Source organism: Castanea sativa, chromosome 5 (genome assembly GCF_040712315.1).
Source record: "Castanea sativa cultivar Marrone di Chiusa Pesio chromosome 5, ASM4071231v1".
NCBI lineage: Eukaryota > Viridiplantae > Streptophyta > Magnoliopsida > Fagales > Fagaceae > Castanea > Castanea sativa.
This window is the reverse complement of record NC_134017.1, coordinates 25,505,899-25,577,987: the sequence shown is the minus strand read 5'-3', so window position 1 is coordinate 25,577,987 and position 72,089 is coordinate 25,505,899. Positions and strand designations below refer to the sequence as shown.

Below are 72,089 nucleotides of genomic sequence, written 5' to 3'. Positions count from 1 at the left end.
CGAATTGAAGCATTGAGCTTGCGTCAGGGTCATCGGCATTCAGTTTCTCATATTCCAAAGTCCAGTGGACCAAGCTCCCCTCGCCCTTTGGAGTGGCTTGAATAATGAATTTGAAACTCTTATACATCTCCTTGAGTATTCCTCCAATCACCTTGAAAGTGACTAAATGGTTTTTGTCATCAATGGTTTCGATTACCTCCTTAGACATTACAGCTTTCCCATCTAAAGAGTCACACATAAACACAAACACAATCAATTCTACAAACATTTGGACTTCTGTGGTTTTTTTTTCTTGGTGATATTACACCTTTCTTATCTACCTCCTTTTTTATTATTGTTACAACCTGATCCATACTTGGCTTCTATAATTTGGACTTTTGCTGTTTGTTTTCTTTGTGATATTTTATAAAAAAATTTATTCTATTTTTTTTATTATATTCCCTACTACATAAACAATAATAATTGGATTAAAAATCCTCCTTTTTTGATGATTTATTCTTTTTCATGAAACTTTATTTATAAGTAGTAAAATATAAAATAAATAAATAAAATTTATGTTCATGGTAGTCTTTTTTCTTTTTTGCTAAAGATAGATTTACTTATATATTTTTACATACCTATATTTTAAATGCTCCTAAAATTAATCATTAACACACGAAAAAAATTCAATATTAAAAGGAAAATAGACAACAATAAATTAAAGAGTACTTATACTACTTTTAAAAATAAAAACAAAAACTAAAGGGGGGCCTTTACCTAAAATTTGTTCAAAATTTTGAATTGTTTACATTAAAATAGAGGGGGAGGAGCATTTTTGGAAAAGTTAGGGGGACCTTGTGCCCCCTCCGTCCGCCCCTGCCCCCCTTTCAAGTCCAATATTGGATTCATTACAGTTGTAACTATCAAATCTATAATAATAATAATAGGTGAAGCTAAGAGAAACTCAAATTAGAGTTTCAATTTTGTGCCATATGTCCTAAATTATTTATTCTTAAAGAATTTTATTTCTTAATTTTGAATCAAATGTGAGATCACACCATAAATATTCATTCAAGTAAGTTATTAAATACAAAAACCAAATATTCTAGAATAAATGAATCGTAAAAAAAAAAAAAAAGTGTTTCACAATAATTAAAAAAAATATGGACAATTTACATTATATACCTAATAATATCTTTACAAATTTTTTTAAAGAGTTAACAAAATATAAAAAAGACCTTCAATAGTATTTAAATTATATATATAGTGAAATTATATTATGCATCTTATTATATATCTTTAAATGTATCTATGTATATGCAAGAAGTTACAAGTTAGTTATTAATAAAAGTAGAAAATTAAAAATCTTTGGCCGAGTCTTATTTCAGACAATAAGAAAATATTAAAACGTAAACCCTTCCTTTTATGGATTTTTGTCTAACTTAGTTTTAAGAAAAACTAATTGCAAACTCTTGTAGTGCACGGTGAAGCTTTGTATAGATATAATATACTAAGAAACCGTAAATGTCATTAAGTACTTAATAATTCTACGTATATGCTAAGCGCATTACAATTGAACATTGACAAAATTGAGGGATAAAATTCAATGATCCATTAAAACAAAATCAACATTAAAATGTTTGAAATAACAGAGAATTACTTAATTTTCAACACATTTTAATCCAAAACTTTTAGTGAGCAAAATCATTAATAAGGTGAAAATCACTAATAATGATGATATACCTTAAAGAATCATTAAAAGTAGAGTAAATTGAAAATTACACTCCTAAAGTTTGGGAGTGTTTAGATTTTACACCCTGAAATTTCATAATTTAGATTTTACTTCCTTAAGTTTAGGGGTATTTGAATTTTACACCATGACATTTCAGAATTTGTATTTTACTTCCTAAAGTTTAAGGGTGTTTAGATTTTACATCCTAAAGTTTCAGAATTTGGGGGTGTAAAATCTAAACACCTCCAAACTTAGGAAGTAAAATCCAAATTCTAAAACGTTATAGTGTAAAATCTAAACACTCCCAAACTTAATGGAGTAAAATTTAAATTTTGAAATTTCAAGGTGTAAAATCTATACTCTCCCAAATTTTAGGAGTGTAATTTGCAATTTACCCTTAAAAGTATGAAAGGAAAATGATAAATTTGACCTAATATAAATCTCTAAGAACAACAAAGTTTTTTTTTTTTAACACCCTTAAAAACTACCAAAATTTTAATATATGGGAAAAGAACAATGTTTCAATAAAGCTAAAAGTTTTAATACCATACATAATAAAAATTAATTATTATTAGTTCATTTATATTAAATATTATCATTGATTTATTATATATTACTAACATTTATTTTTATGATTAGTATGTCACGTAACGTGCCTGAAATTTGTCAAAATCACAATTTTGGGTTACCAATCAAAAATTTCAAACAAATTGTGGTGTCGGCACTGATTTGGGTGGAGGGGTGGTGACAATCATTTGAGAAAATTGCAATTGGATGTATTCAAAATTGAGGCTTTGGTTGATTATGGTGAGAGTTAGAGATTTAGGGGTGGGGTTTACAATGAAACCACAAATTACAAATGGGTTTGTAGCCATGAGATCTGTGTTTTAGTTTGCCATGAGAGAGAGAAAAAAAAAAACCCAATAGAGAAAGATATCTGTGCATGAGGGAGAGAGAGATATGGGTTTCTTTTTTTTTTAAAAAATGAATAAATAAATAAATACATTAGTGATGTGCAAATTTGTGGAGGCTGCAAAGCTTATGTGTTGCAACCTATGAAAGTTTTTTTTTTTTGGAGAAAAAAAAAACTACTAGTCAAACTTCTACTGTTTATATTAATAATAACGATGATGATAATAATAATAATAATAATAACTAAATATAGATTATGAAAAAACATCACCCAACATCACAATACAATTCCATTTTTTTTCCCACCAAGTTATCGGCACAATCATCAACAAATCTAATACATACACAGTTGACCGGGCTATAAGCATTTGTAAGGGCAAGTATTGTATAAAATGTGAAAATATTTCAGGAATCCATAAGACATGATCAACAACAAATCTTGATTGACTTACCGAAGACAAAATACCAGCACATGACAGAGCCCTCTTTTCCCCATTCACCTTCAAGTAAATCAACACTCTGTATAAAGTTAGGGCTAAGTTTCGGTACCTCAGCTACTCTCTTGCTATTAACCTCGTGAAACCTTTTTGCTGAAGCCTTGATCTCTACTTCAGCCTCTACCTTCTCAAATAGAGACATCTCTTCTATGTTAATCGTTGTACGTATTTTGAAACTCACTTCTGATCCGGTCTTATATAGCCAAAAAATAATATAAATAAATAAAAATGAAGAAAAGGAAATACTGATGAAAAATAAAGGTTATATTACACTATCGATATCTACAATACTTTCACAACAAATCTTAAGTAATAGGTTGCTATTAATGGGACAAAAAAATAATTTCAGCGGTATGTTTAAACTTTAAATTAGAACTAGTAATAACTAACCATTATGATTTGTTATGAAAATGTTGTAAGCGTAACACTTTTCTAAATTATGTGATAGTTTTGATTTTAGTTCTTGAAATTTAACATGTTTGGATGGATAACCCATTTTATAATAGAATCAAGCCAAAAGCTTTATAGCTAGTGGCAGAGCCTAGAATTTTCGCTTGGGAGAGCCAAACTATGTTGAGGTAACAAATTCTTATTGGTTTGTATATGAGCCTACCACGTACATCACTTTTTTACATAATAATAACTACGTACTAACCGCATCAACAATTTATAAAAAGTTTGTAACTTTAACATTTTTCTCCTTTTAAAGGTTATAAAAAAAATTTATAAATCTAAAATTTAAAACAAAATATACAAGCCAAGAAAAATTAGTCCATCAAAAAAATTACCAATAACAAAAAAAAAAAAAACTCAATCAACCAATTTTTTCCAATACAAACAACCTAGCCATTTAAAATAACCAAAATAATTTTATCATTACCCAGGGTTATGCTTCAAAGACATTTCAAAAAAAAAAAAAAAAAACCCAAAGCTAGAAGTTAAAGCCGCTGCATGCAACCAACAGCAAAGCCGCTCTCCCCTAATTCTAAAGGTCCGTTTGGATAAAGTTAAAAACTGAAAATTAAAAATACAGTAGTAAAATAATTTTTAAATATGTAAATAGTATCGTGAGACGTATTTTTAATGAAAAAGTGGTTGAACAGTGTGAAAGTGGTTGAACAGTATGAATAGTAACTTTGTTGTCTTGACTTAAATGTGGACGCAATAATTTTTATCCACACATTATCTAAGTCTTGACGTCGTCTGTAGAACCAAATTTAATGCCCCAAAATTATTATTTTATTATTATTTTTGAGAAACCAAAATTAAAATTTTAAAACATCATGATTCATGAACCAAAAATTTTAGGACGAAAATGTAATAATGATCCAAAGATAAATCATGCTGCATGGGCGGCTGTGACTATTTGTTTTTTTTTTTTTTTTTTCCATCTTTCTTTTTTACTTTTCTTTCAAGAACTTCGCCTGAAGTCTAGTAAAGGAGGGATCCAGTAGCGTGGCTATGTCCTATGACTCTGACAGTACGAGGTAGGACGAAAATGTAATTATATCCAAAGATAAATCATGCTGCATGGGCGGCTGTGACTTTTTGTTTTTTGTTTTTTTTTTTTTTCCATCTTTCTTTTTGACTATTCTTCCAAGATCTTCGCCTGAAGTCTATTAAAGGAGGGATCCAGGAGCGTGGCTATGTCCTATGACTCTGACAGTATGAGGTTAGGTTAGCAAAAAAAAAAAAAAGACTCTGACAGTATATGACTTCCGTTCTTCACAGATTTCGTCTTATTTCATATGAAGTATAATTTCTGTATTAAACTTTATTTTTGGTGGATAATATTTTCCAAAAATCCATTTTCAAAATATTGAATGATGATGGTAAAAAATTCACCAGTTGTCACGTGGTCCTCACTTTACTTTACTCGAAACACCTGCACAACAACAAACAAGACCAAACAAAGGGCACCGGTGTGGTACCGGCCAAAAACCCTCTGAATGTCAAGTTAGAACTTCTTTTCTTCTTCACAACCCTAAAGTGTTAGAGCTCAAGTGAATTATACGTACCGTAGTTTATGAGGATTTTGGGGTATATATAGTAGTGTGGAGCCAAAATAAACGCCTTGGTGAGGAAGTATTTTCCTTCTAGAAGAGTAATTTGTGAATTTTACATATCTCCTAGAGCCCTTTTCCTTATAGGAATCTTCTCAACTAGGGTCAAACGTATAGCACAAGAATTTTCCTTATACACGCATTCGTAGAGGACAAGATAGGTTATGGATGAAGGCTTACTTATCCTCTTCAGTTTTTCCTTCCGTCAACCTTTCCTTCCTAAAGTTGTCAGCTTACACATCTGTCTCTGGAAAGGTCGTTAGCTTAGAACCTTCAGCTTTGACTCCGTCAACTTTCTTCCTTCAGCCAAACGCCGTCAGACATGAGGCAGGGCCACGGATGTCGAAAAGGGATAGTTCGGTTACCAGAGCTGACGGGCTTGTTACTCTCGTCAGCCTTCTTAAGGTGTTAGTAACAACTTGTAAAATCACCCTCATCATTGAAAAACAAAAAAAAAATTGGGGGTGAAGTTTAGATATATTTTTGTACTAAATTATGTTATAGACATAATATTTTCACAATAATTGAGATGACAAGCTATATTATTAATTCCAATGAAATCAATTTCATACAAGGGGTCATTTTAGTTTAGATAAGGGAATGAAATATTTTGGTATTGATTGATACTGGTTTACTGCTTTGGGGTTACGTACATATGTGTGTCTGTCAATGTATAAATTAAAATGCACATATTTTTGAAGCCTAAATATTAGTCCAAGTACACTAACTCAATTTATTAGCTTAAATAACATGTTTTTCAACATTTTTTATTGTTCTGGCCAAAACATCAATATTGGGTAAAACACCTGAAAAATTCTAGATCTAGCCCAACATTTTATTTTTGTACACTTTAAAAGAGCACCAATATTGGTAAGATATAAACTGACTTCCTTGATTGATTCACATCCAAATCCACTACTAATATTGTATTATTATCTACCATTACCAGTATGCCACCTCACTAATTGTGAAAATTATTGTGATTCTAGAATTATTGTTCCTTATTGTTAGTGTTTTAGATTTTTCAATTAAATCCAACCATGTGGATATATTAATCAATATTGCACAAAAGGGGTTAATTTTAACTACAATTAAATTCAATTGTGTGATTCATTGACCAATACATTTATGCAATTGAATCAACTAAAAAATCTAAAACACAACTAAGGAAATTACAAACTTTTTTAAAGTTTAATTTTCCAGTATGGATTTTTCAAACGATTGAAAAAAATAAGCAACAAGAAAAGTAAATGCAGTATGTGTTTTTTCTAACTTTAATTTTCCAATATGGATTTTTTGAGCAGTTTAAAAAAATAAATGCTAAAGCATGCGCTTATACTTTAATTTTCTAACATGGATTTTTCAAACATTTGAAAAAAATAAGCAACAAGAGAAATTTAAATGCTAAAGTATATTGATGAGAGAGAGAGAGAGAGAGAGAGAGAGAGAGAGGATGACAAAGTAGGTAGGGATTTTTAAATGGGTAAATTACCATTTTGGTCATTAATGTTAACTATGTCAATTTAGTCCTAAATTTTTTAAATATGTCAATTTAGTCTCCAATCTAATCTTTTAGTCCATTCCTATAAAAAATAATAATAATAATCTCTTAATCCATAAAGTTTTCCTAGGATGAGAAAGACGATTTAGAATATTAATGAGCTTTTCCTTAAAGAAAAAAAAGAAAAAAAAAATATATTAATGAGCCTATACCCGAATATGATATCTGAATGTATGATGCAAATCTGATGTGATATTGATAAATTTAGGCGACTTGTAGTTTGTCTCTCTCCCTCAAGTAGTCAAGTCTAAATAAGTAGGTGCTAAAACAAGGAAGTTTGTCTCTCTCCCTCAAGTAGTCAAGTCTAAATAAGTAGGTGCTAAAACAAGGAATAATGCGCAAAACGTGGTGCAAAACGTAATGCAAAACGTGCTACTTTGTCACCCAGATTCTCAAACCCTATAGCAAGCCGCACACAGGGGCAGCCCTACAGCCAGCCAGAGCCAAAAAATAAAAATTATATATAATTTTTTTTCTCTAAAATAAAAATTTGAACACTCTAATCCTAAATTTTGTTTAATCCTAGCTAAAATAAATCTAAATATAATCATCTTAGTACTACTTTCACAATATTATTATCACAAAAATTTTACAATAAATGTTCTTTTTTTTTAGAGAGAGAATTTCAACTTATGACATCCGTCCGCTCCTAATAATAGCTCTTTATTATTATACTAAAATACAAATTTGTTTTTGGTGTAGACAAGAATTAAATCTCAAATCTCTTATTCAACCATCAGCGACTTTCATAACTGAGCTAACTGGAACCCACTTTTACAATAAAGGTTAAGTGGCAAGTTTTAATTGGTTTTTATTTAGACCCACAATTGACATCACTTTTTTATATATCTTAAACATGTCACCTAGATTTTATTATAAAAGTGTTGTGTCAATAGCTCTACTCTTAAAATTTCTCATTCGTTAATAAAAATAAATAAATAAACCTTCTCTCTAAACTCTGACTTACTTTGTTGTTGGCCGCAAATGAAACTGTTTTTCCTACACTTTTCTTCTTCACTAGCAAAAAATGACACCACTTTTAGCATACAAAAAAGAAAAAAAATTACACCACCTGTACAACCAACTAATCTATATCTACTTCTATGATTCTTTCCTCATTTTCTTTATTTCTCTTTCTCCCTTCTATGTTTTCTTTCATTCTAGTCAAGCAGTTTGATGAGTGCTCTATAGATTTGCAAGTCTAAAAAGTGTTTTAATGCTTGCTTCAATTCCAAGAGAATGACCACTTGTATGGTTAAAAAATAAAAAGTCACAATTAAAAAGCAAAAAATTATATTAATTACTTTTTTTTCCTTACTTTCGCGGTTACTCCTAGTTCTACTCTTAGGTGTATTACTATTCTTCTTATCATATATTTTTATTTAATTGATATTACATATAAATATAATAAATTATTATTCATATGACAAAAATGTATGATTACTTATTTAATTGTATTTATTTATGCATTCAATGGTTGTTGTCTTACCGATCTTTAAATTATTAAAAAAAATTTAGACAATTGTAAAATATAGTTGTATTGTATACTAAATTGTATTTAGAATACTACTTTAGATTATTGTATATAATATGAAAGTTTTATATACAAGGAAAAAAAATAATCATTTAATTTTTTTTACCCCCACAACAAATTCCTAGCTCCAACACTATTGACCCCCTTAGAAAAAATCTTGGAGCTGCCAAAAACTTTGCCAAGACCATGGTTTTAAAAATTGGAACGGTCAAAAAACCATTTTTGCCCTTGATTCTCAGTTTGTACATTACACCAACCAAGACATGTAAGAATGCTGGTGTGGCTGGATCTGGACCTTACACATGGAGCAGCTGTGCGCCAAGGAAAGGAAAACGTTGACTGGAGGAAAGGATCTTTGGCCCATGCCAACGGCGTGACCATCTTGGGGAAGAGTGAGATTTACACTTGACATGGACAACTAGCACTTGCACAAAAGGAAGATAGTGACCCCCTATGGTCGAATGCTATAGGACACCCCTTATTGGCAGAGCTTGTATTAGTCCACTGTTGGAGACACGTGTATCACTCTTAGTATCCTTGATGTCTAGGAATGGCAACGGGTCGGGTTCGGGCCAGGTTTTTGCATACCCGGACCCGACCCGCAGGCCAAGACCCGAACCCGGACCCAGCCCAAATAATAATCGGGTTTTTTTCCCGGGGCCCAGACCCGCCCCGCCGGGCCCCGCGGGCCCCGTTTAACTTATTGGGCCCAAATTTAGCCCAACCAAAAAAAAAAATTGAAGCCTATTAAATTTTTTTTTCCTAAATTCAAGCCCATTCAAGTCATTTAACATGGCCCAAATGCCAAAATTTGCCTTGTTATATGGTAGCCAAATCATTTACCTCCATTTATATCATTATATGGCACCCAAAATCATCTTATATGGCAATAAATTACTTAAAAAGCTACAAAATAAATTTCACAAATCTAAGAAATTACAAAATGTCTTATCCTCCACAAATCAACAAATTAAAAAGACTAAGAAATTGCAAATGGTTTAGAATAATTACAAACCAACAAATTAATCTAACAAGTCTAAGAAATTAAAACGGCTACTAAATTATTACAAAATGTTTAATCGTCCACAATTGTGACACAACTCCCTTCCTCTTCATTAGGCTCCTTATCATCAAGAATTGTTTGAAAATCACAATCACCAGACATAGTTGAAGAACCTACAACAACAAGGAATTAAAAAATGGAATAAACTTCATCAATTTGTAACAAGCAAATATAAAAATACAATTTTGATTTTATAAATAAAAATTAGACAATTACTAACCGTTGATTTCACTCCATAACCAATTCTGAGCACACATCATTGCCTCTATAGTCTTGGGATGTAGCCTACTACGGTGTGGACTTAAAAGCCTCCCACTAGTGTTAAAGGCAGATTCTGAAGCAATAGTTGTGACAGGAATGGCTAAAATATCTCTTGCAATCCTTTGTAAAGTAGGATACTTGAGACCATTACTTTTCCACCATCCCAAAATATCAAAATCTTCACTTCTCTTCAACACTCCCTCCTCAATGAAATAATCAAATTCCATTCTAGCACTCCCATGTTTCTTTGAACTATTGTTCACAAACAAATCAAAACATGACATTGACCCACTCAACCTAAACTTCATTTGAGCCGCAGGGCTTGAAGCACTACTTGCAGGAATATGAGAACTTCCTTCATTATTTGCAGGGGACTCATCTAGATCTCCATACTCATCAAGCAAATCATAACAAAGATTCTTTATTTTTTCAATCTCCAAATTTGAATTATCACCATAAATGTTAGGATAATAAAACTCCAATAACTTCATCTTATATCTTGGATCTAAGATAGCGAAGCCATAACAACACTAACATTAGCCCAATAAGAATTAAATTTAGCAAGCATGCTTTCTGCCATTGTAGCTATCATCTCATTTGAAGACAAACTCCATTCATTCAATGCAATTTTCAACTCACACACCAAAGTAAAATACATATTAGTTGTAGGGTACTTACGACCTGAAAAAAACTCAGTCACACTATGAAACAACTCCAACTTCCCACAAATATCTTTAGCTAACTCCCAATCATGATCATATGGCAAAGAAGAATAAGATGTTTCACGTTTAGCCAAACGAGGAAAAACATCTTTATAAATCAATGCAGTAGAAAGCATTAAGTAAGTTGAATTCCAACGAGTTTTACAATCTAAGACTAACTCTTTGGTGCATTGAACACGCAATTGTCGTGCATTTTCTTCAAATTTTTGCCTCCTTTTTGGTGATCCAGTCCAATAAATCACACTATCACGAATCCTTTCAATACCATCACCAATAAGAGACAATCCATCTTGAACAATTAAATTCAAAATATGTGCAGCACATCTCATATGCAACATAGACCCACCCAACATGAGAGAATTAGTATCAAGCTTATTCAAGAGAAGTCTTATCATAGCATCATTAGTACTACAATTATCAACGGTTATTATAGACAACTTCCTATCAATATTCCACTCTAAAAAGCAATCAACAAGGACATCAACAAGGACATCTTTTGTGTGTGGAGAAGGAACATAAACAAACCTAAAAAAATAATAGGAATAATTATAACATAACTCAATAAACATTCTAAATGTAAAGTCTTTAACATTCAATTTATAGATAAAAAAATTACCTTAAAACCCGGCTTTGCAACGTCCAAGTATGATCAATAAAATGAGCAGTAATGACCATAAACCCTCTCTTTTTGTTACTTGAAGTCCACATATCAGTTGTAATTGCCATCCTACTTCCATTCTTGTCCGTCATCTTCAAAGCTTTCTCCCTCTCATTATCATAGATTTTAAGAATGTCACTCTTCAAAGTATTTCTTGTGACAAGTTTAAACAACGGTTGAAGAGAAACCACAAATTCTCTAAATCCAATGTGGTCAACTATTGAAAGGGGGTATTCATGTAGGATGACCATACGAGCAAGATTATTCCTCACTTTGCCTTGATCAAATTGATAAGCATTTAAACTTATAGTTCCATCCACCTTATTTTGTTGTTTAATTAACACTTGTTGTCGCATATCCCTTATATCTTTAAACTTCAACCGTGGACATCTTGCTAAATGATTACGTAAATGGGTTGTACCTTGGCTAAGATCACCCAAGTAAAGTTTGCTACAATGATGACATTGGGCTTTAATTTTTCCATCAACTTTCTTCCTTGTAAAATGATCCCAAACATCTGAGGTGGTCTTTCTTTTTCTAGTTGTATCCAACTCCAAGCCCTCATTTGTAGGCTCTCGCTCTCGCTCTCCCTCTCCCTCTCCCTCTCCCTCTCCTTCTCCTCCTCCCCCTTCTTGTTCCTCTAACTCTAAGTCTTCTCCTAAGTCCACCGTTGGGGATTTTGGACTCCTAATTGGTTCAAAAGTTTAGGAATTAGAATCACAACAAATATACTTAAATTTATTATGTGACATACTCATTGATTAATACGCACAAATTCATAAATACACAGATTCACAAATTCTATCAACCCAAATATAATTAAACATAATTAACTACAAATTCCAAACGCTTACTCGTTGTTTAATGGGCATAAAGGTGATGGTGATCCTGAGGGTGGCGCCGGGCGACAATGGTGAGGGTGAACGTGAAAATGGTGAAGAAGGCCGCATAGCTGGCAAAGGAAAACGTTCGGTTCTCAAGGGAGAGCCGCTTGGCGAGGAAGAACTAGATTTGTTCCTCAAGGGAGAGCCGCTCGACGAGGAAGAACTAGATTTGTTTGTGTTTTCCATCTCCGTTTTAGGCTCTGCATTCACAACAAACACAAAATCATGTGACATGAATTACTTGATAGACTAATAATTTTGAAGTGATTTTTTATAGGGTCATATGTGTAGCAGTGTAATTATATGATATAATTATCAATTGGGATCAGTAAGCAAAAAATTATCGGTTAGGATATTTTAAGAAATTGGCTGTTTTTCGAATATGTTTAGGATATTTTAAGGGACATGGAGTTGCTAATTGATTGGTATATTCTCGGTTTCATTTTCTTTGCTGATAGAAGAAAATAAATATTTTGATGCCATGTCCAGCAGCCAAACATTAAAAATACAATGCCAATAATCACATCAAACAAACATATATCAAATCTATAAGCAAACAAACATATAAATATTTTGATGCCATGTCCAGCAGCCAAACAAACATATATTTTGATGCCTGAAGTTAATTCGTCAACATAGCAAAATACAATGCCAATAATCACATCAAACAAACATATATCAAATCTATCAGCAAACAAACATATAAATATTTTGATGCCATGTCCAGTAGCCAAACAAACATATATTTTGATGCCTGAAGTTAATTCGTCAACATAGCAAAATACAATGCCAATAATCACATCAAACAAACATATATTGACGCCATGTCCAGCAGCCAAACATTAAAAATTATTGTGATGAATTGAAACTTAATATCAAATCTTTTAATTAATAAATCGCATTTATATCTATGATTTTCTCAACAAAAACACGTCAAAATTAAAATTCAATCACTCCCAAATCAAAACAAGTCCAAATGAAACCCAAAAAGCTAATCGGATCAAAACTATAAAATAAATATTCAAAACCCAATTCCAAAATCCAATCTTTTTTCCCTGTTCTGAAAAAATTTCCCCAACAACCACAACCCAGATCATAAACAATAATCACAAACCAAAACATGACAAAATTGAACAAAACCAAATCAAACCCAGCTGAGCTTTTCAAAAGGCAAAAACAATCATTACCTCAAATCTGTGCTGAGGCAAGGCGAGGCGAGGCGAGGCGAGGCGAGGCCGCGAGGCCGCGAGGCCGCGAGGCGAGGCGAGGCGAGGCGAGAGGGCTGTGTGCTGAGGCAAGAGGGCGGCTGGCTGTGAGTGTGAGAGAGGCGAGAGGGCAGGGGCGCAGGGCTGAGTGTGAGAGGCGGCTGGTGTGAGTGTGAGAGAGTAGAGAGTAGAGACTTAGGGTTTCCCATACAAAATCAGAAAAAATATATATATAAAGGGTAGTTTAGTAATTTCATATACCGGGTATTTAACCAGGTTTTTTTCCGGGTCGGGTCTGGATTTTTTTGATAAAACCCGGACCCGACCCGGACCCGCTTCGGGTTTTTTTTTTTAAAATCCATACCCGACCCTATTCTTTATCGGACCGGGTAAAACCCGGCCCATTAGGGTCGGGTTAGACCGGGTATCCGCGGGTCGGATTTAAATTGCCATCCCTATTGATGTCCCTTTCCTTGTCCAAGGTTTGCTCCCCACGTAGTAGCAGAGTCGCCCTCCATTCCATTACCTAACATTGGAGTGCTTTCTCTTTCCTCTAGTCATTACATAGTACAATATTTGTATTAAGATTCAAATGAAGGAATCATGGTTTGACACCTGTCCTTATGTACCTAGTAACATTCCTTAGAATATGAAAGGAACATGTTGTTGAACTATTAGGGAAAGAACCTGGAGAAACTAAGAGAAATGCCAAAAAGTTTGGGTAGGAAAGTGAGGTAAAGAGAAGAGGCATCCTTTTTGGGAAGAACATCACCATTGTACAAAGACCTTTTTTACATAATAAAAAGCTCAAGAGAGTGAGGGACATTCCCCTTGTTCACCTGTGGTTTTTCATCCCTTCCAAAGGGTTTTCCACGTATTCCACATGTCTTCTATACTCTTCATGTTATGCTTTCTATTTCTCATGACCTTAAAGTGCTAAAGCTTTTGTTTTTAGTGTTCTCAAGCTTCTTTTTTTTTACTTAAATGTACCATTAGATCCATCATCCATTCTCTTACATAGCTTTGATAATCTAATTTGCACGTACATTTTTGCCAACTTCCTTAGGGAGAATCTCTGGTTGTCTTCCCTTTTAGTTATACCTTGTTTGTTCTTTTTTCAATCCTGTATTCTGTTTTCTTTCTCTTTGGCAATTCAATGCCTCTAAGAAAGAAAAATGCAAGTGCTTAGGCTAGTTCAGGAGAAAACTAGCAAGGAGAGGTGAGTGTAGACCATATCTCCATGCACACTAAAGGCATAGAATCATCCGAAGAGGTCAGAGAACCCGATAACAAGGACATCATGGTAGAAATTAAGGACCTTCAGTGTTCTCAAGCCACCATATGGGCAGAGTTCCGGTCCTTATGCCAAAGGACAACTACCTCTCAAAACCCATAGGGAGGCCAAGGACCTTAAGGAGAGACCGAAGGGTCGAATCTTGTTCCACCCTAGAACCTAGATCCATTTCTCAACTAGAGGGCACCTCTACAACCCAAGGGACCCTAAGCATCTCCCTACCTAACTAGGGAGGACATTGCAACTATCCTGCTCGAGGCTAGGAAAGCAGAGAGTTTTGCTTACATCGACACAAGGTCTCCTTACCCTGAAGAGATGGCTAGGAAGCCTTATCTTGTCAACTACACACCTCCAAGCCTAGAATATCCAATATACTTAAGCCCTCTAAGCTCCTGCTACTAACTGGCTTCTTGGAAACCTTGTCTTCTCTAGCTTTCTAAGTCCTGCAGTTCATCCCAATTGCATCCGCCAATGAATGGCTCCTTCCAATACTTCCCAATAGCACTCAATTCTCACTTTACACTCAGGATGGGTATGGTAAGTGTTTGAGCTATCAACCTTTTAAGAATATGGAGATGGAGAGGTAGGAGTTGAGGAAAATCACAAGGAAATGTGTAGATGATTGTGTGTATAATAATCTCTAACTCTCAAGTGTGTTTTCTAGTATTTTCTCTTTAAAAAGCATTCCTTACAATTATTAGGTAATGAGAGTATATATAATGTGGATAAAGACTTGGTGAAGCAAATCATAACTTTTTGCCAAATAGAAAGTTTTGCGAATACTTCGCGAGATGACCTTTCTCGTGAGACACTCGTGAAAACCTTCAGTTGGCATGACTCTTCATATTCCAATCATGTGCTCTACACGTGGGTTTTTCGTGGGTAGGCTTCTCGCGAGACACTCTCGAAATCCACTTGTTCATCCTTTTAGGCTTGAGTCTTCACACCCTCTTACACTTATCCCTTACAATTAATTCCAAATACATACAGGAAAAAAATTATTGAAGAAATTACAATCAAATTAGGCACACAACTAAAGCTGATATGCATGAAATATATATAATAAAGTACTCACATATCTACATTTTTAGCCTTACTTTTATGTTATTTTGTGACTGATTATATAATATTTTTGTGTTGTAGGTAACAAGGGTTTTACATGCTAAGTGGGGTTAAGCCAGTTGCTAACCCAACCTGAAGGACCTAGAGGGCATGAAGTAAAGAAAAGAAAAGCAATACGAGCTAAGCAAGCAGAAAGAAAATTTAAGAAAGGAGGTTCAGGTCTATTGATTCAAAGCCAACATGAAAAGAAGGCCCTGGAGACAGGGGCAAAACTAGAAATTTTTGTTTGGGGGGACCAAATTGTGACACTAATATATTTATCATGAAAACTTCCACACATACACACACATATATATACACACGCGCGCACTTTTTTATTATATATACACACACTTTTTTATTTGATAAGTTATATATAAACACATACCCAACAAAAAAAAGGAGCTTAGTATTTTCAATCAAAATTATTTTTGACAGCGATCTTTCATAAAATAAAATTCATTTTTTCAATTTTCATAGTCAAATTCTTAAAAAGTTTCATTTTAAATACAAATTATCAAATTTTATGCTAAAGTAAGTAAAAAATATTTCAATTGAACTAATGAAATTTTCAAAAACATGAATGATCCAAAATTTGAAGGAATAAGTTAGGCTCCAAACATATTTAAAGCTACCTTACTTTAACCCATTATATGGCAACTAAAGACACATTTCATGTGTAGTTTTAGTGGCAAAAGTTTGTTAATGAGTCAATGACTTGTTAATCGTCACATAACGGGTTGAAAAAGATAGATTCAAACATGTTTGATACCAAATTTTATCAAATATTTAATAAATATAAAAACACATTTTACAATAAAAAATAGAATTGTGAAAAATAAAGTTATATCTCTATAACTATTAGACTAATTATTTTTTTATAAGAATTATTGGACTAATTCAAATATTTGAGGAGGCTAACTCTTATTTTTGTAGGCTAAATTTTGAAAACATATAAATAATTATATATATATATATATATATATATATATATATATTCTAAAAAATTTTAAAATTTGGGGGGCCATGGCCCCCACCCTTATACATGCCTCCGGCCCTGCCTGGAGATATGTGAAGGAGCAAAGAAAAGAAATAATTGATAGGGAGCTTATTCACGTGGAAGAGATACATGGGCTTGAGGTTTAAATGAACATTTGTTAATTGTTGGTGGGCCTCTCTATTTCGTATTGAAACACAAACACTCTTGGGCTGCTCTTTGGTTTTGGCTGGGCACAACTTGAAGCGTAGTATGTGACTTACAATCCTAGTCCCACTTGTATTAGGAATTTTTATAGAGTCAGGCGGCTTCTCTTTGAAGTGCGTGTGTCTTTGTGTGATAAAAATAGGAGCAAACAGAAAAGTAAGAGAGAGCTAGTGGCTAGGACCAGAGCGCAGGCAGCTGCGCGCAGTTTCATTTGTGACTTTTCTCTAGCACTGTGACTATTTTTTCCTCTATTTTATTTGTTTAGTTTAATGTTTAATATTTTATTCTTGTATTTTATTTTAATTATTATGAGTAGCTAAATTTATAATTAGGGTTAAGGATGAAACATTGTTAAGGATTATCAATAGTATTTGTGCGATTTGATTTTTTCCACAATAGTTGTTTTTTAATGATTTAAATTGTTCTTACTTCATATCAATTGACTAAGATGAAATTCTAGATATGAGTTCGATTATGTTTTTCTCACGATTTAGGATTTATTTTAATTAATTGAATGCTTGGTATATTATTTCTTGAATTTAAAATTGGATATCTCTTGTGATTTGTTTGGCTACAGATATAATTGATGATTTGATTTTATAGTTGAGAAGCGAAGAAGAACATGCTTTAGATTTTTAAACATAAGTTTTAATGATGATATTTTCCATGATAGCAAGATTGATTTCTAGATTATCATGCAATGGTTGAGAAATATTAATGATCATAAATATATGCTAATATGAATTAATAAGGTGGATTCCAAAACCTTAATTCTTTTCCATTGATTGTTTACATCTTTTTATTGCTTTATATCTTTTGCTTAATTTAACTGTTTGCTTAGTTTATTTAATTTTAAAACAACCAATTTTTATTAAACTAGATTAGGATTAATTTGGTTGAGATTTAATTAATTTTCCACGTTCATTCAAGTCCCTATGGATTCGACCTCGTTCTTGTCAAACTATACTTCGATACGGTTCATACACTTGCAAGTATTTTAAAATTTCACAATAAAAGCCAACACAAAATAGTTGTAAATTATAACTTTACAAGTTGAAACCTACCCTATTAGAGATATATCAAAACTAATAGTACAGGCTTATGTTCAATTATATTTGGTGTGCAAGTTAAGTCTTTTACTTGTACTGGAAATCTATTAACCATATAAAGTTAATGTGTGGTTGGTACATGGTTTAGAAATACTTGTATTGGGTTCAATATAACACAATAATTGTTCTTCACTCATATATCAAATATGTAGCTGTAGACGACTAAATTTCTTAGTATGATGTGTCAGCTTATGATAGGTCGGGAATTTTTCCTCTCTACAGTAGCCTTTAAGGATTTTTTTGTGGACGTAGATCATTGGACCAAACCATGTAATCTTTCGTGTGTGTTCATGTGTTACTTTTTTATGCCTCTACTTCTATTTTCCTCCAATTTATTTAATATGGTATCATAGTATCTTTAATTAACAAACTCCAATAATTTCTTTTTTTTTTTCTTGCTAAGGGTTAATTACACTCTCCTTTCTTGAGGGTTGGGAGTAATAAAACTTTATCTTAAAATTTAAGGGAAAAAACACTACCTTATTAATATCCGTTTGACAAAATTATGAATATATAGATATGGAGCGTAAGAAATAAAAAGTTATCCAGCCATGAAAGGTGTCATTTTGGTGATTGACATGCTGACACCGTTATTGCAATAACTTTCAAACCTACTTTTAATTAAAACATCTCCAGGCCACTACCACTAATTAATGTTACTGCTACTAATGCTAGTAAACAAGACTCTCAAATATGGTCTTGTCCTAGAAGAACTCCCATAGAGGAAGAAGAATAATTTTTTTCCTTAATTTTAAAATCAATTATTTTATTAAAGAGTATTTTAAATTATACAATATGACTCTTGCTTTTTATTTTTTGAGGAATTATAGAAAGATTTGTCATTGTAAGTCTTTTTGATGCTTGATAAACTTTGTAAATTGTTTTTCATATTTTATCAGTTATATTTTTAGTTTTACTAAACACGGTTAAATTTTGATAAAGAAAATATTTTAAAATAATATGTTACTATTATAAAGGAAAGAAGGAAAGTGTTATTTTCTTCAAATATTAATAAAAGGGAGTGTTTTTCCCCTTCAGATTTGGGGTGTCATTCCTCCAAATCCCAAAGGAAGGAATATAATGACTCTATGATTATAAAATTGTGAACCAACTTTGAAGTTCATACAATATCACTCTCAATTTAACTTCGTGTTTCTTCTAAAAAAAATTATTAAAATTTTGAAAAATAACAACTCAAATTCAAATTTGATATTAATTATGAAAGTTTATTTCTGGTTTTAAACATGTGCTAACTTTTCTAACCTTTATAAAAGAAAAAAGATGTGCCCAACTAAATTAAAGCATGAAAATTCAGTAGGGTGAATAATAGATAAACATTTCAAGGCAGCAAGCTCATGATCAAAATTCAAAAGGCAATTTTTTCTGCTATAATATCTTGTCGGCCGTGATTCATACGTTGGCTTGCATATTTTATATTTTATATTTCATATTTCATATTTCATATCTTGAAGGTAGCCTTATCCTGATCTAGGTATGGGAAACAACAGTTGAGTAAAATAAAACTATAAAAGCAGGAAAGTAAAATCATATTTATTTTGGCGTAATGTTTTTCTATGAAAAATATTGAAGACTGCATTCCAACTTGACGAGTACTTCTTGGGAAGGGAAATACTGCAACTCTCATTTTGGGCCTGTTTTTTGAAAAATATTAATTTTAGCAACTACTAAATAAAAAGAAAACATTTTATTATTTTCTTCTTTTTTTTGGGTAGTAAACATTGTATTCTATTTAACATTTTTATTATAGGATAAAAATAGGTACACAGTACCTTAGGTGTTATTCTTTAAATTTTCCTCTTAAAATTTAGTCATGTGACTTTTTTCTCATAGGACAGAAGTGTATTTTCAGTTAAGTAGTAACACGGTTGAATTTTAAGAAATGAACTTATGAAACAACGTATAAGTATTATACTTAGGTTTTATCCTTTATTATATGTTACTTTTACCGTGTTTGCTCCATGTCCATATACAAGCAACTCATTATAGCCAAATAAATAGTTTTTTTTTTTTTTGGGTTCAAAACAATCATCTTTAAATAGTCTTTTTATGTTCAAAACAATAATATTTTTAGTTTATTCAATAAACTTGGAGGAGCTAATTACCACAATTGTTAAAAGTAAAAATTCCCCCCCCCCCCCCCCCAAAATTTGCTTGGAAGAAATATTCTCTAACCTACCATGGGGGGTTTGAGATACCCTAGTAGTTCCATTATTTCTCGTGGTGCTTGAGCACTAGGGTTCGAATTTTACCAAATACTAACCTAACTTGTGACACTTCATAAGACTATTTAGGTATATTTTTAGTAGCATAATGTAATTAAATGATCTAATAACTTGTATGATTTAATGCAAGTAGATAATATTATATAAACCTATTGAAGATAACAATATTACAAACGACAGAAGTAAAAGCAACTGAAGAAAAACAAGACTAAAGAAAGAAACGGCAGAGGAAAGAAATAACTTGAAATAGGGTGTTTTGATTAATGAACTCACACAAGCCACACGTGCAAAGGAAACACAAATTAAGTTAAAGAAGAAGCCAGTTGTCAAGTTGCGATTGGTCAATTAGTTGAAAAACAGTTATTTGTTTACGCGCTTGGAGCAATGCTTTGTTTTGGGATTGTATATAAGTAGTGTTAGTTGGAAATTATATTTGATGGATTCATTTTGTAGTATCAATTCAGTTAATGAGAATTCAAGCATTTTCCAATTCTCTGTTATTTTACATGGTATCAGAGCCTATTTTCTCTCATTTTCTCTCTTGCCAAACATTATTTTTCTTTGGATTTCTTCGTTTTCTTGATTGCTCATGGCTTTAGCTTCGTCAAGTGCACCTTCTTCTTCATCTGCACCAACTGCAAGTGCAGCTATGGCAGATGAATCTGCTAATAACCCCTTTTTCTTATCAGCGAATAAAATTCCTAGTTTAGTTCTCACATCACAACCTCTCACTAGTCTAGAGAATTACATGACTTGGGTGAGATCTGTATTTCTAGCTTTGAGTTCCAGAAACAAATTTAGATTTGTCAATGGTTCAATTTCAGAACCAGATCCAACCTCACCTTTGTTCAATTCTTGGAATAGATGTAACACTACAATCCTTTCATGGCTGACTAATTCACTCAGTCTTGATCTCAAGGCTAGTGTAATTTACATCAATTCTACAAAAGATTTGTGGATTAACCTCAAGAACAGGTTGTCTCAGGACAACGCTCCAAGATTGTTTAAGCTTCAAAAGGAAATTTCACATTTGGTTTAAGGTTCACTCTCGGTGAATTCCTATTTCACCAAATTAAAAAATTCAAGACTTTATGGGATGAATTTGTGAATAATCAGCCTTTCACAGTTTGCAATTGTCCTTGTGTTTGTGGTTCTAAGTCATCTCAGCTAGATGCACAGCATAAAGAGCAAGTGTTTCATTTTTTGGTGGGCTTGAATGATAGCTATGGCACTTTGATTGGGAAAATCTTGCTAATTGAGCCTTTTCCTTCTCTTAGCAAGGTGTGTTAATTGATTTTGCAAGAAGAGAAGAGCAGAAGCAGAGGCAACACTGTCAATGTGGTTCAACAAGTTCAACAGTTGGATTCTGTTGCTATGCATGTGAATGGTCCTAGACCTTTTCAAGGAAATCAAGGTCATGCTCGAAACAATGGAGGAAAATGAGGTAATTTTAAGAAGGAGAGACCAGTCTATACTTACTGTGGTTTCACTGGTCACATTGCTGACAAATGCTACAAACTTCATGGATATCCCCCAGGGTATAAGCCAAAAGGTGGGGCTAAAGTTATGGCTAATCAGATTACAGGAGTTTTTGGTTTTGATGGTCATTCTAATGCCTAGTCTGGTGATGTTGCTCAGCCTAACATTGGCTTTCAGACTCCTTTTGGTGTTTCACAGCCAGGCTTTGGTAGTTTTCTTGATGGTTTTGGTTTTCAGACTGAAGGAAAAATTCTGGTTTTGCATCTCATACAAAACCCACAGCGGAAGCAACTAACAAGGATCTATTTCATTCATGATTGATAACGTGCACTATGTAAATTTCAGAATTTAAGAACAAGATAGCGTACCTTGGTGTGGAGAAATTCAAAACAAAGATTAGAGGCACTTGGGAATACTTTTAATCTTCACTCCAATTCCACTTTACGCCCAAGATGTGTGGTCTCTCAATCAGTTTTTCAAAGGGAGAATGAAAGTGTGTCTCACACTCTCTCACACACCGTTTCTTATTTTTTTTCTTTCTCTCATAATAAAAATTCTGTATGTTTCTCCCTTTATAACTTACTGATTATCTAATTGGGCTGGCCTATTGGGCCTTTCCAATTGGGCTTTAGTGTGTGGCTTGGAGTGGGACCAAAAGAGACCAATAAGACACTAGCTCCAATGGGCCTTGGGCTTTTCCGTCAACTCTTGACAAGTCCAAAGTTACCATTAATTATATTTAATACCACTATATAAATATAATTGCACTCTAGGCCTTATTAATAAATTATATCCCAAAACTTTATTAAACACGTAACCCCTTCATAAAATATTCGTAGTAACACAAAGTCATAAACGTAGGCGCCACTTTGTAAATTACTACATCTTATACTTGATTACCCGATTTAATTCTTTAAAGTTTTTCTTTATATATTTATGAAATCCAATTTCATAAATATATACTTTAGTAATTTTTTACTAAAGTGGTTAGGACTATCTCTATGAATAACTGAAACCATTCAACTTATCTCGAGGGAATATTTTATATCTCCATCAAGAGACTATGAATTCCATCTTGAGAATATATGTTCCATCAACACTAAATGTGGTTGCCAACATGCGGGGTTTTGACCGTCACTTGAGATCGCACTCGATATATCAAAGCAACCTACACTTCATGATCGGGTCCATTATTCTCTCAGGATTAAGAGTTCATGCAAATAGAAGTCGTGAGATTTATTATTCATTTGACAGTCATTAGGAGAATAATAAATCTCACAGCGGTCCTGTTCAATATGTTTTAACCCTTAAAACATATCAACATATCAACTAGAAGCTTCCACTTCCATGATCAAGACAAATCATCTTAGTTGACACGTTATAGTCTTCGCAGATGAAATGCCCAATTTCATCATCGACTACGAACTATTAATTCTGAGTTTACAAAGAACTTGTGATTTACATCTTCTGTGACTTTTCACATAAATCACATACAATGCATCTCATGGACTATATGATAATGTCCCATATTCATGTTACCATTATTTTAAATAATAATAAAATAACTTTATCAATCACAATATTAAATCATACATCATGTCATACATCATGTCATACATAATGTCATACATAATATCACACATAGCATCATACAATAGGATTTAAGGGCATTAATCCTAACAATCTCCCACTTGCCCTAAAGACTATTGTGCACTAATCTAACTCCCATTCCTTCCAAATGTGACTCGAAAGTCCTTTGAGGTAAGGTTTTGGTAAAAGGATCTGCTAGATTATTTGCACTTTCAATCTTTGCTACCACAACATCTCCACGAGCAACAATGTCTCGAATGATATGGTACTTCCTCTCAATGTGCTTTCCTTTCTTGTGATTCCTTGGATCTTTGGATTGTGCAACCGCTCCACTATTGTCGCAAAACAATGTGATGGGAAGTTGCTCCATTCTTACAACACCAAGATCAGAAAGGAATTTCTTGAGCCAAACAGCCTCCTTTCTTCCTTCACAGCGGCAACGTACTCGGCTTCCATGGTGGAGTCCGCAATACAAGATTGCTTAACACTCCTCCAACTTATGGCTCCACCTCCCAAGGTGAAAACACATCTGAAGTGGATTTTACGAAATCTAGATGCGGCGAAAGTGAATACGTATAGCCAATGGGAATCAAATCCTCACTATGGTAAACAAGAATAAAATCTCTCGTTCTCCTAAGATACTTGAGAATATGCTTTACGGCTTGCCAATGTTTTGGTCCTGGATTTGATTGATATCGGTGACCATGCCAACTGAATAACAAATATCTGGTCTAGTACAAAGCATGGCATACATGAGACTTCCCACTGTAGAAGCATAAGGAACTTGTCTCATCATATTTTCTTCCTCTTAAGTCTTAGGCCTTTGGTCATCAGACAGAGGAACTCCATGTCTAAAAGGAAGCAATCCTTTCTTGGAGTTTTGCATGCTAAACCGTTCTAGAACCTTATCTATATATCCAGCTTGTGATAAGCCTAACATCTTATTCTTGCGATCTCGCCAAAGCTTGATCCCTAGAATAAAGTTGGCCTCACCCAAGTCCTTCATATCAAATTGGCTTGACAACCAAACTTTAACCGATGACATTACCCCTACATCATTCCCAATGAGTAGAATATCATCAACATAAAGCACTAGGAACATTACTACTTTGTCTCGATGTCTTTTGTACACACATGGTTCATCAAGATTTTGTTCAAAACCAAATGACTTGATTGCTTGATCAAATCTGATGTTCCATGACCTAGATGCTTGCTTAAGTCCATAAATGGACCTATTCAACTTGCATACCATATGCTCTTGGTTCTTTGCTATGAAACCTTTTGGTTGCAACATGTATATTTCTTCTTCAAGATTGCCATTAAGAAATGCAGTCTTGACATCCATTTGCCAAATCTCATAATCATAATGAGCAGAAATGGATAAGAGAATTCTGATAGATTTAAGCATGGCTACTGGCGAAAAAGTTTCATCATAATCAATACCTTCTTTTTGTGTATACCCTTTCGCCACTAGTCTTGCTTTAAAGGTTTCAACCTTTCCATCTATCCCTCTCTTTCTCTTGTAAACCCATTTGCAACCAACAGGTTTAATGCCGTTAGGCGCCTTTACAAGATCCCATACATGATTGGAATCCATAGAATCCAATTCAGATTTCATAGCTTAGACCCAATGATGTGCATCTATATCATTCATTGCTTCATCATAAGTGTAAGGATCCGATTCAGTCTCTTCTGAGATAGTCTCATAAGTTTCTCCCAAACCTATGAATCTTATAGGAGGCCGAACAATTCTCCCACTACGACGAGGCACCTGTGTACTAGACATTTCATAAGTAGTATCTTGTGGTGTATCTAATACAGCCACATCATCCCTAGTTTCATCCATTGGTTGTTCAACTACAGGTTCATTCATTTCAGCCAAGACAACTCTACTTCTAGGAGTAAAATTATTCATATAGTCATTTTCTAAGAATTTGGCATTTGTGCTAACAAACACTTTATTATCCTTATGACTATAGAATAAACCTCCAACTGTTCCTTTTGGATACCCTACAAAAAATACCACTTCTGTTTTAGACTGTAACTTGTCAGACTTTCCTTTCAACACATGTCTTTGGACAACCCCAAATGTGGAGATGTCTCATACTAGGCTTACGCCCATTCCACAACTCTACGGTGTTTTAGGAATAGACTTCGAAGGTACTAAATTCGAAGATACATTGCAGTATTTAAGGCATATCCCCAAAAGGAAATTGGTAGAGTCGAATAACTCAACATGGACCTAACCATATCTAAAAGAGTCCTATTCCTTCTTTACGCATACACCATTTTGTTGTGGAGTTCAGTGCGATCAATTGGGATATAATCCCATTTTCAGTCAAGTAATCCTTAAAATCACTAAGAAGGTATTCGCCACCTCGATCAGATCGAATGGCCTTTATGTGTTTACCTAATTGATTCTCAACTTCAGCCCTAAACTCTTTGAACTTTTCAAAGGCTTCAGACTTCCGTTTCATTAGGTACACATAACCAAATCTAGAGTAATCATCAGTGAAAGTAATGAAATACTCATAGCCACCTCTTGCTTGGATGGACATAGGACCACATACATCTGAATGTACTAGTTCTAGCAAATCTTGGGCTCTTCTACCCTTTGCATTAAAAGGTCGTTTTGTCATCTTTCCTTCCAAACAAGATTCACAAACTGGAAAACCATCAAAGTCCATGGGTTGTAAAAGTCCATCTTTGATTAGTCTTTGAATCCTACTTGAATTGATATGACCTAAACGCAAGTGCCATAGATATGCATCACTAGTAGAAGGAAACTTTCTCTTTAATGATTTCACATGAGAGTTACTATCTAATTCAGAATTGTATAATTCATGCTTATCAGGAGTTAAAATATAAAGACCATCTACAATATTGCTAGAACAGATAAACACTTTATCCTTCTTTATTACAACATTGTCTTTCAGGATAACACAATATCCATGTTTACCTAAGTAAGTTGCAGAAATTAAATTCCTACGAACATTAGGTACATACAAAACGATCTTCTAATATTAAAACTCTAGATTTAAAACACAAATTAAACACTCCAACGGCTTCAACCGGAATCTTGCTCCCATCGGCCAAAGTAAGAAATAGTTCTCCCTCATTCAACTTTACGGGTCTCCTGGAACCGCATAAAGAATTGCAGATATGATTAGTACAACCTGAATCCACACACCAGGAATCTGTTGGATTCTGTACCAAACATATTTCAAGAAGAAATGAACTTTTCATACCCTTATTCTTGGCAGCCTTGAATGTTGGACAATTCCTCTTCCAATGTCCTTTCTCACCACAATGGAAACACTTTCCTTTGGTTTTCTTTCCTTTGTTGGCAACCCCTAAGGCAATTTGTTTACCATCTTTCTTAGTGAAGTTCTTCTTCTTCTTCTTCTTCTTACCCTTGCCTTTCGACTTAGGTTGAGAAGTAGAAGCTTCACCCATATTGGCTTCAACACTAGAAGTACCAAGGATGCCTTCCGCCGCCACTAACTCATTCATTAATTCAGACAAAGAATAAATCTTTTTGTTCATATTATAATTGAGTCTGAATTCCTTGAATGATTCTGATAGTGACTGGAGTATCATATCCACTTGGGATTCTCCATCAATGTCGGCACCTAAAACTTCCAATGTGTTCAGATTAGCAATCATCCTAAGACAATGCTCCCTCACAGAACTTCTGGCAGCGCAATTTTGGTATTATAAATTTGCCTCATGGTTTCTTGCCTTGCGAGAACGGCCTTGCTCACCAAACATCTCCTTCGAGACTATGCATTATGTCCGAAGCAAGTTCTACATCTTGCATTTGATCTTTGTAGAACATTTGAGATAGATGCTAGGATGTAGCACTTGGCCATCTCATTAGATTTACGCAACGATCATATCGTTGTTTTTCCTCAAGAGGAGCATCTAATGAAGGAAAGTTAGGACATGGTTGAGTAAGCACATACTTGTGCTCTTCAGCAGTAAGAACAATGTCCAAATTTCTTTTCCAGTCAACATAGTTGGATCCAGTCAGTTTGTTTTGGTTAAGAATAGAAACAAGTGGGCTAAATGATGCCATGACAAAATCTGAAAATAATAAACATGAATATAATAAGTAAATTGGACATTATCAATTTAGCATAAAAGCATATAATATGGAACCTTAATAAAACCATAAAATAATATATGCAACGACAACCCAATCTCATATTCAATATCCCTCAGCATAGAGTGAACATAAAATACTATGATTGATTGAGAACTATTCTCATTATTAGTACTATCATGATAACTCTTATCAAATACTAATAATATGTCGTTTTATATTTAGCCTCTAAGTAATAATAGTAAGAACTCAGCATAGAGGATACTATAATACTTAGTCTAGTGTATACCATTGTCTAGAATTATGTGTAACCACATTTCATCCCTTTAACAGGCTTATTTTGTAGTACCATGATAAAACACCCTCCGCATGGAATGCAAAGCTCGAAGCTAAGACAAGGTGTTTATCAAACCACTATAAACCAAGAAATTCAATCTTATAGGACCATGAAATAAATACTCTCCGCATGGAATGCTAAGCTCGAGGCAAAGACAAAGTATATATTTCACACTACTATGAATCAACAATGGAGGCCGTGAGATCCAACCCTTGAATCTCTCTCCCACTAGATATTTTAAATTAAGGTTTTTAAAATCAAGAATGATAATAATGCTAGACACGTAAAAAAAAAAAAAAAATCATAATCTCATTAGGAATAAATTTCATTAAACTAGCATTAACGTATATAAATATATATAACGTAATAAAAACCTTTATTATATATAAAAATTTATATTATATTATAAATAATATAATATACAAATTAATATATATAATATATAATTATTACTTTTTATATATATATATATATATATATATATATATATATATATACACACATATAACCTACGGATTGTAAAAATCCTTTATTCATGGATTCAACTTTTCCATGGCTATTATTGATGCAAGACAAAAGAGTACTTGAAAAGCCAAGCCATGCAACATAAGAATAGACCAAATGGTAGTTATATCATGAAACAAAGTCTAGCCATGCATGAAATCACCATTTACGTATAACACCTAAAGTTATATTATGTAACTTCCGTTGACCAAGTCAAACGGTGCAAGGAATAAGGATAATCAAATGGTAGTTATCCTTCATTTGATAATAACTGTTACTTTTCCAGATGGATATCACGGCCATAACTGTTACTTTTCCAAATGAATTTCACGGCCATAACTGTTACTTTTCATTCAATCACACTTGCAATCCGTACAAACTTGGTGAGATAACAATCAATATGTCAATGCATTAACACTCAACCGTATTCTTCCATTAATGGTTATTGAATCAATGTTCAATCCGTGCATGTAGAACAATATATCACATATATTTATCAATGCACACAAGATTTATGCAACAATATCTTTATGCAGAAATTTAAAAAACACAAAGATAACGGTTTTCTTAAATTCCAAAATTCAATCACACGCTATACAATCATGATATGAAAACCTGGCTCTGATACCAATTGAAGGAAAAATTCTGGTTTTGCATCTCATACAAAACCCACAGCGGAAGCAACTAACAAGGATCTATTTCATTCATGATTGATAACGTGCACTATGTAAATTTCAGAATTTAAGAACAAGATAGCGTACCTTGGTGTGGAGAAATTCAAAACAAAGATTAGAGGCACTTGGGAATACTTTTAATCTTCACTCCAATTCCACTTTACGCCCAAGATGTGTGGTCTCTCAATAAGTTTTTCAAAGGGAGAATGAAAGTGTGTCTCACACTCTCTCACACACCGTTTCTTATTTTTTTTCTTTCTCTCATAATAAAAATTCTGTATGTTTCTCCCTTTATAACTTACTGATTATCTAATTGGGCTGGCCTATTGGGCCTTTCCAATTGGGCTTTAGTGTGTGGCTTGGAGTGGGACCAAAAGGGACCAATAAGACACTAGCTCCAATGGGCCTTGGGCTTTTCCGTCAACTCTTGACAAGTCCAAAGTTACCATTAATTATATTTAATACCACTATATAAATATAATTGCACTCTAGGCCTTATTAATAAATTATATCCCAAGACTTTATTAAACACGTAACCCCTTCATAAAATATTCGTAGTAACACAAAGTCATAAACGTAGACTGCCACTTTGTAAATTACTACATCTTATCCTTGAGTACCCGGTTTAATTCTTTAAAGTTATTCTTTATATATTTATGAAATCCAATTTCATAAATATATACTTTAGTAATTTTTTACTAAAGTGGTTAGGCCTAACTCTCTGAATAACTGAAACCATTAAACTTATCTCGAGGGAATATTTTATATCTCCATCAAGAGACTATGAATTCCATCTTGAGAATATATGTTCCATCAACACTAAATGTGGTTGCCCAACATACTGAGGTTTTGACCGTCACTTCAGATCGCACTCCTAATATATCAAAGCAACCTACACTTCATGATCAGGTCCATTATTCTCTCAGGATTAAGAGTTCATGCAAATAGAAGTCGTGAGATTTATTATTCATTTGACAGTCATTAGGAGAATAATAAATCTCACAGCGGTCCTGTTCAATATGTTTTAACCCTTAAAACATATCAACATATCAACTAGAAGCTTCCACTTCCATGATCAAGACAAATCATCTTAGTTGACACGTTATAGTCTTCGCAGATGAAATGCCCAATTTCATCACCGACTACGAACTATTAATTCTGAGTTTACAAAGAACTTGTAATTTACATCTTCTATGACTTTTCACATAAATCACATACAATGCATCTCATGGACTATATGATAATGTCCCATATTCATGTTACCATTATTTTAAATAATAATAAAATAACTTTATCAATCACAATATTAAATCATACATCATGTCATACATAATGTCATACATAATATCACACATAGCATCATACAATAGGATTTAAGGGCATTAATCCTAACACAGACTTGCCAACAAACCTCTCAACCTCAATGTCCAATCTCTCAAGCTCAATGTGAACAGCTTCTCAATTTTTTGAAGGCACATAATGCATCAAGCTCAGGTTTTGGTACTCCAAATGGCATTAGTGCTCAGACTACATCACAAGTTGCATTAGTGATGGCACCTACTCTTCTATCTCCTACAACTACTTCTACTTTTCTTCGAATTTCTCAGGTAATCCCTTTTGGATTCCTTCCAATTTGTCTCATTCTATTTTTTTTCAGCTCAAGTCATTGATATGCAATGTTTTAAGTCTAATTCTTGGATCATTGACACTGGTGCCCCTTATCACATGGTGCACTCAGTGTCTCAATTGACCACAATCACTTCTATTGTCCATTGTTGTGTCTATTGGCCAAATGGGGAAAGGGCTGTTGTAACACACATTGGAACTATGCAAATTTCTTCTACACTCACACTTACAAATGTCTTATGTGTTCCTTCCTTTCAGTTTCAATCTTTTTTTGTTAGTAAACTAACTCAAACCAAACATTGTTGCCTTATTTTTCTTGGTGATTGGTGTTTCATCCAGGACCTTGCTTAATGGAGCATGATTGGTCTGGGTAAGGAAAGCAATGGTTTGTACTTGTTGCAAGCTGCTATTCATCCTTTAAGTTTAGCTGCTTTTGCCACCAGTGTTAGTCTCATTTCTTCTTCAGATTTGTGGCATTCTAGATTAGGTCACCCTTCTTTGACTAAACTTCAATTGTTGAAGCCATTTGTAAATATTGATATTACTAATAAGGCTTCTTGTTGTGATGTTTGCCATTTTGCAAAACAGAATAGACTCTCTTTTCCCTCTAGTATTCATGTAACTTCTAAACCTTTTGAATTGATTCATTGTGATATATGGGGTCCCTTTTCCACTACTACTATTGATGGTTACAAGTATTTTTTGACCATTGAAGATGACTTTACTAGATGCACATGTGTCTAATTGCTTAAACATAAATCTGAAACGCAATCTCTATTTCCTAAATTTGCAACCATGGTTTCTACTCAATTTGATTGCAAAATCAAAACCATTAGAAGTGACAATGGCACCGAGTTTTTCTTAAAAGATTTTTTCCATTCTAATGGTATTTTGCATCAGCTCTCTTGTGTTGATACTCCTCAGCAGAATGACATTGCTGAGAGGAAGCATCAACACATCCTAAATGTGGCAAGGGCATTGAAGTTTCAGTCTAAACTTCCTTTGTGTTTTTGGGGTGACTGCATCTTAACAGCAGTTCATCTTATTAACAGGATTCCTTCTAAAGCTTTAGGCAATTAAAGTCCTTATAAAGTGCTTTTTCAATCTGCTCCTTCTTATCATCGTTTAAGAAATTTTGGCTGCTTGTGTTTCATTTCGACTTTGTCTCACAATAGGCACAAGTTTGCACCTAGGGCAAGAAAATGTGTGTTTCTTGGCTATCCTCGTGGCACTAAGGGTTACAAAGTCCTTGACATTCAATCTAATTTTGTCTATGTTTCTAGAGATATTGTCTATTATGAAAATGTTTTCCCTTATGTTGAGTGTCCTCAACCTTCCACTTCATTTTTGGATGATTTTGTTTTCCCCCATCCTTCTGTTGATGGTGTTCAATTTGACCTTATTCCATGCCCTTCTTCCATCACTACACCTGACCTTGGTTCCCTTTCTCTTCTTGCCATCCCTGATCCTTCACTAGACCATGTTTTTGCAAAACCATTTTCTATGGACACCTCTTCTATTGAGCCTATTGTTGTTACAGATTCCTCCCTTGCTTCTCAGTCTTCTAATCCTCTTCCATGTGCTTCCAATTCTCTTATTCCCCTTAGGAGATCCTCTAGATCCCACAAACCTCCTTCTTACTTGTTTGATTACTCTTGTACATTTGCTAGTACCAAACCTAGTTCTGGGATGCCTTATGCTCTTTCAGCTCACTTGAATTACTCACATCTTGGACTTGCCTTTCATTCCTTTGTCATGGCTGTCTCCTCCACTCCATCAGAACTCGACCCTTTTCAATAGGCAGTTCAATTTCCCGAGTGAAGAGCTGCTATGGACAAAGAAATTGAGGCTTTAGAGGTGAACAATATTTGGACTTTAACCCCTTTGCCTCCTGGTAAGTCTACCATTGGCTGCAAGTGGGTTTATAGAGTTAAGTACTTGCCTGATGGCACCATCTAGGCTTGTTGCCAAGGGTTTCACTCAAAAGCATGGGTTGGACTACTCAGAGACCTTTTCTTCAGTTGAAAAATCAGTCTTAGTTAGGATTGTTTTGTCATTGGCTGCTGTGAAAGGGTGGTTTCTTCATCAAATGGATGTGAACAATGCATTTCTTCATGGTGAGTTGCTTGAGGATGTCTACATGTGTTTACCACCTAGCTTTCACGGCAAGGGGGAGCCTCATTTGGTTTGCAAACTGAATAAGAGTCTCTATGGTCTCAAACAAGCATCTAGACAATGGTTTGAGAAGTTTCCCTCAACTATTCTACAAATGAGGTTTGTCCAATCCAAGTCTGACTACTCTTTGTTCACTCATACAAGGAGCTTCATTCACAGTTTTATTGGTATATGTTGATGATATACTCTTAACAGGAAACAATGTTGCTTGCGTTAACAATTTGAAGAAAGTTCTTGATGCCAAGTTTGGATTGAAGGATCTAGGCTCATCGAGGTACTTTTTGGGATTAGAAGTGGCTAGGACAGATGAAGGAATTAGTCTTAACCAAAGAAAGTATGCTTTGGAAATACTCAAGGATACTGGTTTTATTAGCAGTAAACCTGTTAAGTTTCCCATGGAATAAAACTTGAGGTTATCTACGTATGAAGGCAAGTTATTGGAGGAACCAAGTCAATATAGAAGACTAATTGGAAGACTGTTATACCTCACCTTAACAAGACCTGACTTGACTTATGCAATGCATAGGTTGAGCGAGTTTGTTTCACAACCAAGGGAACCCCACTTGCAGGCAGCTCATAAGGTGCTCCAATTCATTAAAGGGTCACCAGGTAAATGCATATTCTTCCCAAGAAACATAGAATTACATATTAAATCTTTTTGTGATGCGGATTGGGCTGGATGCCTAGATACAAGGAGGTCTATCACTGGTTATGTAGTGTATTTGGGAGATTCCTTGATTTCTTGGAGATCAAAGAAACAAGGAGTTGTGTCAAGGTCTTCAGTTGAAGCTGAATATAGAGCGATGGCAAGTGTGGTATGTGAGGTCACTTGGGTTTTACAATTGTTGAAGGATTTGAGGATTGAGCATTCAAGACCTGCCATGATATTTTGTGACAATCAGGCTGCCCTTTACATAGTAGCAAACCCAGTTTCTCATGAAAGGACCAAGAATATTGAAGTTGACTGCCATTTAGTCAGAAATAAAATTTTGGAGGGAATGATCAAGACTTTCATGTTGCTACAAATTCTCAAGTTGCAGATATTTTCACTAAAGCTTTGGGTTTTTCATCCTTTGTGAGATTGTCAGAGAAACTAGGATTGAAAGACATTTTTCAGCCTAAATCATTGAAGGAGCAATCTGAGCAAGTACAGGTAGCTTCCTTAGTTCAAGTCTCAAAGCCTAATATTCTAGACTTGAGGGGGAGTGTTGAACATAACAATATTACAACGACAGAAGTAAAAGAACTAAAAATGACTAAAGAAAAGCAAGACTAAAGAAAGAAACGACAGAAGAAAGAAATAACTTGAAACGGGGCGTTTTGATTAATGAACTCACACAAGCTACACATGCAAAGGAAACACAGATTCAGTTAGAGAAGAAGCCAGCTGTCAAGTTGCGATTGGTCAGTTAGTTGAAAAACAGTTATTTGTTTATGTGCTTGGAGCAATGCTCTGTTTTGGGATTGTATATAAGTAGTGTTAGTTGGTAATTAAATTTGATTGATTCATTTTGTAGTATCAATTCATTTAATGAGAATTAAAGCATTTTCCAATTTTTTGTTACGGATTTAAATAGCAATTTTCAATGTTTAAATACTAAAAATTGTGGGTTTAAAGAAAGAATTTTGGCAAGAGTGTTTAATTAAAGAGTATTGGAATCATAGTTCTCAATTTAGGTATTTAGGAGTTTAAATTTTAAACGCTATATTCTGAACACACATCTAGAGTGATTTTCAGTTTTTGAATAACAATGTTGAATGATATTATTGTTAATATTTTGAAAAAGATAGAGTCCACATGATTTGACAATACACAAACCAAACGAACTCATACCACTTTGAAAAGCATGAAACTCACAAAATAGTTACCACTTTTTGTAAAAACACATACTCGTACCAAACTAACAATTTGTATTTTCACTTTTGAAAATATGTCATTATAAACATGGTGCAAACATATATTTTTTTTTTGCATTACAAGTACTTTAAAAACGTATCTTCACATATCTTCAATTTAGTGCCCAACGTCGGTGGAGCCATATAAATAAATAGTGTTTGATTGATGGTAAAAATAAGGCCATTGATACAAAGTGTGTTGTGAAATTATGTGATAAATAGATAAAGTAAATTTTTAAGGCATCAAATCATAAATGCTAAAATATTTTAGCTTCACGAGCGTGGATGTTTTAAAGTGCCTCAGAGCATATACCAGGCCGGGGGCCAGAATATAGGTGAAGACAAGCCCAAGCCTTAAACCCCACATAGACCCAGTGGTAGAATCGTAATTATCTTGAGTTTAAACCCTCTTATTCAAATTATTTTTCCTCCAATTAATCTAAGAAATGGCCATGGAAACACTCCACCGATACTCACTCCGTTTCCGCCCGATATCTCTCGCCGATAAATGCCTAAAACCCGGCTCACCCGCCCCGATATTTCGAAAAACCCGAATACACATTTCGGTACTCGGATCTTCCAACCCGAAACAGCTATTCGGGACCGGTTCCGTGACCCGGAAACCTTACAGCTCAGATCCCAGTTCCATTCCCAGAGCAGGCTGGCTCCTGGGTCTCGGAGACAAGAAGAAGACGAGCTTGCCCGATATCGTGAAGGCGGGCGACCCGGTTCTCCACGAACCGGCCCGAGAAGTTGGTGTTGAGGAAATCGGGTCGGAGCGGATCCAGAAGATAGTTGATGATATGGTTCAGGTTATGAGAAAGGCTCCTGGGGTTGGTCTAGCTGCTCCTCAGATTGGAATTCCTCTAAGGGTCAGTTTCTATCTTTTTTTTGTTTGATTTTCTTTAATGGGTCAGTTTCATTTTTTTGTTTTAGTTTCTGTTTGGTTAGTGAGAAAGTGTGAGGAAAATGTGAAATGTAGAAGAATTATGGGTTTCATAAGTTTTGTCATAGGGTTCAGTTGTGTGGACCATTTTAGTTGCAAAACATGTTATCAGTTAGTCATTAACTGTATGGCAGTGTGGTGTTACTGCTTAGTTTTCTGTGTCTTTGGCTGAATTGGAGTTGCATTTGTTGTTTATTTTGAATAATGAGAGTGTGTGATGTCTAAATTGAAGCTACATTGGTGGATAAGGTTGTCAATTTCATATGTTTTTATTTTGGACTGGATTTTTGTATTTGTAAGAGGACTTGATCGTTTTTTATTTTTTTTCTCTAAACTGGAATTTACCACATAGAGAAGAGTATTCTTTAGGATTGAGCTAGATATCTTGAAGTATCATAAAACAATGTAAGACAAATTGAACCCCCCCCCCCCCCCCCCCCCCCAAAAAAAAAAACACAGTTAAGAGAGATATGATATGAGTCTTGCAGTTAAAGGCTTACGGCTTATTTTACTTTACCTGCTTCTTAATCTAAAGGAAATGTATTTTCTTATCGTTTTAAAGATTACTGTTTTGTTGCTGCTAACTTTATGTGTGAATGAAGGGAAATAGACGGACCACTATGTCACCATATTTTGTTGCCATTTGCTACACTAAAGATTGTGAGCGAATTTAAATCTTTTTATAAAACTTTACGTCTTGGAAGAACCTACATTTTAAGTAGGGAGAGGAAGGGGGGGGGGTGGTTTAGAATTGTCTTATTGACTATGTTGTTATTATCTCTGCAGATAATAGTTTTAGAAGATACAAAAGAATATATCAGTTATGCACCCAAGGAAGAGACTAAAGCACAAGATAGACGGCCTTTTGATCTTCTGGTATGTCAACTTCGATGTTCAAAGACAACATTCAAATGATCTTGATATTTGTAGCATCCAAGAACTTTCACTTGACAATTACAATTTATTAGTTCTTTTGAGGCAGGTCATTTTCAACCCAAAGCTTAAGAAGAAGAGCAACCGGACTGCACTATTTTTTGAAGGGTGCCTGAGGTAAAATACAGACAGATAATGTGTAATGTGTTTTTTATTTTAAACTTATGGTATAGTTTTCTGTTCCTTTGGGATCCCTTGTTCCCACTTCCCATTGTGTGTTGCATGAGATGAGACAAATCTTTTATTTCCCATCCTTTGTTCCCATTTCAAGCTTTATTTCAGTGACCATCTTTTCCTGTTACGTTGTGATCAATTGAATAGTTGGCATTTGTATATTTTTTATTCTAGTATTTTATCTTGCCGAACAAGCCCTGTTAAGAGGATACAAAACATGAGATATCACAGAGTGAGAGTAAATGAAATAAATGGGAGTCCTCAATGGGCAATGGCAGCATCATTTTGTGAGAACCTATGACTTGTTCCATTAATTAATGACCATGGCTTCATTTTATGAATGGCCTATCCTTTGAACAATAACTGTTATGATACTTCTGAAGGCTCTATTGCATTTTGTGCTCCACTGTACATATGATACATTTGATTGGTGTAAAAATTACTATCAGGCTTGGGTGGGTTAGTCAAGTTGTTATCAGATATAAATTTAGCCTTAAGTTCCCATGCGTGAGTCAAGCTTACCAGTTTAAATTTGTGTAAAAGTTGAATAGCAGTTACAAGATTCAAGGGGAGCTCTGGAGGAAGCCAACACCTGTCATGTAAAACGAGTGAAATCTTTGTTTTACTTCTGAACATAATATGCTTAGATTGTCGTATCAAGTGCACAAAGCTCCCACTTTTTACAGGGCAGTCAGAAATTACAGTAATATTGGTCCTTCCTGATTGACCTTTTTTTGGTTAATTTGCTCCTTCATGATTTACTATGACCACAACTCAACTAGTCTGTATTGTTTTATCTTTGATAAGGCTATTATCCAGTGTCTACCTTGATAGGAGCCCCATTAGTTGCCTTCTAGTTTACTGTGCTCTGAATTCATTTCCTTAAGGCATCCATCTTGTAGTGAAACAATGCTGAGTTAGAAGTGTATATTTTAATGTTGTAGTCCTAGCAATCATGTAGAATAATGTTGCAGCCTTCCTGCAATATATGTTCTTAATACATTTGAAACATTCGTTTGTAATAAAGGGTCTTTTAGTGTTTTAGTCCTTCACCAATTTGAATTACCATGTTTATATAGCGTCAATTAGTTTTTTACCTGGTAAGAACCAAAATGAGATTACTTCTTGGTACTCAATATTTTGTTACACAACATTATAATTTTGTTGTGTGGGGATTGCATGGCATTTAAAGGTATATCTGATACTTCAATACTTCCCTTTGTCCTCTGATCATGAAATTGCTGGTAACTCATTACACGCGATTAATTAATCTCCTTTGATTGTACTATTCTGTAGTGTTGATGGATTTAGAGCAGTGGTGGAGCGGTACCTTGATGTTGAGGTTGCAGGTTTGGATCAATATGGCCAACCCATCAATATAGATGCTTCTGGCTGGCAGGCCCGTATTTTACAACATGAGTGTGATCATTTGGAGGGAACTCTTTACGTTGATAAGATGATTACCAAAACATTCAGAACAGTAGAAAACTTGGACTTACCACTTGCTGAGGGATGCCCTGAGCTTGGTGTTCGTTAGATGCTAGTTGATGGATGGCTTTGGTATGCAGTCTTGTTAGACTTGGTCGAAGTGATTCCATTACCGCATCTGGATGCAATTGACTATGCCAAAAATCAAGGTTTTTTAAAAGACTGAAAATGGCCGTATCTTTTAATTTGAGGTGTCATCTTCTAGGCAATTAGCTAAGATTTCAAGATTAGTAACGCTCATGTTATGCAATTTTTAAAACAATGTAACTTGTATCAAAGACAAAAATCCAGAAGAGAAATTTACTCTTGAATTATTGGGAGCAGAGTCTTGCCTATATGTTACTATATAACATATCAAATGAAGCTTCGTTCTATTGGCATTATGGGAAAGGACAGATTTTTATAACAACTTTTTCTTTTATTTGTATTTTTTTCGTTGAATTAAATATGCTGATTTAGGCATTCCATATAAACAACCAATTGAGTGCCTTTTCCAAAGAAAGCCAAAAATCATGGTTCTTGAATGAACAACTGAAGATTTTGGTGTATCCTAAGGTTTATGTTTATGTATTGTTCCTAAGCATCTCTTGTAAAATGAGTAAAACCAAACCTCTCTAGAGCCCGAACCTGCATTTCTCCACCTCACTATACCCATTGCTTAGCCCTTTCTCTAAGGGCTATTGCATAACCATTGTAGAATGCCCGTTGAAATTTCCATGTAATTTCTTTGCTATGTTGTTGTTGTTGTTGTCGGTTTTTTTTTTTAAGTAGAATTGCTTTATTAAGACAAACCCTTTATGTTCGACAATTAACAAAAAGGGGCAAGACAAATTACAAAGCAAAGCTAAGAGAATTGTGAAACTCCAAAACATTTCTTTGCTAATGTTTTCTAAAACTAGACCAGCTCTCTATTTCAGTGCAATTACGATACCAATGTCATGAAGCAGCTATCCCTTAAAACATTTTATTGAACAGATTTTCAAATAAGTTGTGCTGAATTATCACATTTTTTTTTTTTATATACCTCATGATCTTCATGATTATCATCTTTGGTAGAAGTGGCTACAGCAACATAAAAATTCATTGTTCACTCAGATCAGATCTCTAAATTAACAAAGGCCTTTGTGCAAGCACTCTCAGCATCATAAACACTACAGATTGCTCATCATTGTACCATATTGCAGAATACCTACTAAAAAAAGGAAACACCAAAATTGATAAAATGTTGCTAAGATTATGCTTTTTAAAATTTATTTGAGTCTATTTGTAAGTCCTTTAGGGCAGACAGATGATTTACAGAAAATGGTAACAGGCTTATTACATATAATGGGATGAATAAATTGGCATAGTATTCATCATCAAAGAATTATGTACAAGTTGAAGAATTGTGTACAACAGTCCTCAGACTTGACCCCAAAATACCCACTTTTCATTAGGCCTGTTCATTTCTTGTTGAGTGGTCTATAGAGAAAAATGCTGTAGGCACCTACCTATATATCCTTGACGGTGCATATCAGATTCAACAACAATTCTGCAATATATTGGGAAAAGAGTTGATCTCCTGGCTTAAGTTTTTATAGATATTCAAAACTGAATGACCCCCACTCAGGAGGAAGCAATGACAGAATCCAGTATGACTTTCTGTTTAATGAAGCTTTCACTACATGATAAGCAAGCAGGTGGGTAAACTAATCCTGAACTTGAGCCATATGCTTCCCAACAAAACGATTCTGTCATTTCCCCAGAACTTGATACAAGCTCAATATCTTCCAAGTATAACCCTTCACACGGGTAGTCATCACTACAAGCAAATTTTATTGCTACCTCTGTCGCTGAAGTTCCTTTAATGTGCACAAAGGATATATTCTCCACTTGAACAGCCAAAGTCTGCATAATACTAGATGTTAACAATGATACTATATTTTTAATGAACAGCTCTATTCAGAAACTGTGGTTGATGAAAAGAACAAAGAGTCAGCAGTTCAAACATGAAAGGTCACAGCTGCACAGCCTTGCCAATATATGAAGACTAACTGTTTATCCAGTTAGAAAATTAAGGACAGTCTTTTTAAATTTTTTTTTTTTGATAGGTAATCAGAAAACTATCATTAAAGAGAAAATAAGGAAAAGTACAAGATGCTCATGATGATGAACAACAAGAAAAAATAGAACAAACAGTACAACAAAAAAGGGTAATCAGGAAACTAAGCTAAGGGAAGACATAAACTCAGAGAGAGAAGAACAAACTATTGCTGAATAGGGTGTTATCAACATGCGAATGGAGACATGCACCTATCAACGAAGCAAACTATTTGTAAGATCTTTGATGCTTTTTTATTTTTGGTAAGTTACACACACACATAGAGTAGGTCTTAAACCCACGACCTCACCCTTCAACCATTTATTATGGAAGAATGAAGTGCCAGTTGATCCATAGCTCATTGGGAAGATCTTTGATGCTATGCATGATATAAGGTGAATGAGATAGCCTATTCCTAGAAAATGGACTTGTCAAGATACACTTCAATATACATATGATAGACATAAAATGTGCCTTTATCTCTCCCATAAGAAGGTTGTCTATTAATTTTAACATGCTAATCTGGTCCATAGTTACAAGGATAGGAGAAGTTTTCCAGAACAAGTTCTATAATCAGTGGTACAAAGAAAATTGCATCTCCTGCAAGGATCTTAGTAATAATAACACTAAAAAACTTTAAGAGTTCCATACCTGATTTGTACATGGAAGCTGTGAGTCGCAATAATATTGATCTATTATTATCGGATTTGATACATTTTCCATCAACACATTCTGGAAAGTAATCTCAGTGGCAAAACCACTACCTCCCTGATGAAAATATCAAAAAACAAGGATTCAATCATCCAAAAATTCTGCATTTCCTTGTGGGGTGTGTGCTTGCGTGTGTGTGTGTGTGTGTGCGTGTGTGTGAGAGAGAGAGAGAGAGAGAGATGCAAACTTGGTAAAGAAGATTACCTGCCATGTTTTGATCCTCACCCCATTATCAGTGTTGGACAGCAAAGCTCTATCCACCATAACATCATGCACCTGTGACCAAGAGTTTGATTTTCCCAAGCTTCCGATACTAAAGGATATGGATCAGAATTAGTTAATGTGTTCATGAAATCCATAGTTTTAACTTATTCCACCTACCTTATGCCATGACCTGGGCCACAGATAATGTCTTTGATCCGGATCCGTGAAGAGTTGCTGACAATAGAGATGCAGTCATCTCCTAGAGTAAGTTTAAGACCTCAGTATAAGATAATCAGTAATGCATATCTTGGACAAACAAGAATTGAACAAAGATTTTAGAAAAAGAAACATGCATTTCTGGTTGCCAAAAATAGCACAGATATGGTATTTCACAACTCCTTTTCCAACCTCATCAAGTTGCAACAAGTGGGTCTTATCTAAATGAAAATTCTGTAAAACTGAGTTTCAAACTCCCCCGTCACCAAGCTAGATTTTTTATAATAAATTGTTTAAAAAAATTATTTCTTTATGTTGCAAATGCCATCATGAAAGTGGAACCCAATTATAAACCTTCACATAAAATTTAAGAACCAAAAGAAAAAATAAGGAAATATATATGATAAGTTTCATATGCATGATAGAAACAAGGCTAAGCATTAGTTTACTCAGAATGATATTGTTATGATTAGAAATTAAGAATAAAGCTTCTTGTTGCAACTCTTTGTGGATAACCAACCTGTTCTGATTATGCTATCCTTGACCTCAACACCTTTTGATTCACTGATGTGAATTCCATCAGTATTAGGGCTACGAGCAGGTGCTATCACTTGGAGATGGGACACAACAACCCGAAGACATTTGGTGAATGAAATGTGCATTTGTTGACTATTAAGCACCATAAGGTTCTTGACATTCAAATACTTGCAGCTATGGAAAGTAATGGCCTGCAGTGTTATTGTTGTACCATATTAGGAAAATAAATCTCTCAATGAAAAACTGAAACAATCAAATTAATGGAACCAACTGGACTTCTCCAAAAAAGAAAGCAGCACTAACCGTTGGAGCATGTGTGCATGGCTGCCATAAGACCATTTGAAGTCAAGGTTAGATCCAAGTAAATCAACCTTTAAAAGAAATAAACTTAAGGAGCAAGATGGCAATACATTAGTTGAGTTAGTTTTGCAAGACCGAGCCCACCATTCCTGTCCCATCCCGTCGATTGTGCCTCCCCCTTCTATGGTAAGGTGATTCACCCCGTCGAAGTAGAGCCATTTACGAAGAGACAAACCTTGCCAGGCATCAGGATCTTCGGGTGCAACTATAGTACCAGATATCTGTTAATAATACAAAATCAATAAAGTTAATAAAATAAAAGGATTTTAACAAACAATTTTAGAAAAGAAAATAATCTTGTAAATTTAGAGAAAGATGCATTATGTTTGTCTAATTTGGTTATAAACAGAAAGAAATCTGAATAATTTGACTCTTGGAACATACCTGAATAGTGACCTTTGATCGGCAAGGCCCAACAATATCAATAGGATAAATCAGAAACGTATAATCAGTCGGAATTACAATTCTTATTCGTCCAGAGAAAGAACAAGCTACTTCCCAGGCATCTTTGAAAGCCTGAAAGCATTGAAATACTACAGTCAAGAATAGACTTTGAGCACTTTGAATGGAATAAATTAGGATGGTCACTGCTTAGTATTCATGAAATCCTGCTCCAGATATTTCTCACTTGCTATAGACAACAGAAATAGAGGCTACTTGGAAATTGGGTTTTTGGTGTTATGTAATTGTCATATTATCAAGAGGATACAAGTACAGAATGCCTTAAACATTAAAAAATAAATTCAATCATCTCTCCATAATAAACTAGTACTTAATTTGATTACCAAGAGATGCAGGAACTGCACCCCACCCCACCTAATCCCCCCCCCCCCCCCAAAAAAAAGGGAATCTTATTTAACAATCTGAACCGCATCAATTGAGATTCCTAACTTCCATTTAGTAATAAAGTGAAAAACATTCTCATATAATAATATAATAATGATCAACTTAGAGGGAGTTTATATTTCTCTTTAACAAAAAAAATTATCTTGATGTTCTTCAAAGCATTTAACTATAACTAAAACAAAAAAATTATGTTCACAATCTACAATATCCAAAAACACTCAATTAAGCTCAAAGTAACCATGGTTTCAAGAAGTGGGTACTATTCAAATCACTCACTGAAAATACAAAATCATGCATTTCAAAAAACAGAAAGTAAAAAAAAGACATAATCATTAGGTAGCAAAAGTTGGGTCAGCAATAATCTACCTCAGTATCATCATTAACGCCATCTCCATGAGCACCGAAGTCACCAACAAAAAGAACCCGTTTGGATCTGGGTCGGGTTCTGGTCGACCCAGATAGTGGGAGCTGTAAGAGAGAGTCATAAGCTTCTACATTTGATGTCAGAAATGTGAATGTAAAAAGAACGCAAACAATGAGACATGTGGAAAATGAACGAGACCTAAGCTTCCTCATGTTCTTACACACATGACAAAAGAAAAGAGAGAGTGAGAGAATATATATATAAAATTGGGATTTCTGTTTCTAAATTTGAGAACATGGGCTGTCTGTCTGTGCTGAATTGAATTTACCAAAACATTCAAAAGAATTTTTTTTTTTAATTATTGAATTTTTTTTTTAAAAAGTACACGACATACAGCCCATGTATGTCAAAACAAAGTATAGATTTAATATACTTTGTTTTTTTATAAATTAATGATACGTCGTTTAAAATTTTATTTTGGCTCAATCAGGGGTACCGACGGTAAATAACTAGAAGCTAGAAAACGTACACGACATAAAGAAAAAGGTACACGACATAAAGAAAAAAATGTGCACGACATACTGAAACGTCTTTTAAATTCTATTCATACGGGTGATTTTTTTTTTTTGAAACTAGAATCAAACTTTCCATTAAATCAAAGAAGCATCAAAATTTACAGATTCTAATGCAATTGATGGAACCTTTTCCATCCAAAATGAATCAGAATTAACATGTTGGGCATATCTAGCAAGCACATGTGCTACCTTATTTCCATTTTTCTTAGTGCAACTCACAGAAACCCACTCCAATGCTCCCATCAGATGCCAAATGTTGCCAACAATATGCCCAAATGCTGACTGGTTGTCCTTGGTTGAAGTAATACTCCTTGTAGCATTGACACTATCACCTTCCACTATCAGAGTCGTGAAACTAGTGTCTGTTGCAAATTCCATGGCCTTACGACAAGCAAGCAATTCTGCCTCCTTACTGCACTGAACTGCCGGACCCTTGGCTGTCATTGCTGCCATAACTTCTCCCCTTGAGTTTCTGATCACAGCACCGAACCCAGAACTGGTATTCTCTACAAACATTGTCGTGTCATAATTCAGCTTATACACATCCTGAGGTGGCAGTTGCCAACTGGTTCCAGCATTCTAGCAGCACCTGGCGAGTCACACCATGCACTATATCAGCTTGTAAACTCTCCTGTGATCACTGGAATTCCTCAACTAATTCAGCAGCACGCTTATTCAACCATTCTGGTTCCAGGAATTTGCTGCCATGCACTACTCTGTTCTGTTGATTCCAAAACAACCATGCATGCACCAACATTAGCTCCACCTCTGTTTTCTCCAACCGATCCATCAAATACTCCAACAAAGCTACAAAATTAGTTTGCCCCGTCCCACACTTGTGCAAAGCCCTAGCACTACCATGTCAAATATCTTGAGCAGCTGTACATTCCCATAAAACATGAATGGTTGATTCTTGAAATCTGGAGCAGAATGGACACAGCTCTTCCGACAAGACACGTTTCTTCTTTAGGTTCCTTCTTATTGGGAGAATATCATGACATGCTCTCCACCCAAACACCTTCATCTTGCTGGGGATCCGTAACTTCCATATAGAAGCCCACACCCTACTAACCTGATCTCCTGATGATGGTTCAGCCCAATCTTCTTTCAAGAGAGACTTGACAACCTTATAAGATGACTTTACTGTGAAGTTGCCATCCTTGCTATGCTTCTAGTAAACTGAATAAGGGACTTGCCTCTGACTAAGAGGAATATCACATATAGCTTCCCCCTCTTCCCTATTAAATTTAGTCATAATAAAATCTCTTCGCCACACATGGAGGTCTTGGTTAATCAAACTTGACACCCATACTTCCTCTTCATCATCCCTTACTGAAAAGAGAGGCTTATTTGTGGGATAATATGGAATCCACCTATCTCGATAAACATTAATAAAGGATCCATCACCCACACGCCAACAATGTCTAGTTCTTAAAATAAGTAGGGCCGCCGCTAAACTCCTCCACACAAATGAACAATTAGGTGATTCTGTGGCCTCAAGAATTGAAGTTCTAGGGAAGTACCTCGCTTTAAAGCACTAATAGAGAAGCGAATTTGTGTCCTTTAACAGCCTCCACCCTTGCTTAGCTAACATGGCTAAATTAAACGATCTAAGGTCCCGAAATCCCATTCCACCATCCTTCTTCGACAAAGTTAGTTTATCCCAACTTTTCCAATGAATTTTTCTTTCATTCCTAACTTGTCCCCACCAAAATCTAGCACATAAAGCATCCAACTCATCACATAATTTTGATGGGAGGTGAAAAACACTCATGGTATACGTCGGTATAGACTAAGCAACCACCTTGATGAGAACTTATTTCCCAGCTCTAGAAAGCATCATCCCCTTCCACCCTTGTAATTTTTTCCACACCTTATCTTTAATGAAAGAAAAAGTATGGTATTTTGCCCTTCCACTTAAAGTAGGCAAACCCAAATATGATTCAAACCGAGACACTTCCTTCACTCCAAGAATCCCCAAAACCACCTGTTTCTGGCATTCAGTGGTGTTATTACTGAAATACACTGAAGACTTTTCCAAATTTATGCACTGCCCAAAGGCTTTAGTATAAACTTGAAGAATCTCTACAATAGTATGAATTTCAGCTGGTGAAGCCCTGCTAAAAATCAATGAATCATCTGCAAAGAGAAGATTAGTAACCTTTGGTACATTTCTACAAGTAGACACCCCATGCAAAGTTCGTCCAATCTCCACCTTGGCCAGTAAAGAAGTAAATCCTTCTGTACATAAAAGGAACAAGTATGGTTAAAAAGGATCACCTTGACGAATACCCCTACAAGGCAATACATTACCATATGGTCTCCCATTCACAAGAATAGAAAAAGAAGTTGTAGTGACACAACTCATCACCCTTTCTATCCATGTTTTAGGAAAACCTAGCCGCTGCATAACCCCCTGAAGGAAAGGCCACTCCACCCTATCATATGCTTTACTTACATTAAGTTTTAAAGCCATATACCCTTTCTTCCCTTTCTTCCTACAGTGCATAGTGTGCAATGTTTCATATGCTAGCAACACATTATTAGTAATAAGACGGCCTGGAACAAAAGCACTTTGAGTGGGAGAAGTAATATTAGGTAACACTTGCTTCAGTCTATTAGCTAACACTTTAGAGATTATTTTGTAAATCACGTTACAAAGGCTTATGAGCCTAAAGTCAGTCATTTTCTCCAGGTTCTTCACTTTAGGAATAAGCACAATGTAAGTATGATTAATATCAGGCAACATATGACCATTATTCAGAAAATCCAACACAACATCAACTACAGTATCACCCACAACATGCCAAATCTTTGGTAGAAAAGAGCATTCATACCATCAGGTCCAGGTGCCTTTGTTGGTCCAATTTGGAACGACTCTATTTTAACTTCTTCAACACTAAACTCACTGGACAGAGTATCCTGCATATCAGGTGTCACCTTCCTTGGGACTGCATTGAGACATTCCTCCATCTGATCACATGTACTTGCACAAAATAAATTGTCAAAATAACCAGTAGCCACATTAGCTATATCTTTCACCTCATCCACCCAATTTCCTTGTGCACATTGAATAACCTTAATAAAATTTCGCCTTCTTCTTTGGGAGGCTTTTGAGTGAAAATATTTAGTGTTCTTATCACCATGTTTAAGCCACGGGATCCGAGACCGTTGTGCCCACTAAATTTCCTGCTTTAAAAGCAAGTCATCTAACTGTTTACTAACACTCAAATATCATAAAAAACATTAAATAAAATATCATAAAGAAAAATCTCTAAGTTTTAAAAATGTTCTATAAAAGGTTTGTTGTACATTAAACTACCGGTTTAAATAAGAGAAAATACAATGTTTCATATTTGTTTCTTTTTTTGCTAAAATATAATGTGCACCTTTTAAGTTTGATAAAAAAATCATTTTAGTTCTCTAATTTTATTTTTGCTCAATTGAGTGCTCTAAGTTTAAAAGTTATTCAATTAATGCATTTTGTCCTATTTTGTTAAAAAAATTGTCATTAAGTATGCAATTAAATAAGGAAAAAAGTTTTTTTTTTTTTTTGAAAAAATTCTTACATAAAAAATCTATAAAATATTTGTACAGATTTTTTCCATGTGATTTAAGGGAAATTTCTAAACAAAATTAGACAGAATGCCTGAATTGAATAAATTTGAAACTTAAAGGATTCAATCGAATAAAAGTAAAGTTTAAAAACTAAAATGAATTTCAGCTAAAGTTAGAAAGTGTAATTTGTATTTTAACATTTTTTTGGGGGAGGGGTTTGAGAAACAAACACACAACTATTGAGGGCTTGCCTTGGTCTTCCATACCTTTGTGGTTATTCTCTTTACTCACAAATCTATTCTTCTTGAATTTTTGCCAGAATTCCAAAGACAACAGTGAGGGACCAAGGATTCCAAATCCTCATAAGTTTATATTATCTTTGAGAACCTTAAGGAAGAATTTAAGTTTATGCTTCTCAAATAGACCTTTGATCCTATTTGAAATGGCTATAAGTTGGACCTTGTAAGCAGCCACTTTGGTACTTAGCTTGAGACTAATTAAAGCTTCTATAGGGTCATTAAGTGCAGTTGCCTCAAATCTCACTAGTAGGGCTTTCACAAAGCTTCTTAGCTTGCAATGCAAATAGACCAATATCCCAAAGAGGTACTTCTCCATGCATGTTATATGAGGCCATAAAGACCCTTTGGTCATTGGAGTGTTATATTCTAAGAAGCACTGATTGATTTCATAATAATATTATTAAGTTTGTTCCATTCCACTCAGAATGGCCAAAAAATTTCATTCCGATTGGTCTAAAATATTTAAGAAAGATGACTTTTGAGGCTTAGAAGCTTGTTAGGATCGACTGGGAGTGAGTGGGTATTTATAGGATGTCATTTTTAGGCAAGCACGTGATGCTTACATACCTAGGCATGTTATGCTCATGGGCCTTTTAGAATCTTTCAACTTTACACCTTATTCCAGGCGCTCATTTAGGGTTCACCTTGTTTCTAGCGGCTTATTTAGGAGAAATTATAAGTTTCTCGTGGTGGATAAGTGATGTGGTTCACCATTCCACTAAAAGACTCCCACCTATTTAAAATTGCTGAGATAATTTTTTTTTTCCAAAAAACAGAAATTGATTACTGACTCAGCAATTTTAAACAAGTGGGAGTCTTTTAGAAGAACGATGGACAAGTAATGTGGTCCACAGGACTGTATAATTTCTCCTCGTTTAGGGTTCACTAGGGATCATTTATGCTTAAATCATTTCAATGCCCTCTCATCATTTAATATCTCTCTCTCTCTCTCTCTCTCTCTCTCTCTCTCTCTCTCTCTCTCTCATAAAAACCTTTCTTTTTTAAAATTTTTGCTAAGTAAATAAGGAGAAATAGAGAAGTAGATGAAAGCTTTAGAGATGTAAGTTCAAGTCCACCCCAAAACTCCAAGATAGCCTGTCACTTATATATAAAGCCAACATCCCTTTCCATTTAACTAGTGGGAGTTAGGTATTTATTTTGATTTATAGTTGCTAATTTTGATTTGCTCAAGGTCAAACATCTAAGTTAAATTGTGATTTCAAATCTTAAACCAATGGTTACATTCTTTGATTTTGAATTTACATCCTTTCATTAAAATATTTTTGCAAGAATTATGATCTTCTACAATATTAAGGTGAACTAGATTATGGAGTTCTTAAATTTTTATTCATCGATTTTGAAATAATTACATTCCATTTTACCACATCATTAATAATTTAATTAAAATTAAAATGAAGATAGTCAATACTTATTTAAATATTGATAACATGATAAAATCTAATCCACTCATTCTTAAAATTAATGGATTAAATTTTTGTAACTTCCTGATTGAGTTATCTTAAGAACCCTACAAGGCCCTTATTATTTTTCAAAAGGTTTGATAATATAAATTGAATTAAACTCTAAACACATATAAGTATTATAATTAAACTTTAATATTGTTTTCAAATACGTTTTGTGTATCACATGGGTTAACTACTAGTAATATATAAAAGTAAAAGTATTAGTAATTTCGTGTATAAAATGGTAGAGTAAGCTGCAAAAAGCAATAGAAAGATGACTACGTATTATCCATAATACAAGGAAATCGTTATAACTCTGGAACTTTTATTTTACACAACACATTGTTCTTTTTGTGTAGTTACGCTTGGGTAAGATGAGCATCGACATCTTTGGTCTGATCAATTGCAAACTGAAGCATTGTGTTTGGGTCAGGAACATTGACATTCAATTTCTCATGTATCAAAGTCCAGTGGACCAAGCTCCCCTCATCCTTTGGAGTAGCTTGAACAATGAATTTGAAACTCTTGTACGACTCCATGAGTAATCCTTCAATCACCTTCAAAGTGACTGAGCGGTTTTTGTCATCTATGGTTATGAGTACCTCCTCAGGACATTACAGCTTTCCCCATCTTCGGTCTTAGAAAAAATAATCAAATGTGCAAACACATGTGAGACAAGATATAAACTTCACCTTTTCCATTGTTGTATACTATATATATATTTATTGCTGGAAAGAAAAGCATGTATTAATTAATAAATCAACAACATTACAAAATTAAAGCACATCTCTCACAATAGTTAATGGATTTCGATCTGGGTGCAATTGAAATCAAGGACTAATTTTAGCTAAACCCGTCCATGATGAAATTATACAATGGCCGCCACCGATAGATTCGTGGTTCAAAGTTAATGTTGATGGTGCAATCTTTGCTCAATCTCAGATAAAGGGAATTGGTGTTCTTCTTTGTGACTTTGCTGGGAGAGTGGAAGCCGTGTTAAGTAAAAGCCTACCTGTGCGGCTGTGTCTTTGGGACCACTTGAGACTGAAGCCAAGGCCATGGGGGAGGGTATTCAATTTGCATGGGACATGGGTATTCGTGATGTGGTTGTGGAGAGTGACTCACAAATTGTAACTTTTGCTTTGATTGGGTCCAATGAACCTCCAACTGTTATTGCCAACATCATTGAAGGAATTTATCAGAAGTTGTATGAATTTAAAATGATACAATTTTCTCATGTAAAGAGACAGGGCAATCGCCCAACTCATATTTTGGCTCCGTATGCCAAGAACATTGATTCATATATAACTTGGATAGAAGAAAATCCGCATATAGTCGAGTCTGATTTGGCTCATGGTGTATCGTTTTTATCTTTGTTTTTATTAGTTATAATTTTCTTATAAAAAAGGACTAATTTTAAAGTTAACTTTTGCCTTAGCTATTGGATCAAAAAAGTTAAAAAGTTTTGTGATCTAAGGATTGAGGGAAAAAATGTAATTTTTTAACTTTTAATCTTATTATTTGGTTTTAATTGCACCTAGTGCAATAGCTACCAGAATTCAATCCATAATAATTATAAAAACATAAACACATACTATGGAAGATTGAAAGGCTGTACAGGACCAAATACAAAATTCTCGAAATCCCTCTCGGTGTGACAATGAGAAGCAAAGTTCCTTTCCCTAGGAATTATGGATGGCAAATTAATTGGTGGGTTAGATGGTAGTTTGATTGGATCATAAATGGGTTTGATATATAATTATACTTCTACCCATCTATTACTTGTCTAAATAAATTGTTAATATCCATTACCCACACAACCCACTTGTTATCGACAAGACTTATCCTGCCCATTTACCCAATTATTACATTCACATGCAAACATACACAAAAAATATCTAAAAAGACCCAACCATCTTAAATTCTCTAAAATGATTCAAATTCCTCTAAAACCTTCTAAAAAATCAAAATATGCCCAATTCCTTCAAATTAACCAAAATATCACTGAAATATTCAAAATGACCAAAATACATTCTAAATATCTAACATGATTAAATATACCCAAAAAAATGATTAAATATACCATCAAAATATTCCAAATATCCCCTTAGAACCACTAAAATAACCCCTAAAAACCATCATAACAACCACAAACCATCTAAAATGGCTAAAACAACCATCGAAACATCCAAAATAAACAAGATACCCTTTCATAAACATCTAAATGTGCAAATACCCTCCCAAAAACGTTTAAATTGACAAAAATACTACTAAGAACCACCGGAATAAAAGAAAATATCCCCAAATAAATTCCGAAATGTCCTAAAGACCCTTGAAAAGTTCAAACTGATTAAAATATACATGGACATTCAAAATGATAAAAATTCTATCTAAACATCCAAAATGGGCTTTTGATTGTAGGGCCCAACTCTTGTTAAATATGGACCCCACGGGCCTGATTTGTGAAATCAAGTAATTGGGTTCAATGATAGGCCTGTTGCATGGTGAGAAAAACGGGTTATTATAAACTAGTCGCTAACTCGTACAATGCATGGGATATTTTTCAAACATTATATATATTTACTTTCAGCATGCTACAAACGTATAATTACATTTGAAATATAATCAAACATTAAAGGAAAATTAAACAATTGTATACAATTACAATTGTTTAAATATACAATGACAATTACTATATTTAAACTTTGCACATATGCAAATAATAAACTATAACAGGCCAACATTACTGGTTAGCAAATAATTTTATATCCAAAACTGTTTATTTTGTATATCTTTGTTCTTTGTAGCAATGGTCAACGACGTAACAGATCAATTAAACTATTTTAAGCAACCATTAAAACAAAAGAATTTATCAAACTTCTATATACAAAGATTCATTTTAACCATAGAAAATTAATCATCATTCTAAAAATCTTTCTATGTAAAATTTTCTCACTTTAAATATAGATTTGCAACACATGCAAAATTCTAAAATTGAAAATCTATCATCAAATTGAAATTTAAATTGCCCATGAATCATATAATTCGTACCTTGAATGTTTAATCATGAACATGACTTTCCACCCTCCTTGTATTTTGTCTTATCGACGAAGATGATTCACTCCTCCAAGTCTTGCTTTATCAACCGGCCTGAACAAAAATAAAATAAAAATTCATATATATATATATATATGATGAGGAATGAAGTACTCCAGATCGTCCACGGTCATCCACACCAACAGCCATCCAGAAGAAAGCATCAAGACGGGAGCTAATGCCATAGCCGACCATGGACAAAGTCAAACCCACGTATCTCGTCCTGAGAAGACGACCACCTCGTCCTGACTAGACTCGTCCACACGAGGACCCCTGGACGAAAACGTACACTTGAATTACTAAAATACACTTCACCATTCCGTAATACGCGCATAACTTCCGATGACCGTTGTGTGAGAAAATGCAACTATCAGGTGGTTATGGGAGTTATCCAAGAACCCCAGACCTCCTGAAATCCAAGGGAGATTATAATTTCAATAACTGCCCCCAGGACACTATATAAACAGCCATTCAAACCAATGGAAGGTACGTTGAACATTTTTCCAAGAAATTGGAACTCCAAAGATATAGAGAGAAAACTGACTTTACCATCGGAGGGTTCTTGGCCGGCGATCCCGGTCACCTTTGATCGTTTTCCTTTGTTTTTCAGGCCATTAGAGAGCGAGTGGTCCTTTCAAATCCGGAGCATCCAGCCTACTGATTTTCCTTGCATCATCAGTTGGCGCTGTCTGTGGGAAAAGAGCAAACAAACACTATTCAATGTTCTTCTTATTCGATTGTGTTTTTGTTGTCAAGGGTTACTCTGTCCCAGACAAAAGGCTGAATGGTTCGAACAAGATCAATGGCTACCAGCCCAGGCCACCAGGAGAGTAGGGATGCATCTAATAATCCCCTTCGCGATCGCAGGTCAGCGCCTATCATGCAACCGCCTTCTATTCAACACATACAATCCATGGCTACCGTTATGGCAGAACTGACGCGTCAGAATCAAGAGTTGAATAGGGAGATCAACCTCAGGAGGCAGCGCCAAGATGGGCACACGGAGGGACGGGCACCGAGTCAGGAAGGAGGAGAAGAAAATGTTGAGTCCGAGAATCAGACAAGGGGTACTACTTCAAGAAGAATGCCGCACTTGTAGAGAAAGATGGACCAAATGAGGAAAGCCATGGATGAGATGAGGGAGAATATGAGACCGGCAAACCCAGTGGACGATATGGTTCACCGAACGGACTCCCCTTTCACAGCTTCTATCAACAGTCATCCTTTACCCCCAAAATCCAAAATGCCTTCTCTGGACTCGTATGATGGAAATCACGACCCTTGCGATCATATTGCAACTTTCAAGATGACCATGCACCTTCAAGGAATCCCGGACGAGATTATGTGCAGAGCTTTTCCCACCACACTTAAGGGACCAGCGCAAGTGTGGTTCAGTAAGATACCCCTAAACTCAGTGGGATCATTTGAAGAGTTGAGTAAGTTGTTTGTCAACAATTTCATTGAAGGACAGCGTCACAAGCGTTCCTCCTCTAGTCTACTGACTATAAAGCAAGGGAAAAATGAGAGTTTGCGATCCTTTATCACCCGGTTTAATAGGGAGGCCTTGACGGTGGACGAGATGGATGACAAGTTATTGCTGGCCGCTTTCCACAATGGGGTCAATTCTGACTTGTTCATTCATAAGCTCTACGAGCAGGAACCACAGACTATGGCCGAGCTCGTCTATTCGCCCCAGAATTTTATGAATGCTAAGGATGCTATCATAGCCAAGAAAAGAAAAAGGGCAAAACCCTTGGAAACGGGTCACCATCGTTATTCGGATCAAGGACCTCGTCCAAAGAAAGCTCGGGTAGACGAGAGGAAAGATAAGGATGGTAAGAAGGCGAGTTCCTCCGCGAGGAATCAGCAATACACGCCTCTGACTATGCCACTAGAGCAGGTTCTTATGCAGATCAAGGATGATTAGTCCTTGAAGTGGCCGGATAAAATGAAGGGAGACCCCAACAAGCGTAATAGGAGCAAGTACTACCGCTTTCACAGAGACCACGGGCATGACACGGACGAGTGCTTTGACTTGAAGCAGCAGATAGAAAATCTCATTAGACAAGGAAAACTGAGGAACTTCCTTGGACGAGACCAAAGAGATGAGAAAATGAAAGGCAAGGTGGAAGAATCATCACGTCCCCCACTAGGAGAAATAAGGGTAATTATAGGAGGAAACTCGACAGCGCAGTCATCCAAGTCAAGGAAGACATACCTGAAGGTGGTGCAGAACATCCAGCTGTCTCGACGACCTCCTAGGACGAGGGAAGTAGACCAGCAGGCCGTTACGTTCACGGATGAGGAAGCAGGACGACTTCATCACCCACACGATGACGCGATAGTCATCACCCTACTCATCTCTAACTACATGACCAGGAGGGTGTTGATAGACAATGGCAGCTCTGCAGATATTCTCTACTACCCCGCATTCCAGCAAATGAGGCTAGGACGAGATCAGCTTCGACCAGTGAACTCGCTGTTGGTAGGATTCGGAGGAATGAAGGTGCAACCGGTGGGCACCATCACATTACCAGTGGTCGTTGGAACATATCCACAGCAGATAACCAAGGAGGTAAATTTCCTTGTTGTTGATTGTGCATCGTCATATAATGCAATTATTGGAAGACCAACTTTGAATAGCTGGAAGGCGGTAACCTCTACCTACCCCTTGTCCATCAAATTTCCAACCGAGCTCGGAGTAGGCCAAGTACAAGGAGATCAGTTGGCCGCCAGAGAATGCTACTTAGCTATGCTGGCAATGGACGAGCACATGCAGGCAATGAGTATAGACGGGAGAAGGATCGCGGCGGAGCCCACTGAAGTATTAGAAAACGTCCCTTTGGATGATAACCAGCCTGAGAAGTTTACTAGAATTGGGGCGAGCATGGAAGAGGGGGCAAAGCACGCTTTGGTCCGGTTTCTGAAGAAAAGCCTCGATGTCTTTGCATGGAGTCATGAGGACATGCCTGGCATTGATCCGAGTGTCATTACCCATAGCCTGAACATGTGTCCTTATTCAAAACCAGTGCGTCAGAAGAAAAGGATTTTTGCTCCTGAGCGAGACAATGCCATTAAGGAAGAAGTACAGAAGTTGGTCGCCGCGGAGTTCATCCGAGAAGTTTATTATCCAGATTGGTTGGCGAACGTGGTCATGGTCAAGAAAGCTAACGGTAAGTGGCAAATGTGCGTGGACTTCACTGATTTAAACAAAGCTTGCCCCAAGGATAGTTACCCATTGCCACGCATTGACCAGTTGGTGGACTCGACGGCAGGTCACAGAGTGCTTAGCTTCATGGATGCTTTCTCAGGTTACAACCAGATACAGATGGATGAAGCGGGTCAGGAGAAGACCTCATTCATTACGAGCCAAGGGTTGTATTGCTATAAGGTAATGCCCTTTGGTTTGAAGAACGCAGGGGCGACTTACCAAAGGCTGGTTAACCATATGTTCCATCCTCAAATCGGGCGAAATGTGGAGGTTTATGTAAACGACATGCTGGTAAAGAGCCAAGACGAGGATAAACATCTGGATGACCTTCAAGAGACTTTTGATACATTGCGGCGGTACAACATGAAATTAAATCCAAGCAAGTGTGCTTTCGGAGTTTCATCGGGGAAATTTTTGGGGTTCATGGTGTCGCACAGGGGAATTGAGGCAAATCCGGACAAAATCCAGGCGATACTGAATATGGAACCACCAAAGAATATCAAGGAAGTCCAGTCTCTTACCGGACGGGTCGCCGCCCTTAACAGGTTTGTCTCGAAAGCTACGGATAAGTGTTTGCCTTTCTTTAAAGTCCTTAGGAAGGCATTTGAATGGACAGACGAGTGTCAAAGGGCCTTCCAAGACTTGAAGACATATCTCATGACAGCGCCGCTGTTGAGTCCATTTGTACATGGGGAAGAGTTGTATTTGTATTTGGCAGTGTCCCCACACGCAGTAAGCTCAATGTTGGCCAGAGAAGAGAGGAGAGTCCAGAAACCGGTCTATTACACAAGCCATGCAATGAGAGGAGCAGAATGACGATACCCGATGACGGAGAAACTAGTCTTTGTATTACTCACGGCTTCTAGGAAGCTGAGGCATTATTTCCTGGCACACATCATCAACGTCCTAACAGACCATCCCATAAAGAAGGCAATGAACAAGTTGGAAGCTGCTGGATGGCTAGTACAGTGGGCTGTTGAGCTCAGCAAATTTGACATCAGATACCTCCCAAGGAGTGCGATAAAGGCGCAGGCATTAGTAGATTTCATCGCAGAGTTCACCCCCAGCCAGGACGACCTGGACAAGGATGAAGGATTTGAAAGGTGGGTGATTAATGTAGACGGATCGTCCACATTGTACGCAGGAGGGATTGGAGTTATACTGAAGTCCCTTGAGGGTGACAGGCTAGAGTATGCAGCCCGTCTGTAGTATCAAACTACCAACAACGAGGCTGAGTACGAGGCTCTACTCAAGGGATTGGAATTGGCTAAGTCCTTCGGGGCGGAGTCGGTAATAATCAAAGGAGATTCTCAGCTGGTCATTAACCAAGTAAATGGAATGTGTGATACTAAGGAAGATCGAATGAAGAAATACCTCAACAAAGTGAAACGACTTGCACGAAAATTTTCAGCTGTAAGTTTTGTTCAACTACCTAGGGAGGAAAATACGGAAGCAGACGCCTTGGCAAAAGCAACTTCAGCAGGGGTTACAGACGAGTGTGACAACATCCAATATATGCCGAGCATAGACATCCCTGACATACAGCAGATAGGAGGAGGAGAAAATTGGATGAGTCCAATAATGATTTATCTCAAAGATGGAAGGCTTCCAGAGGACAAGGATGAAGCGAGAAAGTTAAGGGTCAGGACAGCCAAGTACGTCCTCATAAATGAAGTGTTGTACAAGAGAGGTTTTTCCCACCCTTACTTAAGGTGCTTGGCTCCTGACGAGTCAAACTATGTTCTAAGGGAAGTTCATGAAGGAGTATGTGGAAATCATTCAGGAGCAAGGTCGCTAGTCCATAAGATCGTCCGTGCCGGCTACTACTTGCCTACAATGCAGGCAGATGCTAAAGCTTATGTCAAGGTATGTGACCAGTGTCAGCACTATAGAAATGTACCTAAACAGCTGTCAGAGTACCAGACCCCAATGATGGCCCCATGGCCCTTCGCACAGTAGGGACTGGATATCCTAGGCCCTTTCCCCATGGGAACCCGGCAAATGAAGTTTTTGGTGGTAGGAATCGATTACTTCACCAAGTGGGTAGAAGTCGAGCCTCTTGCAGCAATCACTCAGCAAAACATGAAAAATTTTGTATGGAAGAATATTCTATGTAGGTTCGGAGTACCCAGGGTATTAGTATCGGACAACGGACGTCAATTCGACAACGCACCATTCAGGGACTTTTGTAATCATTTTGGGATCAAGACTCACTATTCCTCACCCTCCCATCCACAGGCAAATGGACAAGCAGAAGTAGCAAACCGATCCCTGCTGAAAATCATCAAGACTCGGCTCGAGGGGGCAAAAGGGATATGGCCAGACGAGCTACCAGGTGTTCTTTGGGCCTATAGGACGACTATACGAACTCCGACAGGAGAGACCCCCTTTAAACTAGCCTATGGAAGTGAAGCTGTTATACCAGCGGAAGTTCATATGGCTAGTCACCGAGTGATGGAGTACCAGGAGAAAGAGAATGGGGAACAACTTCGTCTTGACCTCGATCTTATTGACGAGATAAGAATGGATGCGGAGTAAAGGACAGCAAGGTACAAAAACCTTATGGCCAGACAGCATAATGCCATGGTGAAACCCAGACGGTTCGGTGTGGGGGACCTTGTCCTCAAAAGAGTCTCCTTGGCGACTAGGAACCCAGCTCATGGAAAACTGGGACCCAATTGGGAAGGACCCTACAGGGTAATCAGCTGCAAGAGGCAGGGGTCTTACTACTTGGAAGCTCTGGATGGGCGGAAGTTAGAGCATCCCTGGAACGTGGAACATCTGAGGAGGTACTATCAGTGATAAGCAGGGACGAGGGAAGTCAGTGGCAAAGTTACAGCTATGATTTGCGTGTTCGCTTATATTTACTGTTGTGTTCTTACTACTATTATGGTGTGTTATGAGTAAAAAGTGCACTTGTTCTTAAACTTTTGCACCGCTTACAGACCAGCTTATGAAAGACGAGGTTATGTATTTTTCTTAAGTATTTTAATAAGGCACTAGCTTATAAGCATGTGCCACGTTTGTGAACAATGTTCATGTAATAATATGGTTTGGATTTCTTATGTATTTGATGCATAGATTTAGTTTCCATAATAATACCCACAGAAGGGGCAAAAGCCTAAGACGAATTGAAATCTTCGGACGCAGAAACACTCGTCCAAGGCTTTCCTTTAAATAAAGATAAAGCAAAGAGAAATAAGCTAAAGCATACTCGTCCAAAGCTTTCCTTTAAATAAGGATAAAGCAAAGAGAAATAAGCTAAGGCATACTCGTCCAAAGCTTTCCTTTAAATAAGAATAAAGCAAAGAGAAATAAGCTAAGGCATACTCGTCCAAGGCTTTCCTTTAAATAAGGATAAAGCAAAGAGAAAAAAGCTAAGGCATGCTCGTCCAAGATTTCCTTTAAATGAGTATAAAGCAAAAAGAAAAGGCCAAGGCCCACTCGTCTAAGGAAGAAAGTAGGCATTAAGGCATAGCATTCCAAAGACGAGCAGCTAGTCAAGACGAGTAAAACATAAACGTTATGAACTCCTTGCGAGAAGACGAGTAATAATTGCCTAAAGGACAAGCAAAATTAATGCATTCATCATTATCGTCCTAAGTGGGTCGTCCATAAAGAAATCGTGTAAACGATCATTCAACACTTAGAACATTGTTTAAAAGACAATTGCATAAATGATAACAATGTATAAGCTCGTCCGTACAATAGGTAACAGATAAAGAAAATATTCTTTAGTCTAAAGAGGGTAGACAACCACCGTCCAAAAACCCTTATAAAATAAGCATTAAAAGGCAATTGTTAATAAACTCGTCCAGAACACTCTAGACAAGGTAATTGTACTTGAATACATTTTAAATAAAAAAAAAAAGAAAGAAGAGAAAGCCAAACAACAATAACACTAGTTTTAAAAAAAAAATTTCTTCAAGAGGGGGGGGGGGGGCATCAATGTTGGGGTCGTCCTGAGCTGGTTTGGTGGAAGCGTCGTCCTCGATATTGACATCGTCTGAGCCTGTGTGAACGAGAGAACTTGTAGCAGCGCCAAGGTTGAGTTTAATGGTGCTAAAGTCAACTCCAGGAAAGTTGTCTATAGCGTCCATCCTAAAATCCTCAAACCCTGCTGCGTAGTTCGTGTCCAGTAGGTCAATGAACTCTTTGGACGCTTTGAATTCCTCCACTGCCTCGTCTTTAGCTTTCTTAAGAAGAAGACTCAGCTCGTCATTCTTCTTTTGAAGAAGGTCGAGACGATCATCCTTCTTAGCAGCGTCGGATTTCAGCTCTCCCACCAAAGCCTTCAACTCCTCAGCCTCGTCCTTGGCCTTGTTTGCCACCTCGGCCCAAGTCCTGCAGTCGTTCTTGATCTCTTCTATTCTTTTCTCTAGAAAGATCCTCGTCCTGTCCATCTCTGTGGCCTGCTTGGACGTAGCTATGAACTTCGACATTGCCTACATGGAAGATAAGAGGGTTAAAGAGATAAAAATAACGTTAGATGACATGGCCAAACCAAGACGAAGCAAAAATGGTTACCTTGAAAAGATCGTGGACGCCGGAGTGCTCGAACTCCTTCAAAGACATGTCGTAGCACGCAGCCACGTCCTCGCCTTTCACAGCCTCTTGGAATTGTTCCCAAGCCAAATCCTCATTCTCCAGCAAATTTGTAGAAATCCTTTGAGGAGGCTGGGACGAATCAGGGGCAGGGGACTTGGACGGAGTGACGCTGACAGGCGTAGACGAGTCGATGTCGACGACTGGGACGGACGGCTGGAAGGAAGGAGGATCAGGCCTAGCAGTTTCGGGCCTGGACGACCCATGCTTGGCCTTCTTTCCCCGATGACTGGGCAGGCTAGCCAAGTCCAAGTGCTTGGACAAGCTTTTCCTCTTGTCTCCAGCACCAGGACGAGGCTGGGTTTGAGCTTCAGGTCTCGCCGCCTCGTCGATCACCTCCTTTCCTTTATTTCCCTTCATGGTTGCCATTCCTTTAAAAAAAAAAAAAAAAAAAAAAAAAAAATGAACACATATACATACGAATAAATAATAATAATAAAATAAAAATGAAAAATACATATATCTTTAAGAGAAGCACTCACGTCTACGGATGGTTTGTTCGTGTGCTAAAGCTTCGACGGAAGGTTCGAGGCCAAGTCCCCACCTGTGTAGACGCTGAAGGGTCACCAACGAATGAAAGTCTCTCTCGGAATGTAGACGAGCCCTGTGGACGCGATCACGGTGGAACTTGCTCAAAGAAGGACATCCAATAGCTGGAAAAGGAAGAGGGAAATTAAGGTTAGACCACTACTCAAAGATAAAGTATGACAAAACAAATAAAAAAATGAAGGAAAAAACATAACATACCTTCTGGACGAAGGTTCCCTAAATCTCCAGTATAAGGAGCAAACGAATCTCTACCAACCTCAATAGGATGCCCCGCCCAGAAACCAGAGACAAAGAAAAATTATGTCTTCCAGTTTCTGTCAGACGAGGGCAAAGACTTACTCAATCTACAGTCATTGCCCCTAACTGTAAACTGATAGAAGCCTAAAGATTGACTTATCTCGGAGGGTTTATAACAGTACAAGAACTCGTCCACGGTGATAGGACGGTTCCCGTCAAATACCTCCCTCCATAAGACTTGCATAGAGACAATTAGTCTCCATGCGTTGGGGTTAAGCTGACACACTCCCAAGCCTAGCCTAGTGAGTAATTTCCTAGTAAAGGCATTCAAAGGAAGTCTGAGCCCCCCTAACAAGTAAGCTTCGTAAACGCCTATTCCAAAATGAGGCTGGCAACACCATTCACCTCGAATAGCTAACCTAGGGTTTAGGTCGTCAGGAATTTGGAACCAACTCCTAAGAGAATCTAACCTCCTCTCGTCCGTCCTAGAAGGAGCCTCTATAGCACAACTATATACAATTTCCTCTTCGTCCAAAGGGGAGGACGGCGGGAAGCTCGTCGAGGTGTCAGCCCTAGAAGCTGCCCTCGTCCTAACATTTTCTTGTAAGGTCTCAATGGGAATTCCTAGGACGCCAGAGGTATATTCCTCTGTTGTGTGACCACTACTACTGCTATTGTTATTGGAAGTATCATAACTAGAATAGTCGTGATACTCGTCTATGGCTTTGACTACACTGTCGCTAGACGAACAGGAAGCCATTTAGGACGTCCAAACACTTAAAAAGGAAAGTTTGAGAGTTGAAGTAAAGAGAATACCTCGCTCTAGACGGAAGACACTAAGGACGCTGAGAATACTCCTAGATGAGGCGATAGATGAGGATGTCAAAATAGAAAATCTAAAAAAGTGAGAGGGAAACCACTATTTATAGATAGAAAAGTCTCGATATCCACAACGACAAGACCAATGAAAAAATGACACGTGGCGCCTGCCTCGAAGGAATGAATCGACGCGGCCAACCACCGATGAAAGTATGACACGTGGTACGCAAAAAAAAAAAAAAAAAAAAAAAAAAAAAAAAAAAAAACACGTCCTAAAATCTGGTGATACACTGCATGACCCCTGGATGAGGGGCAACTGATGAGGAATGAAGTACTCCAGATCGTCCACGGTCATCCACACCAACAGCCGTCCAGAAGAAAGCATCAAGACGGGAGCTAGCGCCATAGCCGTCCATGGACAAAGTCAAACCCACGTATCTCGTCCTGAGAAGACGACCACCTCGTCCTAACTAGACTCGTCCACATGAGGACCCCTGGACGAAAACGTACACTTGAATTACTAAAATACACTTCACCATTCCGTAATACACGCATAACTTCCGATGATCGTTGTGTGAGAAAATGCAACAATCAGGTGGTTATGGGAGTTATCCAAGAACCTCGGACCTCCTGAAATCCAGGGGAGGTTACAATTTCAATAACTGCCCCCAGGACACTATATAAACAGCCATTCAGACCAATGGAAGGTACGTTGAACATTTTCCCAAGAAATTGGAACTCCAAAGATATAGAGAGAAAACTGACTTTACCATCGGAGGGTTCTTGGCCGGTGATCCCGGTCACCTTTGATCGTTTTCCTTTGTTTTTCAGGCCATTAGAGAGCGAGTGGTCCTTTCAAATCCGGAGCATCCAGCCTACTGATTTTCCTTGCATCATATATATATATATATATATATATATATATATATATATATATATATATATATATATATATATAGACCATCAAAAAATAAAAATTACATACTTATAGTTTTACACAGAGCTACCTTGAAGATTCAAGACAAAGTGACATTAACAAAGCCTTACCAGTTGGAGCGAATGCCTCAAATACTAAAAAAAAGAATATTACTCTTGGCTCCTAAAATATATATGTATTAACCATCAACATCTTATTATATTTTCAATAATATATATATGTGTGTGTGTACATGTTAAGTTGTTAACCATCAAAATAACCAAAAATTGGAGAAGTCATAATCTTGGTATATGAAAAAGATAGAGAAACAAAAAGAACAGAAACCCCAAACACAGTGTAAACACAATTGCAATAAAACAAAACTGCAAATTTAATACTTATTGCACATCATCTCACTTAATTGTGACTACAAAGCACGATTGTTTCATAGCTATATACTTATGTCAACTGTTAGTCTTTAAGGAACACCAAAAATACGCAATAAGAATACTCTTCTATAATCGATTATTAAAAATTATATAACCAATTATTTCAACATTAGTTTCGCTGAAAGAGTGTAAACTCTAAACCCAAATTTGAGTTGTAGTATTGACTCAAACAACCATGTAGAGTAAGGCAACGTGATTGGCTCTTTGTTCCTAACCTCAATCTTCTCCTCCTCCTTAAGTTGACAGAGTAATGCTTGAAACATTATAGAAGACAAGCATTGGTTAGGAATCACATATAGTTTACACTTTTCACCCACATGCATGGCCATGAGTTTTTTCTTGTCTTCATTCGTAGATTTGCAAAGAGTCGCTGAACTTTTTCTATATCTTTCGTCATCTTCAAACCCTAGTACCACACTCAGCGCAAAGAAAATTTAGAAAAGATAGGAATTCTTAAAAAGTATGAAGTTGATGAACTACGTACGTTGGGATCCTGGGGACTATATATATATATGTGTGTGTGTGTGTGTATGTGTGTGAGAATACGTATTATAATAGGATTAGGTTTTGTGTTATACTTAAACCACTGCTAGAGCCTATATGTCGGTTTATATCTTTTTTATTGATAATTAAGATGAGCTTGTTTATTCAAATTTGACCCTAGCTATATGCAGTAGTATAGTATAAGTGTATAATTTAAAGATAGATTCAAAGGCTGTCACAGAGTTCTCTACATTGGAATTGGATGACTAATATAATTTTGTTTAAAACCGGTTTTTTATAGTAAAGTCAGAATTTTTGTTTTATTTATTTATTTAAGTAATGCTGATGTGGAAAATTATGGAGAGGTCAGAGATTTCGGTTATATATATATATAGATTAATAGCGAAAACACTATTTTAGTCTTTACATTTTAAGGTTACAATAAATTTGGTTCTTACATTTTTGTAACAATAAATTTGGTTCCTGTTATTTTCAACTTGTAATAAATTTGGTTCCTGCCGTTAACTCACTAACGAAAAATGCCTACGTAGCAAATGGTGTGAACAGTTGGCATATTTGATGCTGAAGTGGCATTAAAACTGTTATAAAAAATTGCCCTATCAGCATTTGAATAAACAAAAATTAATTTATCAATTTTAATGAAATAAAAAAGAAAAAAAATTAATAACCAAAAACTAAAAACATGAACCCAGATGATTTTGAACATGAACCTACACACATCTCCATAAACTAAACCCAGATCTTAACCACAGCAAAAAAACCAAACTCACAATATCTCTATTCATTCCCTCACAACTTTCGTTCCATTCCACGAAGCCCAAAACCATAGCCACAAAGCCGAAAACCCAAACTCACAATATCTCCACTCACTTTCTCAACGCTACTGCTAAACTGTTCATCAACTTCAGTTCATTACCGAAAATTTCATAAACAAAAGAACGCAAAAAAAAAAAAAAAAAAAAAAAAATCCCTTCAATATTTTCTGTCACTTTCCTTTTCATGTTCCTAACTTTGTCCCTGGAATCATTTACACATTGAGAAAAAATCCTTTCGGCAAAGTTTTGTTGGATTTTGTTTGTCCGTCAGTTTCGTGACAAAATCTCAAAGGTTCTATGTAATTGAATTGTTTTTGCTGAATTTCAGAGGGGTTTTGTAGATGATTGAGATTTGAATAGGTTCTATATCTAGGTTCAAATTCAAAATCATTTGGGATCATGTTTTTAGTTTTTGGTTTTTAATTTTACTTTTTTTTAATTTCATTAAAATTGATAAATTAATTTGTGTTTATTCAAATGATGATGGAGCATTTTTTATTATTATTTTAATGCCATATCAGTGTCAAGTATACTAACTGTTTACACCATTTGTCAAGTAAGCATTTTTCGTTAGTGAGTTAATGGCAAAAACTAAATTAATTACAAGTTGAAAATAACATGGATCAAAAGAATTGCTACAAAAATGTAGGCATCAAAATGGTGTTTTCACCTAAATTATAATAGACTTATAAAATGTGCCAAGAAGTTAGTGTTCTGTACTTTGGCTTTGCACATGTTATAGTCCAATTTTTTAAATGCTTTTTTTTGTGTGAGGCAAATGTGATGATATTAATGACCTTTAAAGTGGACGTTAGAGAACAAATGATGAGCCCTCATGTGGACGTAAAGCATAAACGAGTCCTCAGCATTAAATCGATATTCATGATTCCCAAAAATGCTGGAAGCTTTTGCTTTGCAAAGCTTCAGGCACAAAAAAAATACCCCATCACGCCATACTGATAAGATCATAGGACATATAAGCTCAACTTGAAAAACAATAAGGTAGAATCATATTTGGTATCCCAAAATATTTAGGACCAAGCATAGATTATATTAACATGTGCAAAGGTATCAAAATATCATACAGATATAAAAGTTTTTGTTGAAGCCGTATATTCTTGTCTACACTAAAAATAATTTATTTCAAATCATTTCATATTTATTAAATCAAAGTATAAATTTCTTTATTTATAAAATAATTATTAATAAATTATGATATCCTCGGACCTCGGTGAAACTAGTTACCTGGGGGCAAAAGAAAAAAAAAAAAAACCACTTCATTTTTCGGTATCTTCTCTAATCCAGATTTTAAAACAACATTAAAAATTCTGATCCACACCGTCAACACAAACAACTGTTTTTGAAAAAGTCTATGAACAACTTTCATGTGACAACTTTTGCCACAATTTTATTTTGGGTCCCAAATAATATTTTTAGGGTTATATTTTTATATAGTTGGTATATTCTTTGACAAAAGATACTTTACTTGTATTTAAGTGGTCTAGAACATTATAAAGTATGTCTTGTTGCTATATCAAGTGGTATTATTGAAAACATGAAGACTGTACCAAGAAACAAGCGAAGAAAAACTTAAAAAGTGAACCGCGACACTAGCTCAATACAAGTTATCTATCAAGAATTAATGAAGAGTCTCAATACAAGCTCGGCACCCCTCGATCTATTGAGTTCTACAAATCCAGATTTCTCAAATCTGTTTTTTGGCCCATGATGACTTGGAATTCTAGGGTTTCATTCATTAAACTTCTAAAGGATATAAAAGCTTTATTTTAAAGTCATCACAAGACACCGAGATTCAATTAGAGAATCTATACACTTAATGTGAAGCTACTGTGTTCTTATGTGCCTTAGGGTTTTGTGACCAAGTGCTTATTTCTCTACAAGTGAATTGAAGAACGTTGCATTCAACAAGTTTCAAGTTGTTGAGAGTTAGTCACGTACTGGAATCTATGCAAAGAGAAGAAGTCTCTACAAAATCAAGACCAACTAGGATTGGCGTAAGGATTTTATTGTAGGTAGGTACTTTGGGATAGGCTAAGTTTGGGGTAAGATTCCTTGTACTTGTAATTTCTTGATTTTGATTAGTGATTCTTGGGAGTGGTGATTTGAAAATCATCCGGTGAAGTTTTTTCGTTATGAAAGGTTTTCTCCATTAGTCAACAAATCACCGTGTCAATTTAGTATTTTTTGCTGTACTATAAATTAATTAGTAATTTGTTCTCGCCTTCACGATTTGCATGAAATTTGACTTAATTAATCAATTGTAGTAATTGAATTAATTAATTGGGGTTAATCTATTACCCCACAAATATTATCACCCAAATTATCAATCCAAATAGAAATCACACACAAGAACACATATATTTAGGTGGAAATTGTTTCTCCTTCTAGGGAAAAATCATGGGACACTCCGAATAATTTCACTATTATCAAATCCATTACAATAATTCTCAAGTTTGTGCCTAACTTGAGATTCTCCAAATACAATAATAAATCCACTAGTGTATGTCTCACGGATAAAGGAAAATCTTTTTTTTTTTTTTTTTTTCCTTTGCTTTCACACACACTAATTATTTATCTTGAAAGTGGCAACACTTTGCTCTCTTCTCACTAACTTTCTTCTCTTCTTCTTTCTCTTTTCTACGTAGCTCTCTTTGGCTATTTTCATGAAGGTAGCAACACTTTGCTCTCTCCTCTTTAGCATTCTTCTCTTCTTCTTTCTCTTTTCCACGTAGCTCTCCTTGCAATATCTCTCTACAAGACACCTCTTTCTTTGGCACTTTGCAACATTAAAAAAAAACTTCACAAATTTTCCTTGATTTGTGTGCTTTACAAAAAATGTTGTTGACAAAGCTTAAACCACTACAAAAAAACTGGCCTACTGCGGCAGGCCAAAACCGCCGCTATAGGTACATTTCACCTATTGCGGTGAGGGCTATTGCGGCGGTTCTACCTGCCAGCCTTGTCGTGAAGCAGTATCTCTATTGCGGCGGTACAAAAACCCGCCGCTGTAGATACACCCTTTAGCGGCGGTTTTGGTCTATTGCGGCGGGCATAAAACTGCCGCCATACGACGTTCGAATTTGTGTCATAAAACTGCCGCCACCCTTTAGATACACCCACACACGGCGCCACTATATGTGCGTACCTTTAGCGGCGGGCTATAAGCGCCGCTATAGGGTTTCATTTAATACATAAATGTGCACCTATAGCAGCAGTCCCACCCACCGCTATATGTGTGTACCTTTAGTAGCGAGCTATAAGCGCCGCTATAGGGTTTCATTTAATACATAAAATATGCACTTATTGCGGCGCTTTTTGACCACCGCTATAGGTTCTTTTTTTCTTTTCTTTTTTCAGTGCGCTTTGCATCAGACCCGTTACAAAGAACCTATTTTGCATCAAATACATTGTTCAGACCTATTACAAAGAACCTATAATAGTTTTAGCTCTACTATCACAATACCACAAAATAATAATAATAATAATAATAATAATAATATATATATATATATCTACAAAAAAAAATTACTACAAATTATCACTAGAGAGTAGAGAGAGAAACAATAAGTCTACTTGCACAATAAAGTCCACAACTTTTTTCACAACAGTTGAGTTTGCAAGTTGTAATGTACAAATCATAATTTGCCACCTCAATTGGTTGTGTCTCTAGCTTTACTCGGAGCAAACTCAAGCCATATAACTATGCATGACAATAGTTGTCAATTTAAACACCATAAAAACAATAACCCAAGTAATGTTTTCAGTTGAACCAAATGGAGGGTATATAACAACACAGATACATGATATTACACAATTGGAGTAAACCCAATTAAACATAATGATTCTCAACCAAACACCATAAAAACAAAGACCCAGACAACAAATCTTTCAACTGAGCCAATTTTTACGAATTGGGTGCCAACCCAATAGCCAAAAACACAAACACGGACACAGAGTAACAAAGAGTATCTAGTAAAAGACACACACCATTGCAGTACTAAGACAATTGAGAACCAAAGGCCTGTTCAGAATTGCTGTTCTAGACCAAGCTTTGCCCTCAACCAATACCTGCAGAGAGAGACAGAGAGAGAAAGAGAGTTAGCGTGTGGGGGTTAAAGAAAGAGAATAGACAAAAGGGTATTCTTGAAAGTTGAAATTGACTTGGTTGTCAAGTTCATCAGTAATAGTAGTGTCCAAAAGAGAACAGAGAGCTCTTGTGTGGTATTGGTTGAGGAAACAAAGACTGTGAATGCGAAGATTGTTGCACCTCAGCAACAAGGCAGCCTTAAACCTCTGCATCATTTAGCCCACCCACTCTTTCAAATTCTGCCCCAACACAACTCAAGCTCTCTACTCTCTAGTGATAAATTGATAATAAAAAATTCTGAGGAAAAAATTAAAAAAATGAGAAGAAGAATAGGAGAAGAAGAAAAATGTTTATTGCTACAAAAAAACTAACACTACAAAAAAATATTTATTTTTTTAAGGTATATTGCTACAACACTTTCTTTGATCTCTAAACTCAAACCTATAAATTAAACACCTATGATGTGTATCAATTTCAATATTGAGATTACTTACTAAAAAAAGAGATTCAATATTGAAATCGAGGATACAAACAGTTAAGCAAAGTAACCCTTGAAGGTGTATTCAAATGAAATCTAAAATGAGTCTTTCATCACAGTCAATCATTTGAATACAAGAGGGGAAACACCATTTGGAGTACCTATAGATGAACAACATAACCTAGTTCACAGCAATTGGAAGCACTAGCATACTAATTATGCCCCCATTAGGCCAAACTAATGTATGCAAGAATCAATAGAAGATATCAGGGTTCATGGGAGCGCTGCATTTGGTTGGAGTTGCTTAGCTGAATCTGTTGTAGTTGTTGGGCCAATTCTTTAATCCTCGCCTAGAGAAAATCAAACAATGGTCATCAGGCTAGAGAAAATTTAGAAAGAATAGTATAGTTAATTTAAACATTGATCCAATCCAAATGACCAATGAAGGTAGACTAAATGCACAATTTTTTATGAATACAAAATTCTTTCAAGACCATTCCGCTGGTATGTTGCAAAAGAAGGGACCTAAAGTTAGCATAATTATATCTGACCACAATATGAGAATCAAAACCTGAAACTATTGTGAGATTAAACAAAGATGAGCAATAAAGATAAAATTATTTGATAATTAAATATATAAGGGCAACGTGTCTCCTCATCCAAGCTCTTAGACAGCCCTTAAATTCCTTACACCCACTCCCAATATCCTCTTAGGTATCACAAATGAAGAATGATAAAAAAAATAAAAAAAAGGAAAAGAAAGAAACCAAGCCCATAGATTTTTCACCTTCAATGAATGGTGTACATATAGAATATAGATTAAGTAAATACTACATGCATTGGAACCTTTGGATCCTATTGTTACTGACGGAGAAAGAAAAGTTAACCGTTTAATTTATTAGTTTATACTTAGAAAACTACAAGGTTTCATAATTTGAAACCTCCTTGAAACTATATGGTTTTTTTAAAAATTAATTTCACCTTAAATTTTATGACTTGCGATGACATTACACTATTTAATCTTAGCGCCAACAGCCCAACAAAAACATAAAGAAGTGTTCAACCAATTTATGTGAATTAAGAGTGCAATTTATGCTGTTATGACAACACTTCCAAAGGAAAGTTTGTACTCTTGGAAGGATTTTTAGGTCCCAACCACGTTTTCCATGGAAAAGATCAAGAGAACCCAGCCCTGTTGCAATCCTATACGCACTTGTTAGATCAAAGTCCCCATGTTTTGCGACTTTTGCCCCCATCCAAGTCAACCTGTCTTGGTTCCTTGAAGCTATAGCAAACGGGGTTGCTATAGCAATTGGTTGAAAAATTTAGCTTTCACAAACCCAAACTTGTTGCAGAAAAGGGAAAATAGTCAAGTGGGGAATGCATGTTGGGTTGGTTTTTTTTTTTTTTTTTTTACTCCATTGTTAATTTGGTACACGTACAACTTCTACAAACTTCTACAAAAGGTCTTGACCAAACCTTAGAAAATTATTGCAATTTTTAAAGACCAAAAGGACTTTATCAAAGGAAAAGACCATAAGGACTTTTAATTTTTTATATTTAAAAAAAAAACAAAACGACTTTTATTCTAAAAAATATACTTAGAATCATAGCAAAACCCGAAACTTATACAAATAAATTCAATAAACACAGTTCAAAAACTATACAGAACCTTCTCAATCACTGTAGAAAATAATATTCAAATTCACTTTTTTGGGTTACCCAACTCAAATGCATGTCTTTATGGAATTCCATCACTCTCACGCATTAACAATCAATACAATTTAATAAAAAATTCACCCACTAATAAACAAGAAAAATAACATGGGGGTTATCTTTAGATATGAAAAAGAAAATTTTAAAAAAATAATAATAATAGCAACAACACCGAAAGTTCTCATATACGAAAAGGGTAAATCCAACCTAGTTACTAGAAATCCAAGCCAAATACTAGAAAGCCAAGCCAATCAAGTCTCAAGTGCCACATCCATAAAGCAAAGCTAGAAAACCAAACCAGTAACGTCCCAAGTGGGACCTCCATAAATCCAAGCTAGTTTTTTTTATATATTTTTTATTAAATTGAGAAAAACCAACCTACTAGAAAGAGATTCTTATGGCCAATTTCACATGTAAATAAACAACTTGTCCCATTACAAACAACCTGTAATAATTTTAGTTCTACTAAAACAATACCATAAATGTCTCCAAACAAACATTATATTGACATAGAAGCACAAGTATCAATGTCTGCCATAGAAATAAGTGTTAATATAATAAAATAGACAAGATTTAGAATTTTATATCCTTGAACCAAATGCAACATAACCACCACTAGAAGGAGCAGACACATGAGTTTGCGGAAAAAAAACCTACTACATATATAACAATTTCATGGTAAACTAAGGACTTAACAATTTCTGCTCTTTTTCTTGGAAGATTTGTAAACTAGTGAGCCTCTTTTTCTTTTTAATCTTTGTTTTTTTTTTTTAGCAAACTAGTGAGCCTCTTTATCTAGCTGAGTTGAGGTATTTTTTTGGTTTCGTACTAATGGTTGGGGATTTGGGTCCAGCCCCCAATGTAGCAAAATATCCAACACAGGGCCTAATGCCTTCTATAAGGTATGAAATCAATTTTAGTCCCACCAAACCAATGAAGATCTTGATTTTTCATTGATGTGTTTCTTTTAGTTTCTTAATAGAAAATCACCAGATATTTTATATTTTTTTTAAAAAAATAACCTTAACAAAAACAATAAAAACTAAGTATAATTTACTAACCTGAGAAAGAATTATAGGTCCACCTTGTGAAGCAAAGAGAGTCTCACGTTTCATCATATCCACAATCAATGTAGTAAAAGTTTTCATCTCACTCTAAAAAAAAGTTAAATTTAGAGCAATTAGAAATATTTTTAATTAAGCCAAAAATGAAAACTAATAAATATAAAAATTTTCAAATTACCACGTATAGAGGACTTGCTGTCCTTAGTTGAATCCCAGGGATGTTGTGCAACCATACAGGTAATCCACTGGCACGAATCACAAATGAAAATAGAAAAAAAAAATCAGAAATATATACAAGATATAAAAAAAATACATATATAATAACAAAAACACTTAAATAAAATATTATTACCCATAATT

At 35.6% G+C, this 72,089-nt stretch overlaps 5 protein-coding genes and 1 pseudogene across 9 annotated transcripts in view; 1 reads left to right on the top strand and 5 right to left on the bottom strand.

Moving 5' to 3' along the window:
- LOC142634209 (MLP-like protein 43) overlaps positions 1 to 3,306 on the bottom strand; it is a 3,461-nt gene extending 155 nt beyond the window's left edge. The window contains exons 1-2 of the mRNA XM_075808502.1: positions 3,076 to 3,306; positions 1 to 222 (exon numbers count right to left, since the gene is read on the bottom strand). The exon at positions 1 to 222 is cut by the window's left edge and continues 155 nt beyond it. Of these exons, the coding sequence (XP_075664617.1) occupies positions 1 to 222; positions 3,076 to 3,262 (409 nt within the window). The 5' untranslated portion in view covers positions 3,263 to 3,306. The remainder of the gene's footprint in view (positions 223 to 3,075) is intronic.
- Positions 3,307 to 9,254: 5,948 nt separating this feature from the next.
- Positions 9,255 to 12,100, bottom strand: LOC142634978 (zinc finger BED domain-containing protein RICESLEEPER 2-like; annotated as a pseudogene).
- A 22,620-nt stretch (positions 12,101 to 34,720) lies between these two features.
- On the top strand, positions 34,721 to 38,316 carry LOC142633633 (peptide deformylase 1A, chloroplastic/mitochondrial). The gene is made up of 4 exons (XM_075807873.1): positions 34,721 to 35,280; positions 36,141 to 36,230; positions 36,337 to 36,404; positions 37,758 to 38,316. The coding sequence occupies exons 1-4, from the start codon at positions 34,855 to 34,857 to the stop codon at positions 37,996 to 37,998; spliced, it is 825 nt and encodes a 274-aa protein (XP_075663988.1). The 5' UTR covers positions 34,721 to 34,854; the 3' UTR covers positions 37,999 to 38,316.
- Positions 38,317 to 39,164: 848 nt separating this feature from the next.
- Positions 39,165 to 43,505, bottom strand: LOC142633291 (putative polygalacturonase At1g80170). Its single transcript, XM_075807507.1, has 9 exons — positions 43,270 to 43,505; positions 42,442 to 42,573; positions 42,108 to 42,278; positions 42,001 to 42,021; positions 41,681 to 41,888; positions 41,122 to 41,203; positions 40,945 to 41,053; positions 40,681 to 40,797; positions 39,165 to 39,836 (listed from the first exon to the last, which is right to left on the bottom strand). Exons 1-9 carry the CDS (start codon positions 43,477 to 43,479, stop codon positions 39,555 to 39,557), a joined length of 1,332 nt encoding a protein of 443 aa, XP_075663622.1. The 5' UTR covers positions 43,480 to 43,505; the 3' UTR covers positions 39,165 to 39,554.
- A 412-nt stretch (positions 43,506 to 43,917) lies between these two features.
- Positions 43,918 to 44,358, bottom strand: LOC142634977 (uncharacterized). The gene has a single exon (XM_075809203.1). The coding sequence runs from the start codon at positions 44,356 to 44,358 to the stop codon at positions 43,918 to 43,920; it is 441 nt and encodes a 146-aa protein (XP_075665318.1).
- A 23,380-nt stretch (positions 44,359 to 67,738) lies between these two features.
- The window catches only part of LOC142637127 (beta-galactosidase 15-like), a 5,875-nt gene continuing 1,524 nt past the window's right edge, over positions 67,739 to 72,089 (bottom strand). For 3 of the 5 annotated variants that reach the window (XR_012844555.1, XM_075811403.1, XM_075811404.1), the window contains 3 exons: positions 71,908 to 71,974; positions 71,727 to 71,819; positions 67,739 to 67,801 (listed from right to left, as the gene is read on the bottom strand). Coding sequence is in view for 2 of the 5 variants with exons in the window: in XM_075811403.1 (XP_075667518.1) it covers positions 67,796 to 67,801; positions 71,727 to 71,819; positions 71,908 to 71,974 (166 nt within the window). In the remaining 3 variants the exon portion in view is untranslated. Of the gene's footprint in view, positions 67,802 to 71,726; positions 71,820 to 71,907; positions 71,975 to 72,081 lie in introns of all 5 variants that reach the window. The other 2 variants (XR_012844557.1, XR_012844556.1) reach the window with 1 other exon arrangement.

What these genes read in the sequence shown, in the direction of transcription:
- LOC142633633 (XM_075807873.1), top strand. Translation starts at nt 34,855, where the DNA reads ATGGCCATGGAAACACTCCACCGATACTCACTCCGTTTCCGCCCGATA. An exon ending in GACGGCCTTTTGATCTTCTG is followed by an intron (nt 36,231 to 36,336) that starts GTATGTCAACTT and finishes CTTTTGAGGCAG; the next exon opens with GTCATTTTCAACCCAAAGCT. An exon ending in TTTTTTGAAGGGTGCCTGAG is followed by an intron (nt 36,405 to 37,757) that starts GTAAAATACAGA and finishes ACTATTCTGTAG; the next exon opens with TGTTGATGGATTTAGAGCAG.
- LOC142634977 (XM_075809203.1), bottom strand. Translation starts at nt 44,358, where the DNA reads ATGTTTGTAGAGAATACCAGTTCTGGGTTCGGTGCTGTGATCAGAAAC.
- LOC142633291 (XM_075807507.1), bottom strand. Translation starts at nt 43,479, where the DNA reads ATGAGGAAGCTTAGGTCTCGTTCATTTTCCACATGTCTCATTGTTTGC. An exon ending in GATCAAAGGTCACTATTCAG is followed by an intron (nt 42,279 to 42,441) that starts GTATGTTCCAAG and finishes TATTATTAACAG; the next exon opens with ATATCTGGTACTATAGTTGC. An exon ending in AGCTTCCATGTACAAATCAG is followed by an intron (nt 39,837 to 40,680) that starts GTATGGAACTCT and finishes AGTATTATGCAG; the next exon opens with ACTTTGGCTGTTCAAGTGGA.